Source organism: Xyrauchen texanus, chromosome 17 (genome assembly GCF_025860055.1).
Source record: "Xyrauchen texanus isolate HMW12.3.18 chromosome 17, RBS_HiC_50CHRs, whole genome shotgun sequence".
Taxonomy (NCBI): Eukaryota; Metazoa; Chordata; class Actinopteri; order Cypriniformes; family Catostomidae; genus Xyrauchen; species Xyrauchen texanus.
In genome coordinates this window covers 39984090-40047938 of record NC_068292.1, presented here as the reverse complement: position 1 = coordinate 40047938, position 63849 = coordinate 39984090, and the positions used below count along the sequence as shown (strand labels likewise).

The window sequence follows — 63849 nt, the reverse complement described above, 5'->3', positions numbered from 1 at the left end:
TGTAAGAAAAGATGGACAAAAATGGCAGTTGGCATATCCACATTAAACCTTTCGTTTTAGATTCTTATCTACATTTGAGACAGTCAGTTGCGCAATGAAACATAAAATTACCCAAAACCAAACGCATAAACATTGCATTTCCCAACAACTTCAACAGGTTGGATGGCATATTTTACAAAGAATGGTCCCTACAGCAGTTGGATTGAGATGTTCCCTAACTACTTGCTCTTTAGAGTTTTAATAGGCCTACAGGCTATTGATTTGTTTATATTAATTCACATTTTCATATAATGCATTACAAAACACTCTCAAACCAAATAATTGAGAACGTAGGTCTTTTGTTTTCTTTATTTCATTTCCATGCCATCTGAAGCAAATCCGACCATTTAATGACTAGTAGAATAACTAATAAGATCAAACATAAGGACACGTTATGGTGGGAGAATTGGGAGTGCTTCGTTGTTATAAAAACAATAGTACAAGGTATTCAAATTAAATTGCACTACACATCACTATTACTGTTTATAAAAACAACGTGCTTGATCAGATATGTGCACATGTGTGTCAGAATGACGTTGCGTGAGAAGTGAACCAGCAAATAGGCAGGTTCTCGCCAGACAAGCTCAGTCACATCTCTGTGTGCACACGGGAGTCGAGTCCTGCGTTTATTGATGCGTTTTGGCCGAAACTTTCTCAAGACAGAATAAAAAGAAGCCCATAGAGATTCAAACAGCGAGAGTCTCGCGCGCACAGCGTGATGTGAATTTTTTGTTTTTCTCTCCCGATCAGTTTCTGTCTGCATCTCCTTCGCCCTGACCATCGAGAGAGCAATCGCATCCTATTGATTTATCGGTCTCCTTCCCACCTGGAAAACGATTAACCCCCGATTGCGTCGTTAACTGCGTTTTAATGACCTACTTACTAGTCTCGAGCGCTTAAATACGGGATTGCGTTCGTGAAGAAAACATGTTTAAAAACTATGAATGGGCATTCCAGATGTCACATCACTCCTATCATTTACCATGAGAGGAATAAACATGTGTTGGAAAATTATCGCGACTTTCAGCTTCGATTGCTTTAAAGGTTCGCCATCCTCTTCGCAAAGGTAGGTCATGCTTTGCGAAAACTGTGTCAATGTTGCGCTTTTTCTGTATAAAGTCGTCCTTGCCTGTTTGCATATGCACAGCTGGACTGAACGGGTTCATGTACGAATTATGTTGGCAGAGTGAACAATTGGAGCCTGAATGTGTTGCTATGGCAATATTGTTTCGAACGGTCTATAGGCACATAGAAACGCAAAAAAACTACAAAAAATGCGATTGATTGGATTGAGGTACCTGAACACAACACTAAAATGGTGTAGTTGCCAATTGTGAATTGGGTCACGGCACCAGGTTATGCAACACCTAACTCAAGATGTGCTTGGCATTCTTCAGATGTACATTTTATTGTTCAGATGACAGTTGTACAGTTCTTTTTATATCAACATTATCTATGATGTTTCTCCCAAAATTCCTTGGTGGAAATAAAATACACTCAAATGAGATTTACAGGGGACACTGGGGGCTAAAATAGGGGTTGTTTTCATTTCCCCCAATGTGATTAAATCAAAGTTTTTTAATAACTGTCCATGAAAGGATTGTATTAGGAGTAAAGAAATTATAATATAATAAATAAATAAAAAAGCACCTTTTTCACTGGGGCTAAAGCCCCCCCAAAAAAGACCCGCTCTTAGATGGAGAAATATATTTGTTTTAAAGAATGTTCAAAAAGGGCTCACATTCACTGATCCAATCACAACTGAGACACTCTTTTGTTTACAGAATACATGAGATGTCATGACATGGCAAATGTGATTGAAATGTTGCACACGTTTCTGAAGTGTTTGTCATTGTTGCCAAATATTTCCCTGTAACTATTGCTACTACTTTATCTACACTACATCACCATAAGCCCCTCAGCTTACCTTTTTTTATTTTAATCAGAACAGCCTTTTGTTCTTATTTATTTTATAACTTATGTTGCTCCAATATTCAAATGTATTCAAATGGAAATGTATTTTTCATTCTTTAATCACTTTGCGACTACTAGATAAAACCCCCCATTTTTTAAAGGGTGCCTTTAGCATTATCGTATCCTAAAAGCATGTTAAAGAAATATTCAATACAAGTTAAGCTCAATAGATAACATTTGTGGCATAATGTTGATTACCATAAAAATACATTTTGACTTGTCCCTCCTTTTCTTAAAAAAAAAGGCATAAAAAGGGTGCTTTTATAAAATAAGAAGCTTTATATTTCTGCTTAAAAACACTCAAAAAATGGGCCCCATTCACTGCCATTGTAAGTGCCTGAGTGTAACCTGGATTTTTGCTTTTTTATAAAGGAGGGACAAGTCAAAATTATTTTATTTGGTAATCAACATTTATCTACAAATGCTGTCGATCGAGCTTAACTTGTAATGAACCTGGAATATTTATTTAAAAAACAAAATTGTGAATAGCTCAATTTGATTTGGAAAGAATTTGATTAGAAATGCTTGGGTTCATAATGAAATGTGACATTTAATTGCAGACTTTGGTAATTTGGCAAACCTGAGCATAGATTGAGACATTGTGAGATTACTTAGGTCATGGAAGAAAAAAATCTCTCAAAGGACCCAAGTAAATCAAGAGACCGAAGCAAAAACATCATGTTTTTCAACAATTTTATCACGTTATTGTCATTTACTTTTATGCATTTCAGAGTAACTTTGATATTCAAGCCATGCATCTTTATAATTACATGCATTCCCTGGGAATTGAACCCATATCTTTGGTGTTGCTAGCACCTCCAGTTGAGCTACAGGAACACAAAAAAACAACCGCAATATTTAAAATAATTAATTTGTGTTTTCCCGTTGTCCTGCAGGTCTTCCACAAAGCTCGGCTCCAGTCAGGCAGCCAGCATGGAGAGCAGCTCCCTGACCGGTAGCCTTTCTCTAGGCTCAGATCTTCCTCACTGCCAGTGCTGCATCTCTTACGAGGCCAGACTGAAGCGTCTCTCCTGTGGCCACCTCTACTGCGACCCCTGCACCGATCAGATCGTCAACCTGGCTTTTGAGGATATAGAAGGCCTGGCCGAATATCCCTGCCCCATGTGTAAAACCCTTCGTCATTTTGGAGGCTTCGTCCCAGCGCACAGCTACCAAGGCATGACCCACTGTTCGCCCTTCGGAAGTCAAAAGCAGCACCTTGTTGAAGAGAAGGGAGGCCTGTGGGAATAATTTTATTTTTAAATACAGTGGTTTTCAACTGGTTTTGCTTCAGGCGGCCCACCACAGAACAAGTTTATCATAATAAAAGAACACATTAAAAAAATCAAATATTGACATTTATTTGGCAGAGGCTATTTGGACTAAGTGGAAATAAGTGCAATAGATGCTATTTACACCAAGTGTAAATTACACCTATCCCTAAACCCAACCCCAACCTTCCCTTACAAAAATTAACCATGCATTTACTACAGTAACTATAGTATCACCATGCTATTTTAAAAATCATAGTAACCACAAAATTAAACCATATTACTGTTGTGACACCATGATTAATTTAATTACAGCTATGGCTTCTGCCAATTAATTATTTGCATTTAGCATTGGTTTTTTTTTTTCCTCTGCTGTCCGCAACCCTATCAGAACAGACTTGCTATCCATTTTTGGGTCACAACCCACCAGTTGAGATCACTGATTTAATAAAATATCATGCCTCAGAGGTACCGGGGGTTTCATATCATGGGTCAATATTCTGTATCTGGTATCTGTCAAATGGGAATGCATTGTTAAGTCAGACCTGCATCATAAGCGTGTAATTTAATAGATTTCATATGCTATCTAGTGCCATAATTGATGGAAAGTAAGTTGATACAAAGAGTACAGAAGAGCTTTTTTACTCCATTACTGGTGGAAGTGTCTGTGATTACAGAGAATACATTCAGTTTGTATTCTATTCCATGTGCAAGTGTTTTTATTGCAGATTATATACAGTAGTGAAGCTTTTTGAAGTTACCTGTACATGTAAAATTCTGATTGTTTATCTGTAAACAAGTATTTTTGTAATGAGTGCTATTGATGTAAACATTTATTTATTGAGTCACTTTGCAATCGATTGATTTGAGATCTATTATGGTTTCTTGTAATGATTCTTATAAAGTGCTCATGATGTAAATAACTATTTTGATAAGATATGAATTGTGTCTAAACGATTGGGCTCATGTGTCATATAATGTTTTTTTTTTTTTGTATATATATATATATGCCAGAATAACCATTAAGAATGCCACCATCAAAGAAATGAATTTAGGAACTATAAGATGTATTTATTTACCTAAAATGTGCCAATAAAATAAAAAGAATGAAAATAGGCAATGATTTATCCTTGTTGCAGATGCAAGAATGATAAGTATAAAGCCATTGAAATGACTCATTAAGATACTGAATATTGTAAAGGATTCACAAAATCAGTTAAAGGCACAAGCATTGGGTCTGTCATTTAATGGAAGTATTTATTGTGGCTTCTAAAATTTAGAATGATATCTAAACAAGTACCATTCAGTGTTAAAATTAGCTTAGGGGAAGTAAAAGTGAAAAAGAGCACACAAACCTCTGGAGTCACTCTTGATTTTGAGGTGTCACTGTTGTCATAGATCTGTGATGTAACTAATTTCTCATGAGGACAGACCAGAACTGGCTCATGCCTGAATGCTTTCAATCTTACTTAAAGGAATAATTCACCCCCCAAAAATAATTCTGTCATCATTCTGTTCCTCGAACACTCATGTGAAAATGGAGTCTGACATTTTAGTGCTGTAGCGGAGGGGAAGATTTTCAGTGAATAATGACTTAATTTTCAGTCTGTTCCTTACACAAAGCTTTGGTATACAGCAAGTCATATGAATTACTTTTACGGAGTTCTCTTTGTCCTTTCCAGAGATTGACAGGTCACCACGAACTGTTATTGCATGGAAAATGTTGCATGAAGTTTTTTTATGCTTATTTTGAGCTCCATATTAAAAATAACAACATACGGGTTTGGAACGACATAAGGGTGAGTAAATAATGACAGAATTTTCATTTTTGTTGAAAAGGGTCCAGGTACTGATACAGTCTGAACGAAGAGGGTGTGGAAATGCACAGACATTAAAAATATAAAAGTTCTTGTGAAGTCCCTATACACTGACCGAGTTCCCTCTCATTAAAAACCTGCCGTTACATTCATAATAAAATAACACTTAAACATCTATCGAAATGGTAAAGGCAGCCTATAAATAATCTTTCTGATGTATCTTTACATTTAATTTCCTATTTTGTTTTTTAGTACTTATAATACATATAAAAAATGCACTATTGTGACATTGCTTGTGAATTCTGAGGCAAGAAAACATCATTACTCAACACTGAGGCTTTGTTTTTGATTATTTTGTCTCCATCTAACGGCAGTTCAGGGAACTGCAAAATTGTCAGCGTCAGCGTCATAGCAGCCATTTCCCGCCTTTTTGGTTAAGGAAACTCAAATCGCTATTTTACTAGCAGACTGTATCATAAACTACAACTAATAATGGCGCCAAAGTTTGTATAATAATAACCACTTTCTATTATCTTGTTTACTGTAATTATTTTCTCTCCATTATTTGCTGTTATTTTGTTTTTCAGTGGAACACCAAACATTTTTAAGGGGTTCAAGCCCAAAGGGCTAGAAACCCTATAGTTTTGGTCAGGATTTTTAGTATTTCTACCCAAAAACTGATTGTGCAGACCAAACCGTAAGGCCAAGAGACTTACATCTCCAGAAAGATTATCTGGAGTCCCATTCATAATGATCAAAAAGAGTTTGAACAGTCGCCTACAGCTTGCTCACTGGGGTTATTAATACAATTATCATTTAATTATTTTTAAACACTATCAAAAATCGTATTTTATCTAAATTACACAATGATGATTAATCGACTTTATAGACATTACAGGTTTATCGTCTGTTAATGCTAATATTCTGTAAAGCTGCTTTGAAACGATGTGTGTTGTGTAAGGCGCCATACAAATAAAATTGACTTGACTTGACTTGACTTTCGATTTATATTACAAAGGTAGTTCAAAAATGTTGTAGTTGGCGTGGCCAGTTTTACTGAAACGGTTATAACTCTTGAACGGAAAGAGATTTTATCAACAAATTTGGAATAAATATGTATGGGATCATTCTAAGGACACACAAAAAGAATTGCATATCTCTGCCTCTTGTTGACTATAATAATAACAAATCTAAAAATGGCTCGATGGAACCGTTTGTTCGATTGACTTGAAATTTCGCATGCAGTGTCTTTGTCCAAGTTGCCATCAAGTTCTATGAGGACATTCACATATCATGAAAAACATGTCCACCATCGACCAATCAACATTTTGAAGCTATTTGAACTAGTCCTAGGCTGTTCACCCGATCAGAACCAAATAAGTGCAGAGGTTCTCTGGAGTCCCAATCTTAATTTAAAAATTTGAACTTTCGGTGCACCTTTGCAACAGTATGCCAAAACGTATAAAGTGGGGCAGGACACTTTTCCTTAAATGGTTGAACCTCTTGAATGGAATGAGATATCATCACCAAATGTAAAACATGTTTGTAGGATGTCAATCTGAGGACACATGAAAAAAATTGGGTACCTCTGCCTCTTGGTGGTGCTATAAACAGAAATGTAATAAACAAAAACCATATATATCTGTGCTACCTAACCTGATGTTTCTAAAAGGCACTTTATCATTGCTTTGGTTGCAAACAGACTGTCTAATTAATACATATCTGTTATATATGTACTTAAAGGACCTTAAAGACTTGAACCCCATTTATTGCTGCTTGCAGCTATATTTTTTATTATTATTTTAAACACATAACTACATGTATGTCATATAAGGCAAATTCATAATGACCACAGGCTTTCAAGCACCAAAAAAGACCCCCCAACCCCCCTCCATCCTTGCAGTTCTCAAATCAATGGCCAATCATGTTGTTACTGAATGTCACTGATTTCCAATATGTGCCGAAGCAATCATATAGGACACTTAGGAGACTTTGGGTTAACACATATAACCATTTAGACTACAATAACAACAACAACTTACATTTATATAGCACTTTTCTCAAACTCAAAGAGCTTTACATAGTATAGGAATCTCCTCAACCACACCACCAGTGTGAAGCATCCACCTGGATGATGCAACAGCAGCCATAGTGCGCCAGAACACCCACCCCACCACACCACACCACTGGTGGAGAGGAGATGGTAGAGTGATGTAGCCAATTCAGGGATGAGATTATTAGGAGGCCATGATAGATAGGGGCCAATGGGGAATTTGAATTTGGACACTGGGGTTAAACCCCTACTCTTTACGAGAAAGTACCCTAGGGATTTTTAATGACCACAGAGAATAGCCTCAGTTTAACATCCCATCCGAAAGACAGTGCTTTTTTACAGTATAGTGTCCTCGTCACTATACTGGGGCATTAGGACCCACACAGACCATAGGGTGAGCACCTCCTGCTGGCCTCCCTAATACCTCTTCCAGCAGCAACCTTGGTTTTCCCCAGGAGGTCTCCCATCCAGGTACTGGCCAGGCTCAACCCTGCTTAGCTTTAGTGGGCAACCAGGCAATAGCCGCAGGGTGATATGGCAGCCCTATGGCAAGACTACTTTTATGGTGCTTTTATAGTACTTATAGTACTATAGTGTTTTGTACTTTTTGGAGCTTGACAGATGTGGTCTATTAATTGCTGTTGTATGGAAAATAATTATATGAAAAATCCTTTTTGTTCTGTGTTTAACAGAAAAAATAACAGCATATGAGTTTAGAAGGACATGATTGTGAGTATTTTTTAGTTGACCTATTTCTTTAAAACATACTTGCTGAAACTGCAGTTCTCTCTGGATTATTCAACTTCATCCTGCTTGTTAAAGTTAAAAAAGGAGGAAGAATGTAACTTTTTTTTTTGACAATTTTGCACAGTTTTTCCAAGTTATTTTTCCTTCAACACTATATAGGTACTAATAAAAAAAAAGCTAATTTCAAACAGCGCATTTTTTAAAAACACACATACCTGGTGTGCAACATGTACAGTTTTCAGTTCAGTTTATAGTTTGTACCATATTTAAAAGCATGTTTGATCACCTCTAAAACAAACAAGAGATTGCAGTTTCTCCTTCAAATAGATCAATGCGAGTTTCCCTCGTGTTTGGGGAATTTGGCACTAGAGGAGGGCATGTAACGCGGCACTGACTGTGACTCTTGGTGGCCGAACAGGAATGTGTTCCTGCCGTTATTCCTCTGCGCAGCCCTGGGTGGATCTGATGTGGTCCTTTGGGCTCTGGGCAGAATGGAGGACTGAGCTGGTCCTCTTCCAGCCGGTGACTGTTGTTGAGATGTTCTAGAGGAAGAGGAAAAGAGGAAGGTCCCATTGTTGGCATTCTGGTTGAGGTTGGACTCCAGGTGGCGTAGCTCCTGTCGTTTGCTCTGGTTTTCAGGGGGTCGGTCTGAAGCCTGAGCCAGTTTGTCTCGGAGCTGCTGCACCTCCCAGGCCAGCTGCTCTAATGGATGCTGGCTGCAGGAAGACATGGGGTGTGAAAAGGCCTATAGGAAGAGAGAGAGAGAGAGAGAGAGAGAGAGAGAGAGAGAGAGAGAGACAGAAAGAGAAATGTTCAGGATCACAAGCCACCATTTGTGGATAACTTGGGCCACGTTAAAATTTTAAATTTAAATTTAAGTAAAGTGTGTAATGAGTAGAGGTTGAATATATATATATATATTCAATGAAGCTGTCAGCGGAGGACATGTGAGGCGTCTATTTCTCAGACTAGAGACTCTGATGTACTTATCCTCTTGTTTAGTTCTATCTGGCCTTCCACATCTCTCTCTGTCCTTGTTAGAGCCAGTTGTCCTTTGTCTTTGAAGACTGTAGTGTACACCTTTGTATGAAATCTTTTTTTGACAATTTCAAGCATTGTATAGCCTTCATTCCTCAAAACAATGATTGACTGACAAGTTTCTAGAGAAAGCTGTTATTGTTTTGCAATTTACCTAATATTTACTTTAAGACATGCCAGTCTATTGTATACTGTGGCAACTCAAACGCAAACACAAGGTTAAGCTTCATTTAATGAACCAAATAGCTTTCAACTGTGTTTGATATAATGGCAAGTGATTTTATAGTACCAAATTAGCAATTTAGCATGATTACTCAAGGATAAGATGTTGGAGTGATGGCTGCTGGAAATAGGGTCTGTCTAGATTTGATAAAATTTTTTTTGATCAGTTGTATATACATATATATCCATACTAGAACAACCCACAGATTTTCTTTTTTTTACTTAGGCTGGGGCACACATTCAATAAGGCCTTAAAAAGGAACTTTCCGGGTTCAATACAAGTTAAGCTCAATCGACAGCATTTGTGGCATAATTTTAATAACCACCCACCCACCCAAAGGTACAAGTCTGTGTACTTATTTATGTCTTTCATGAGGGCACAGACTACAATCCCATGAAGCATTGCAAATGACATAATCGAATATAAAACTTTGGAAATATTTAAAACCATTGATTTTAGGTTGTTGATTGCAAGTATATTGCGAAACCTTCCGATAAACACAAATATATAAGTAGTTTGAGAGTGCAGGGAGATCGACTAGTTTGGGTCATGGGAGTGGGCGCTTGCTTGCTTCTTTCTTTCTTTACATCTATCTACCTATCTGTACATCTATCTACCTATCTGTACATCTATCTACCTATCTGTACATCTATCTACCTATCTGTACATCTATCTACCTATCTGTACATCTATCTATCTATCTATCTATCTATCTATCTACCTACCTATCTGTATCTATCTATCTATCTATCTATCTGTAGATCTATCTATCCATCTGTACATCCATCTATCTATCTATCTATCTATCTATCTATCTATCTATCTATCTATCTACTCTATCTATCTATAGATCTATCTATCCATCTGTACATCTATCTATCTATTCATCTGTACACCTGTACATCTATCTATCTGTCTGTCTGACTGTATGACTGTCTGTCTGTCTGTCATTACTTGTAAATATTGAACACTACAGTTTACCTGAGCATGTAGTGCACCCCGTAAATAGCAGCCCTTCCAAACTCTCACACAGGGTCCTAAAAGCAGGGGCAGCAATGGTTCATATGGATCATGGAGTGTTGTGGTGCTGTCTGAGGTTTCAGAGAGTGAACAGGCTCTGATGAGACGCTCAAGTCCAGACAATCCCTCAGAGGACGGGGCCCTGCGGTGGCTCTTCCAATAAGAGCCCGAGTTCCCACTCCTCCATGGGAGCAGGTTTGAGGGACACGAGAAAGAGCTCCGAGACAGCAGGAACACAGAACCTGGCAGTCCATCATTGTGCTGAGAAAGAGAGAGAGAGAGAGAGAGAGAGAGAGAGAGAGAGAGTTACACCATTATGATTGTCTTTAACTAGGTAATAAAGCAGCACAGTTAGCTTGACAGTACAACTGAATAAATGACTTAAATTTGCCTTCTACCTTTTTAAGTTGGCTGTGTTTTTAGAGGAAGTGTCCTTTTGATTAACCGCCAACTTGGGCAGCCCAGAGCATAATAATCAATGATCATTATCTTAACAAAAGCAATGGCCATTATCTCATAATTAATTTCCATGTCCTGTGCTTTCAATTCCATTATCAATATTGAACCTTCATTAAAGGGAAGTAATTTAACTGACACTTTTAATCTAAAGTGATTTACAATAGACTTATGGCTCTTAGATAGCACTTTGCTGAATTTGAACATACAACCAGCCCAGATCTTCAACCACTGTGCTACACCACGCCTATTCCTATAGAGCAGAAACATATTGTGCAGACAGTATCATTGTTGTGAGGAATTTAGCGATTCTGATTCCACTTAATGGCTGAGGTTCTTTAGAGGGAAGGTGATGTTAGGCAGAATGGTAATATGGATTTAGAAGAACACTGATTCCAATTTTTTTTTTTATAAAAAAGGAACCAGCACAGATGGATAAATCATACCCAGCTACGGTCAACATTTGTATTGAGGTTTCCGTTGAGTACAGGTGGAGCGCAGACGGGCTGGGACACGGGCTGTGTGAAGCGAGCTCGTCTCTGGCTGCTGTACTGCAGGGCCCAGTCCCACACCGGAGGAAAAGGTGGGTCTACTGGCTCCTCTGGGGGCCCCATTGGTAACTCCCTCAGGCCATTTACTGGTGTGTAGCTCTGGGGAAGATGCTGCAGGGAAATATTTCATATCTGTTTTTTGTCTGTCAGCAAAACTGTGATCAATAGAAAAAAAAATGTCAATGCTTCAATTTAATTCAATTCAATTTAATTTAAAAAACAAAAATGTGGGTTACAGTGAGGCGCTTACAATGGAAGTGAATGGGGCCAATTAGTTAACATTTAAATACTCGCTGTTTCAAAAGTATAACCACAAGACAGAGAAATATAAGTATTTTTAAAGTCATTATCAGCTATTAAAGTCATGATTTGAGTGAAAGTGAATAAAACACACAGTTGTAGCGCCTCATGAATCAATTCACCTGGAAACTGCAGGGAAATGTACCTGGAGACACGTATATTAAGTTTTGCAAAATTGTATATAGAGTCACGTTTTCACTATGCGACCAGGTTGAATTAATGTTAACATGATTTTAGTGTGATCAAATCGCTAACCTTTTCTGTACAAAGTTCGTTGCCATGACGATGTAACGCCATAAACCCTAAAACGACAGTAAAAACTATGATTTAACTAACTTTACAGCTCAAATAATAGAAAGGTTTTAACATAACTATGCTTAAAATAACATCTAACTGTTGGGTGAAAACAGGGTGAAAGAACACAACTATAGTACTAATAGCTTTTTCCCAAATTAGAATAAGGCAGTAACAGTAACAGTAACAGTAACACACACACACACACACACACACACACACACACACACACACACACACACACACACACACACACACACACACACACACACACACTAAAAAATACGGCAATTTTTCATACTTCCATTTGCACATGATAATGGTAGCATTGTGGAGTAACTAACTGAGGTGACACTACTAAATAATTTTGCAACATATTTATACTTAAATTTGACGTAATCAGATTTACATACAATTTTTATTAAAAAACATACAGTATTTTCTAGTGAAAGCAGATAATCAATCAAAAATGTAGGCCGGGAGTTGATTTTATAAATTGGTAACTGAATGGATCAGGAAAAGTGGGAGCAATATGCCAGAAAGAAGCCAGGCAGTTTGAGGGAAAAGAAAGAAATAATTGTGACGACATCAGAAAAGAAAAGCCATTTCAAAGGCGGAACAACTTATTACATTTAGGAAAAGAACATGAAGACTTTTTTGTTTTTGGAATAATATGCACCAATGAATTGTACCAAAAAAAAAAAAAAAAGTGTGTAAATAGGGTAAATTTTGGTTTCATGTTGACTTCAGTGTAATCAGCCTAATTGTAATCCTCACTGTTTTTGTTCCAATTAATACATCTCTGATTGCAAAACTTAATTATATCATATATTACTATACACCGATCATCCACAACATTAAAACCACCTGCCTAATATTGTGTAGGTCCCCCTTGTGCCACCAAAACAGCAGCAACCCGCATATCAGTATAGCAGTCTGAGATTTTGTTCTTCTCACTACAATTGTACAGAGTGGTTATCTGAGTTACCGTCGACTTTATCAGTTCGAACCAGTCTGGCCATTCTCTGTTGACCTCTCGCATCAACAAGACATTTCCATCCACAGAACTGATGGAACTCACTGGATGTTTTTGGCACCATTCTGAGTAAATTCTAGAGACTGTTATGCATGAAAATCCCAGGCGATCAGCAGTTACAGAAATAACTCAAACCAGCCCATCTGGCACCAACAAACACCCATGCTAATCAGCCAATTGTGTGGCAGCAGTGCAGTGCATAAAATCATTCAGATACGGGTCAGGAGCTTCAGTTAAGGTTTACATCAACCATCTGAATGGGGAAAAATGTGATCTCAATGATTTTGGCTGTGGCATGATTGTTGGTTCCAGATGGGCTGGTTTGAGTGATTCAGTAACTGCTGATGTCCTCAGATTTTCACACAACAATCTCTAGAATTTACTCAGAATGGTGCCAAAAACAAAAAACATCCAGTGAGCGGCAGTTCTGTGGATGGAAATGTCTTGTTGATGCGGGAGTTCAACAGAGAATGGCCAGACTGGTTCGAACTGACAAAGTCTATGGTAACTCAGATAACCATTCTGTACAATTGTGCTGAGAAGAATAACATCTCGGAATGCCATGCTGAGATACAGGTTTGTGCTGTTTTGGTGGCACAAGGGGGACCTACATAATATTAGGCAGGTGGTTTTAATGTTGTGGCGAATCGGTGTATATAACTAGCAAAGATACTGCCTCCCCTAAATAGTTAGTAACTTCCAGTGTAGCAAATTCTTTGAAGGGTAGCTTGACTGTAGTTTACTGTAACTACAATTATGAGTAGCTTGGAAAGCTGTCTTCCCCAAAACTGGTTTGTAATTTGATGTACTGTACAGTACTGTGCAAACATTACTTTACATTTAAGGTTTCACAAAACATGTCTTAAGATGGTGTCAATAGGAAATGTTAATTTTAGATTCCCAAACATTCCTTTAGCAAATAGAGTAGAACAGAATAGAACAAGGAGTACTGCATCAGATGGTGTGGTCCCCAGAGAGCCCGGATCTCAACATCACTGAGTCAGTCTGAGATTAGATAAAGAGACAGAAGCAATCGAGACATCCTAAATAGATTGAAGAACTGTGGTGAATTCTCCAAGATGCTTGAAATATCATATCTGCCAACCACAAAGACAACTGTGCACAACCTGGGAGAGTTGGTGCTCTTTTAAAGGCATAGGGTGGTCATACCAAATATTCATAATATATATATTTTAAGTTTCCTGAACTTTGTATAATGTTAATTGATAAGTAAAAATCACTCATGGCATTTTTTGGAAAACATTCTCACTATACACCATTTTTAACTGCCTTGAATCTTTGAAAAGACCATCTCTAAAACCTGTGAACGGCGACATCTCTCCCTCTGGCAGTTGGCTAGGCAGCTACTGAAGAGTGGAAGATGTATACTGTCATGCAATGTCAGCAGGTATTCTTCTGTCAACTGGAAGCGTGCGGGATACTGCACCCACAGCTGCCATACACAGTCCAGGAACAGCAGGAACACAGGGGCCTACCGGAGAGCAAGCGACATGATGCATTTCATCAAAACCACTTAGTTGAATTCACAAATTGCATAAGTTTCACGAGCATTTCTTTTAGCAAGTTCAGCTTAAATCAACTTAAATATCGATTGAACCGATCGCTGTGATTACTTATAAGGTTGCCTATGTAGGCAGCTCACTAGGTTTTGGAACAGTAATGAGGTTTTTATACCTCCTCTTTATCACTGTCCCGGTGGTAGTTGATCCGGCTAAGGAATTTGTGTCCGGCCATTATCCACTCTTTCTGAAGAAGACCCTGGAATCCAGCGACAGTCCTGCAGTGAGGGTCACACATCACCTGTACCAGACTGCACACCACACAGTTCATGTCCCGATCCTCTGGCTCTGAAAAGACACAGTGTAAAAAACAAACAAACAAACAAACAAAAAAAAAAGCGGATAACAGAAAATTGCACAAAATAATAAAAAAATAATATTTTTTTTGGCTTTAGAGTAAATAATGCACTGAAAATAATTAAATAATTTTTATATAATCATTATTTAGATAAAATATATGCTCTGATTGTATGACCCACTTTTGAAACATTTTTAAAAATGTTTATCACTTTTGAATGAAATTAATATCAAATGAATCTTACATCAAAGTTGGTTGCCAACCGAAAACAGCCAATAGTTAGGCTCAACCAATGGCTTTATTTTGGGCGGGACAATCTGTTTGCCAAACTACAGAACTCTTTAGAGGACAAGGCAGGATTTTTCTTCTGAAATAGTTTTGCGTTCCCTTGTATTAGTTTTGCGTTCCCTAGAAATACATTTACAATTGTTTTACTATAGTAATATTGTAGCAAACAACCATGTAGTAACCATTTTTTGGTGGAAACTATAGCTTTAATATTGTAGTAGCCTTGAACGTTCCACGCTGCTGCTTTTTTTTTATTGGCAAAAAAATGGTTTTACTCTGGTTTTATATCGTAGGCTATAGTAACCATAGTTTTTTTTTTGAAGAAACCATGATTTTACTGTAGTAACACTGTTGTAACCATGATTGTAGTAACCATGTTTTTTTATTGGAAACCAATATTGTACTTAATAACTTAATATTGTAGACTGTAGTAAGCATAGATTTTGGTAGTAATGTTGTAGAAACCATGACTGTAGTAGGCCAACCATTTTTTTCTTTTTTTGTTTGGTTTGTTTTTGAAGAAACCATGATTTTACTGTAGTAACACTGTTGTAACCATGATTGTAGTAACCATGTTTTTTTATTGGAAACCAATATTGTACTTAATAACTTAATATTGTAGACTGTAGTAAGCATAGATTTTGGTAGTAATGTTGTAGAAACCATGACTGTAGTAGGCCAACCATTTTTTTCTTTTTTTGTTTGGTTTGTTTTTTGAAGAAACCATGATTTTACTGTAGTAACACTGTTGTAACCATGATTGTAGTAACCATGTTTTTTTATTGGAAACCAATATTGTACTTAATAACTTAATATTGTAGACTGTAGTAAGCATAGATTTTGGTAGTAATGTTGTAGAAACCATGACTGTAGTAGGCCAACCATTTTTTTCTTTTTTTGTTTGGTTTGTTTTTTGGGTGGAAACCATTATTTTTTCTAAAGTACTTAGTAGTAACTATGAAAAGTAACCATGTTATTTGTGCAGAAAACCACAGTATAGCGTATTCATATAGTAACCATGAATAACCTTGTGGTTATTATAGTTTTTACTACAAATACCATGGTTAAACTATAGTTACTGTAGTAAAACCATAAAATAACATAACCAAAATTATGCTTTTTTTGTTGTTGTTACAATTGTTTTCGTTTTCCTGTGTTATTACTATGGTTTACCTAAGAATATCATGGTTAAATGTAGTAAAACCATAAACAATAAACCAAAAATTCCCGCCCTGTCCTCTAATGGATCCATTGCCAAACAATGGAAGACAGGGGGAATGTTTGAAACTTGTTTGAAAATGATACACAGTACATTGTTACAACATCTCAGTATATGGATTTGAACAATGTTTTAGGTGGTTTCATCACCCTCTCTTGGTGTATATTATTGCTCAGCGCACATGTGGTGAACAGGTTTCACTGTGATAGATGGGAGTGTCCGCTTTATCTGGCAAACTCATTCCTGAATTTATTCACTGGTTGTCAAGACACCGAGAATATTGATGTTTATTGGCGGCCAACTGGGAGTCACGCTAAGAAAAACAAACGTTTTAGAGGACTATAAATTGAAACGAGAATTTAAAGAATTGGAGGGCACTGCCAGAGGTCACTGTTCATAGGTTTATGGGTTAAGAAAAATAACACATTTAAAAGGTGTGGTAAGGCTATTCATTTTTTCTTCTAAAAGGCAAAGGGTGTGATTTCTGTATCACTAGCCTAACCAAATGGAAAAGGTTTTGCGAACACTCCCCCTGTCTGCTATTGGTTGTATAACTTTTTTTTTTCATCTATATCATATTCTATGGCAACAAATGCAGCTATACTGGATATTGACTACACTAAACAAACAGATCAGATGGTTGTTAATGATCAATGTGACTAACCTTGGAGAACAACAGTCATGTGACCTCCTCTAAGCAAACAAGCAACCTCGGTGGCTTTTCTCAAACAACACCTGCGGAGACACAAAACATCAAACACAGCAGGGCAAAACGCACACTGTACACACAAAAACAGAGCACGATTAACTGATGAAAGCAACATCAAATGTATTGACTACGTAACATTCCTAATCTAAAAGGTGCACTACGTGTACTTTTCCACTTTTAAAAACGTCTGTTTAAAATGTACACATTGGTCATGAAAAAGCTGTTTATTCTACATGAAACCAACACATTTTTTCACTTTCGAATCCAAAACCAATTATGGAAAGGAATACTAGCTTACTACTTACAACTAATACAGCACAGTATACAACGTATACTGCCTGCAATTTTATTATAATTTGTTTTCCCTAAAAACATTTGGTAATAAGTACAACAATGTTGTATTCTTAAACATTAGCTAACATAAACTTACCAATAATATTGCACATATTAATCTTAGTTTCAGTTAATTTCTACATGTAATAATACATTTAAATAATTTATTTGGTTGTAAATGGTAACATTACTTGTAGTCTGTGTATTACGAACTGAAATGAACTTCCAATGAACAATAGTATTTTGATGAATTAGCATTAACCAAGATTAATAAATGCTGTTAAATATATTGTTCATTGTTTATTCAAGATACCTACTGTAATGTAGTAACAAATGTTAATAAATTGTAAAGAGCTACCAATGTTTTCAAAAGACTGCTACATTGCTGTTAAGGTTAAAACTAAGTATTGTTATGTTTTAATGTGAATAATGCTAGCTACATTGCTTTAAACACCAAATTTGTGTTTTAAATGAAAAGGTCACTAAGAATGTAACTTTAAGAACCTTAAACGAATAGTTCACCCAAAAATGAAAATTCTCTCATTGTTTACTCACCTCATGCTATCCCAGATGTGTATGACTTTCTTCTGTTGAACATTTATTTTAGAAATAAGATATTTATTAGATAAATAAGATCTATATTTCATCTTTTTAGGTCCTGGCAATGCATGTGAATGGGCACCAAAAGTTTGACGCTCAAAAAGCACATAAAGGCAGCATAAAAGTAACCCATATGGCTCCAGTGGTTTAATCCAATTCTTTAGAAGGGATCTGATAAGTGTGGGTGAGAAAAAGGTCAATATGCGAGTCCTTTTTAACTAACTATCTCCGCTTTCACTTTCGCATTCTTCTTCTTTTGTTTTTGGCGATTAGTATTCTTCATGCATACTGCCACCTACTGACAGGGAGGAGAATTTACAGTAAACAAGGACTAAAATATTGATCTGTTTCTAAACAACACCTATCAAATCACTTCTGAAGATATAGATTTAACCACTGGATTCAAATGGATTAGATTTATGATGCCTTTATGTGCAATTTGGAGCTTTAAAATTGTATTCACTACTTACAGAGCTGAGATATTCTTCTAAAAATCTTAATTTGTGTTTTGCAGAAGAAAGAAAGTTATACACATATGGGATAGAATGAGGGCGAGTAAATGATGAGAGAATTTAAATTTTTGGGTGAATTATCCCTTTAGGACTGTGGTGAGCTGGGCATGGCAGAGCGATGTCTGTGGAGAGCGAGGTTGGGCGAGGAAGAGCTTTAAGGATTGACACCTGTGGGAAATCACCTCTAACAGCTGTGTTGTGTTGCAGTGAGAGATGACGAGGGATAAAAGGGCAGTCCAAATGTTACAGTACAATTTAATGGTCTCTGGCAAGAGTTTTATTTATTGGCCAAAGCAAATAATTACCCTCCTCATTTTAGCACTTTGTAATTTTGGTATCTGCTAGCGATTCTTGTTTCATGAATTGTTGATAGAAGCTTCAGCACATTCAGAAAAATCTTAATTTGGCTAATAGGTAATCTTGATTTTCCCCTGGTATTTTATATTATCCACAATAATATAACCATGCATGTAAATTATTGTGGTATACCATATTACCAAATAGTAGCACAATGCATCAAGGTATCAACTTGAAAAATTAAAATAGTTATTTTGCATTATTATTCAATTTTGTGTATAATTTCTGAGTCGAATCAAATAATGAGACAAATAGAGACACTGAGCTATAATTCCAGTTCATTCATCACAATGGAACCAGAACATTGAATTGTGGGATACAGTATTCCATGCAGTGTGCTCTGCTGTATATAATGCACCTTTTGGCATATGTAGGTCATCTGGGTGTCCCATACTGTACATACAGAAAATTCACATACTGTACACAGTATACCTACAATATACTACATATATAGTATGAGCAGTATGTTAGTACGCTATTCTAAACATATGCATGAAAAAGTATCTATACCTGGTATAGTCAAGCCAGCGAGTGCTTTCAAGTGTAGAAAGCCACTTGTCGTCTGGCACTGATACAGATGACGAAATGTCTGTGTGACAAAGAGAGAAACAATTAAATTGCACTGACAGATGGGAATTTTCCAGGATTATATGGTCTCAAACAACAACGGACAATGCAAAAATGCAGCTGGTTAAAGAAAAATGAGCAGAAACTAAAATCTGGTGCAGCCGCCCGCCTCTCTGTGGTGGGATTTGTCGGGCTGCTCTTTGAACTCGCACCATTGTGAGGAATGTTGTGGGCCAGCGTGGGTATAACCACAGTAGGAATGTGAGACTAGACAAAACATCAATTCTGTATCGCAGTAACACTAACATGTATCTTTTCACACAATGGAAGCTCTTGACCTTTGTACATGTACTTTGTACACTAATTATTGATTATGGAAGTCTGAAAAAAATATATATATATATAATCTGGAAGACAAGTTTCCAAAAAAAACCAACTCTTTTAAATAAGAATAATTTACACAATCTTTTTCTGCCACCTTGGCCAAAAAAAAAAAGTCTCATTCATTAAGTTTTTTAAATGCATTTAATCAACATTATCAAAATACATGTGACATCAAATTAAGAGTTAGGTAATCCAAAATTAATCAGATTAGATAACCTAAAAACTATAATCAGGAGATTTTGTTGCTGATTGCTCTTTCTTATGTAAATTGTAAACGATACTGGATTGCAATTTTAAAGTAATTACCCAGCACTGCTGACTACACAAGAAAAACACATTTAAATGAGACTTTTTAAATCATCAGGTTATTCTCTAATTTTCCCAACACATGTGCACACTAAACAAGCTGGTAGGCTGGGGTAAGGGCAAAAATCTACCCGTGTTGATTAGTTCATGCTTAAATCATTTATGACCATATCTCGATAAAAGAAAACAGTTAAAAGTGTTTACATGAACATCCATGTAGTCGGCTTAAGAAATCTATTTTTTTTTTTGTTTTGTTTTTTTGGCATTGAATCAAATGTGTTTTGAGAGCTTTGGAGGAGATTTTCAGAACATAGCGACTTACATGTTAGTCTTCAAGGTTCCTCACACAAAGCTATGAATATAAAATGCTCTTGAATGGAAAAGAGCTGCATGAAGATTTTTCAAACATTCTCCTTTTGTGTTCCATGGGAAAAATAACAGCAAAAAGGTTTGGAACAACATGAGATTAAATAAAACTGAATATTCATTTTTGGCAATAATTCCTCTAAGCAATAATTTCTTGATTAATGCCAACTGGTATAATAATGATTCAGTCACTGAAAAATAAATATATATATAATAGAGTACTGACCACCCAAACAAAGAGTTTGAAGTCTTGTACGAGCCAGTTGGACGTCTGGTGGAGACGGAATTTCCTCCCCCAAATCTACAATGACACAAAGCTGCTGACCGCCAAACAGTACCAACTCCAGATTCCTGCAGACAACAAGAGCTCCATTAGCCTACTGACCCAGTAATAAGAGTTTGATGAATGTTTTACTGCTGCCAAGGGATGTCAACTTGATCTACTCTGGAAAACATGAAAAGACCAACCTGATGTCATCCTTCTCATGGTAGATGTTATTTTGGAAGCTGGCCATGCGTAGTAAGTCGCTGCCACGTGGATGTCGCCAACACCATCGCTGAGGGGGAGGAGTCCAATCAAATATGATTCAATGTAAATATTTGACCTACAGTATAACAGGCTGTTGAAGTCCACATTACATGATGCACAACACCTGTTTTACTTGCGAAATGTGATTTATGATGAGAAAAATATAAAAATAAATAAAAAAAATAGTCTTTATATGAGGTGAGGGGATGACAAATAAGAGGGCTTCTGTGATGTCAGTAATATATGCAAAGAACAACATCAGGGTAAATCATGACAGAACTAATTTGTGGGTGAACTTTTCTTTAAAAACAGTAAATAATGTTAATTCTGATTTCACGTTGCGTTTGAAAGAGGCTGGAGTTTTGTCAATGAATGTAAGCAGTGATGAGAATACACTCACTGGGATTCGTCCCTCATTGAAGTGGGCAAATGTTCTCTTGAGCTCTGTGTCCAGGACCCTCTGGGGAACCACATTGAATCTGGGCAGACTACATGAACATACAAGAAAACGAAGTCTGAGCAGTTTCCACATGGAACGTAACAAGACTGATTGGATGTGCTTTGAGGTCAACACAGCTGAAATTTTAATTTCACATTTGTTGACTGTACTTGCAGGCACAGACATACACGTAAACATTTCTGTGTAAACAGACGTACAGAAAGTCTGCTTTAGCAAGGGCTGTTGTTGGAATAGAATACTAGTATATTGCATATGGAAAACTTGGAATACACTATGTAAACAATATGCAATATGTAATGCTAAATGATTCAAACAATTACAATTACATTGTAATTGTGTATGTCGTCACTACATCGCATGTTTAATTCAGCAAGTGGTGTCCAGTTAAAATCTGAAATAAATATGCAAATTTTGCTAATTTCATCAAATAAAAAAAAATACTTTTTTACTACTGGTTTATTGATCACACTGGAAAAGGTCTTCAGTAGGTACAGTAGTATAACATTGCAAAATGCCATACCATGCTATACAGTATACTGTACATACTGCATACTTCAAAAAATAGGTGTAGTATGGTAGTATGCCATTCTAAAACACCATTCTGTGCACAAAATATATACAGTGCATCCAGAAAGTATTCACAGCGCTTCACTTTTTCCACATTTTGTTATGTTATTCCAAAATGGATTCAATTCATTACTTCCCTCAAAATTCTACAAACAATACCCCATAATATCAACGTGAAAGAAGTTTGTTTGAAATCTTTAAAAATAAAAAACGAAAAAAAAAAAAAATCACATGTACATAAGTATTCACAGCCTTTGCCATGACACTCAAAATTGAGCTCAGGTGCATCCTGTTTCCTCTGATCATCCTTGAGATGTTTCTACAACTTGATTGGAGTCCACCGGTGGTAAATTCAGTTGATTGGACATGATTTGTAAAGACACACACCTGTCTATATAAGGTCTCACAGTTAACAGTGCATTTCAGAGTACAAACAAAGCCATGAAGTGCAAGGAATTGTCTGTAGACCTCCGAGACAGGATTGTATTGAGGCACAGATCTGGGGAAGGGTACAGAAACATTTCTGCAGCATTGAAGGTCCCAATGAGCACAGTGGCCTCCATCATCCGTAAATGGAAGTTTGGAACCACCAGGACTCTTCCTAGAGCTGGCCGCCCGGCCAAACTGAGCGATCGGGGGTGAAGGGCCTTAGTCAGGGAGGTGACCAAGAACCCGATGGTCACTCTGACAGAGCTCCAGTGTTTCTCTTTGGAGAGAGGAGAACCTTCCAGAAGAACAACCATCTCTGCAGCACTCAACCAATCAGACCTGTATGGTAGAGCAGCCAGATGGAAGCCACTCCTCAGTAAAAGGCACATGACAGCCCACCTGGTGTTTGCCAAAAGGTACCTGAAGGACTCAGACCATGAAAAAAAAAATTCTCTGGTCTGATGAAACAAAGATTGAACTCTTTAGCCTGAATGGCAAGCGTCATGTCTGGAGGAAACCAGGCACCGCTCATCACCTGGCCAATACCATCCCTACAGTTAAACATGGTGGTGGCAGCATCATGCTGTGGGGATGTTTTTCAGCGGCAGGAACTGGGAGACTAGTCAGGATCAAGGGAAAGATGAATGCAGCACTGTACAGAGACATCCCTGATGAAATCCTGCTCCAGAGCGCTCTGGACCTCAGACTGGGGTGAAGGTTCATCTTCCAACAGGACAACGACACTAAGCACACAGCCAAGATAACAAAGGAGTGTCTACGGGACAACTCTGTGAATGTCCTTGAGTGGCCCAGCCAGAGCCCAGACATGAACCCGATTGAACATCTCTGGAGATATCTGAAAATGGCTGTCCACCAACACTCCCCATCCAACCTGATGGAGCTTGAGAGGTCCTGCAAAGAAGAATGGGAGAAACTGTCCAAAAATAGGTGTGCCAAGCATGTAGCATCATACTCAAAAAGACTTGAGGCTGTAATTGGTGCCAAAGGTGCTTCAACAAAGTATTGAGCAAAGGCTGTGAATACTTATGTACATGTGATTTTTTAGTTTTTTTATTTGTAATAAATTTGCAAAGATTTCAATCAAAATTATTTCACGTTGTCATTATGGGGTATTGTTTGTAGAATTTTGAGGAAAATAATGAATTTAATCAATTTTGGAATAAGGCTGTAACATAACCAAATGTGGAAAAAGTGAACTTTCCGGATGCACTGTACATACTGCATACCTAAAAAATGGTAATAGTATAGTAATATGTTCTTCCAAATAACTCCATGGTTCTCTGTCAGAGTGTGATACAAATGTAGCAAATTGAATCCATTGTCCTGTGTCAAAAATTACATTGTTTACTTAATGGCTATATTATATATTATATATATATTTTAAGGTCAGTCCCAGTTTTTGGTGGCCTGTCCCCGACTGGAACTGTCCCCGGAAATGTCAGAGTTTTCAAGACAGCATTCATAGTGAAATATTACATTGCAACAAAGCCCGAGCAGCAAAGCCTACCGTGTGCTGTTTATTTTGTCCAGTGTAATTTGTCTTCCTTTACTGATTACTTGGTTGTGCCAGTTTTGCCATTAAGAACTTGACCAGGCGATTTAAAAGAATTATCATCATTGTTATGATGATAATTCAAAGTAAGCTACAATGCTACAAAGTAAGGCACATACTAGCGGTTTATGTTATCAAGTTATGTTATGTATTTTATAACAGGTTATGAATCTGGCACAGGAATGTATTGCACAGTGTAACAAGTGTAAAAGTAGTCAAATTAATCCCCGCATATTAACAAATAAAATAAATAATTGTATCTTTAATCCGTATGTGTTATGTATATCAGCGCTATCGGCCAACCATCCTCTCTCCCTCCCTCTCGCACTAGAAATATTTACACACTGACTAAAGGAAGCACCTTCTCACATATTTACTCATTTGTTGTATTAACATATACCCATAATAAATTTTAAATAAGAATATGACATTAATAACATGGAAAAATAAAAATGTATAATAAAATATCTGCAAAGATTTGTAGAGTAAGTCAGTACATTACAGCATAGATTTGCACCTTGCAGGGAATCCCAGTGAAAAGGAGCAAAATAAAAAGGTAGTAATTAAGAAAACAGGTACCGTACATATGAGATACACATCAATTTTGGTAAAATGGTATTATAATAATAATTATTATCATTATTATACAATATTGAATATCTTTGTGTAATATGATAAAATATGTTTTCAATGCTTAATGTTTACATTCTTCGCCGTATTCCATGAAATTAAGATGCGCAAAGTACTGTAGAGTCAGCTGCAATAGTTCCTCATTGTTTATACATGTTTGTTTAGTTCACTTTTATGCCACAGAGTCATCTGTACAGCATAGAAAAGAATGAAGATGAAAAACTCATTGAAGATGAAACAGAAGACTTCTAAAAATGACCAACTTTACCTCCGTGTTTGAATTTGATTGAGTCTAGTATTCAATAGAGCATGCTTTGTTCACTTTATATATTTGCCAGATCAACTTAGATTTTCTAATTTGTTCAGATAACATAATAACCTGTTTTTATTGAGTAAACTAATGGCACAATGGCAATGCACTGATATAATGTAAAAAAAAATAAAAAAGTTAATTCCACTACTTGTTAGTTTACTAGACCTTTTTATTCAAATTATTTATTTATTTAATTTTATTATCACATTTTATTTTAAATGAACAAAGTTTTAAGGTTACTAAGTTTAACCAAAATCATTTCTTACAGTGCTTAATTCAGCACATTACCGCATTCACCATGGTCAAAATACATAAAATCCAATTTGTCACCTTTTTAATAAGTAACATGAAATTTCAATGACCTATTGAACACTGAACTTGAAATGTCCTTGTTTTTCCATTTCAGAAATATGGCCGCCTTACTATATTTGTTCCCTGGAGCAGGGGCAGAGCAAGAGGGTGGCTAGATCTCGCAATAACCTTTTTAATATATTTTCTTAGGCAAATTGAATGTTTCTTGGCGATTACTAGCAAAACACACAGAAGAATTTTCAGGTGTGTGCACCAAGCGTGTGTTTTTGGTCATTCCTTTAATGGGATCCCTTGAGCCGCAAAACTCCTTTGAGATCCACCGTTGTTCTCGTGAGGGTTTCCACAGTGCAAGCATTTCTAAGTTGCAATCTTCACCATGTTTTCAAAGTGCAAGCGGAGGAGTCTATCTTTGGATCCTGGCACATCTGCTTTAGTAAGTCCTGCACGCCAACTCTCGTTACACGTGTGTTCGTAAAATCAGATGGAAACTCTTTTGATTCCTTTTATGCTTCCAAAACTGAGTTTTCCTAACTGCACATTGGTTCATCAAAATCATAAAAATTTGAATACTCAAATCAGCCTATATCACACTAGCGCTATATTTGATTTTAATGGGAATGACAACAAGGCTGTGAGGGATAGACATGCAGCCTCTTCAATGTGCAGTACTGCAGTTTAAAGAGTTTTGGGGTTTTTCCATGGACAAAACATGTAAATATCTGTCCAAGAACATTCAGTATACAAGGAACTCCAGACAACATGAGTTGTGGCAAATAGAAAAAGAGATGGTAAATCTATCCCTCACAGCCTCATGCCATTCCCATTAAAAATCAAAGATGGCGCTAGCATGAATACGGTCTTTTTCATGTACAGGCCCTTTTCACAGACTGTGATGCCGACTAATTTAGCACCTTAAACACAGCAGAATTTATTATTATTATAATTTTATTATTAACTATTATTTTAGAAACATTAACATAATTGTTTGTGTTAAATTACTCTGACATAAATTTATTTTGTAAGCTGCTGTGATGGGGTTTTAAATACAGCAGAGGGCTGATAGTAAATTTGGTGTCTTCGGACACTTTTTCCTCTTTTGGAAGGTGATGAAAATGTAATAGTGGAATTTTCTCTTTTGCTGTTGGAGCAAACATGAATGCTAATAAATATGCACCAAATAATATTTGCTATGGCCTCCTATTTACCACTATAGAAGTTTATCCCACTATAGCGTTCCAAACACAGTCCATACAATTTCAAGAAATGCATTAAATGTACAAAATATTTTGGAGGGACTTCATTTGGGGGATTTTCTTGGCATTACAGGTTTGAATTTGTGGCATTTTTGCCAACAGCCCTGGTTATGTTCTGTTCCTGCCCCTCACCGGTGTTTAAAAAGCAGATAAATACCCTCAAGAGGTCTGAAAGGAGATCTGTACCTGGTGGACATCTCAAAGCGGTCATTGACAGAGCAGACCCTCCAGCCAGTGGCTCCAGTTCTCTCCAGCTCCTGCTCCCAGTCCGATGAACACTCAAACCAGTTCATGTCAAGGTCACGCCGCCTGTTGCTTAGGAACTGCTTCATTTCTATGGACATTGAATGCTTAGATTGGTTACAAAATCCGGTTTGTCGCAAAACCTCCCGTGAGCAGCAAACTCAATTGGTTTGCTGCAGAGGTAGTGCACTGGTGAAGTGAACATGAATTGACCACAAATAAACCTTGACAAGGTTGATAAAGGGCCAGAAGGTGACCCGTTTCAGATTACTTTCCATTATTCATTTGGTTGACGGTCACTTTCACTCTCAGAGATGTGGCTTAGCTCACGTTTCCTTCTATGATTCATTTCAATATCAAATAATTGAATGAGTACTGCTAGAGCTGGGCAATATAGATAAAACAATTATATTTCAATATTATCCTTTTGACAATATTTTATATATATATATATATATATATATATATATATATGTATATATATATATACATATTTGCTTTTGCTCTGAAATGTGTTAAAAATGGTGACTTCTTTCATTCGGCAGTACAGTAAAACACAAACACAATTGGTAACACTTTACAATAAGGTTCTATTTGTTAACATTAGTAAATGCGTTAAGTATCATGAACTATCAAAGAAAAAAACTATTCCCTAAATTCTTCCCCCATTCATCCATCATGAAGGTCTTCAGCTGCACAATTGTAAATGGTCTGCACTTCCACAATTGTAAGGGGCCTTAGTCACCACTTTATGTGATTCTAAATTGGAGACCGGTCAGAACTGCAGGCAGACCAACCTAGCACACGCACTCTCTGCTAGCGCAGCCACGCACTTGTAATCTGGACAGTATGTGGTTTGCCGTTTTCCTGCTGGAAACCCACTTCTGTATGAGTGTGATATCCGATTCCTCAGATGTGCAATACATTCTTAAAAACATAGGCTTGGGAATACTTCAGTAAACCTTTTCAGTCAACACCATTCAACCACCATCCACAGAAGCCATACATCAGAAGTGCCACTGACTTCGGTCTCTTTTGAGATGGTATGTAGATTGGTGGAATAGTGTTTTGTGGTCTGACATGTCCACATTTAAAAAAGTTTTTGGAAAACATATCTGTTGTGTTCTCCGGGTCAAAGAGGAAAAGGACCATCCAAGATGTTATTAGTGTCAGGTCCAATTCTCTGTCATGGTATGGGGTGTGTCAGTACCCATGTCATGGGTAACTTGCACATTTGAGAGGGCACCATTTAATTGGAAATATGGCAACACATACTGCCAGCCAGACACCATCTTTACACTGTTGATACACACCCCCTTTTGGAGTGTATGGTTGTATTTTCTGGACCTTTTGGAGTATGGACACAGTTGTAGTATCTTTTGAAAGAAGACACTTTGGGCTTTATTTCCCAAGTTTCAGAATTAATATATGTTGTTATTTTTTAAAGCTAGAGAAGCTGACGTTTATAGTAAAGGAAACATTTTGTGCTGAACATGTTTTTATAATCTAAAAAACTATAATAAAAGTGCCAAGACAACCCAGAAATACAATGTTCTCAAAGCCACAAGCCTAAAGAAGTTACGTTTCAAATTTGAAGATGATCTCACAAAAAATTAGGTTCCTGCAAGCATTTTTCTCTGAGAATCGCTGCCGGTATACAGAGTAAAATGAAGGCTCCGCCTTTCAAGACGGCATAACATTTGACCGCACTTCCAGGCTATTATGAATAAAACTATGCCGCATTTTTAAAAATAGACTTTGGAGACAGGCTCATTTTGTTTATGAGACTCCAATATACACTCACCTAAAGGATTATTAGGAACACCATACTAATACTGTGTTTGACCCCCTTTCGCATTCAGAACTGCCTTAATTCTACGTGGCATTGATTCAACAAGGTGCTGAAAGCATTCTTTAGAAATGTTGGCCCATATTGATAGGATAGCATCTTGCAGTTGATGGAGATTTGTGGGATGCACATCCAGGGCACGAAGCTCCCGTTCCACCACATCCCAAAGATGCTCTATTGGGTTGAGATCTGGTGACTGTGGGGGCCATTTTAGTACAGTGAACTCATTGTCATGTTCAAGAAACCAATTTGAAATGATTCGAGCTTTGTGACATGGTGCATCATCCTGCTGGAAGTAGCCATCAGAGGATGGATACATGGTGGCCATAAAGGGATGGACATGGTCAGAAACAATGCTCAGGTAGGCCGTGGCATTTAAGCGATGCCCAATTGGCACTAAGGGGCCTAAAGTGTGCCAAGAAAACATCCCCCACACCATTACACCACCACCACCAGCCTGCACAGTGGTAACAAGGCATGATGGATCCATGTTCTCATTCTGTTTACGCCAAATTCTGACTCTACCATCTGAATGTCTCAACAGAAATCGAGACTCATCAGACCAGGCAACATTTTTCCAGTCTTCAACTGTCCAATTTTGGTGAGCTCTTGCAAATTGTAGCCTCTTTTTCCTATTTGTAGTGGAGATGAGTGGTACCCGGTGGGGTCTTCTGCTGTTGTAGCCCATCCGCCTCAAGGTTGTGCGTGTTGTGGCTTCACAAATGCTTTGCTGCATACCTCGGTTGTAACGAGTGGTTATTTCAGGCAAAGTTGCTCTTCTATCAGCTTGAATCAGTCGGCCCATTCTCCTCTGACCTCTCAACAACAACAAGGCATTGGATGTTTTTCCCTTTTCACAACATTCTTTGTAAACCCTAGAAATGGTTGTGTGTGAAAATCCCAGTAACTGAGCAGATTGTGAAATACTCAGACCGGCCCGTCTGGCACCAACAACCATGCCACGCTCAAAATTGCTTAAATCACCTTTCTTTCCCATTCTGACATTCAGTTTGGAGTTCAGGAGATTGTCTTGACCAGGACCACACCCCTAAATGCATTGAAGCAACTGCCATGTGATTGGTTGATTAGATAATTGCATTAATGAGAAATTGAACAGGTGTTCCTAATAATCCTTTAGGTGAGTGTATAAGATCATATACAGTTTTACTGTGCAACATGAATGCTGCTCAGATTGGGAAGGGTAATTCTTTCAGGCGAGATTGCATGTAAACAAAGGAGACTATATCCATATTTCTCAGATTTATCACTTTTATGGACAAAAAGTGCTATTGGATGTTTTTCAATGAACGCTTGCAATGGACAGCTGACACAAGTATGACGAACTGGATTCATCTGGCGATCGTGATTTCATAACAAATGCATGAAGTCCCAGTTTGATATTGCATGTTTTCATTTGTACTCCTTGCACAAATAACTATATTGCTGTTTCTGGAGCATTACTATCGTGAAACAGAGATCGGATATTAACGTTGAACCCTTAGAACTTTGAAAAGATGTATAATTTTTTACATTAATTACATTTATAGACAGTAAATTATATTGTAAATGTAAGCAGAGTGACGTCACTCCCGAGTGCGGTGAAATTGCGTATCAACAGGTTAAAGGAATGTCCCTGCACTCTCCAGAAGGACAACTTCAAACCACATACTGCCTGGATTACAACTGCATAGCTGTGTAAGCAGAGATTGTGGCTGCTGGCCTGCAGTCCTGATCTGTCTCTAATGAGAGTGTGTGGCGGATTATGATGCCCACAATATGGCAACGAAGACCTCCTAAATTGCGCAGCTGAAGACCTGAATAATGGATGAAAATGGATGCGAAAATTCCACTTTCTAAATATAAACTTTTGTATACATTTTTGAATGACAAAAACAAATTAATAATAAATCTGATTAATTGAAATGGACAGTTTGAAATGATTCATGGAAATGAACTGAACTGAACTCTAATGGCCATAAGGTGGAATCGAAAAACTTATTCAATGATGCTGTTCTTTATGAAACTTAATGGTAGGATTTTCTATCTTCGCTTTTATCTTTTGTGTCAGATTGGCTTTTGTATTGATTATCAGTGACTCACCAATACTACCCAAAGCAGCGTTCTGGAAGGAGAGAACGGTCCCAGGTTTCAGTGGTTGATAGGTCTTTGCAATGGTGTATGTTATCTGCAAGCACATTTAAGGAGTGTGGCATTTAGTACTCTGATGATAAACAAACACATACAGTTTTCACCTACTTTATTTATAATTTGTTATGTTTTCTGATATTGAAGGGACAATTCACACAAAAATGTAAATTTTATAATAATTTACTTGCCTCATGTTGTTACAAACCCCTATGACTTACATTCTTCTGTAGACACAAAAACAGAGGTTTCTTCCATTGAATAGAAAACTGATTAAATGAAAGTGAATGGTGACCGGCTGTCAGTCCCTAACATTCTGCCTACCATGGTAAATGGTAAAAGGTCTGCACTTATATAGCGCTTTTTTTAACCTTAGAGAGTACTAAACCGCTTTACACCGTGTCCCATTCACTCATTCAAACACACACTCATACACCAATGGCGGCAAGGCGCTAGCCTACCATTGGGAGCAACTTGGGGTTCAGTGTCTTGCCCATGGACAGTTTGGCATACGGAGTTGTGTGGGCCGGGAATCGAACCGCCAACCCTGTGATTAGCAGCCGACCCGCTCTACCACCTGAGCCACAGCTGCCCAAGAAATACATGTCATACATGTTAGGAACAACATGAGGGTGAGTAAATTATGGCACGTTTTATTTTGGGTGAACTATCGCTTTAAGACAAACCTCCACAGCTTGGGTGTCAGGTGTGAGTCTGTCAAACAAGAAGCACAGAACACGCAGATCTCGGCAGTACAGCACCAGTTCCTCTGGGGTGAACTTCAGAGTACAGTTGGGGGTCACCAGTTTGGAGCGAGATGGTCCCACTGCAACAGACACATATATATACATTGAATTCAACATCAAATGCATCAACCCATTGTAATTATGTTATGTGACATATTTCTGAGTGAAAACGGACATGTAAAAATGTGATTTTATCCATCAGGAATTATAACTTGATTTGAGCAATAATAATAATTTGATTACATGCGTGAAATATGACCTGGACATGATCTTGATATCTAATAGGCTGGGTATTGATACAGATTTCCCAATTCAATTCGATTTCGATTCACAAGCTTTTTGATTTGATACCGATTGGATTCAATAACGATTCATATGGGTTTATTTCAGTTATAATGTCCCTTTTGCTTACATATAAAAGAAATGATCTCCCAGCTAATGCTGCTAATTATACAGGGGACCTTTTAACTAGGTTCATATAGAAAATACAAATTTTACTAATTATATTTTATTACTTTTTCCTCATTTTGGTCACATATTGGCTTTTTAAATATGAACAAATAAATCAATTCAATCAATAACTAATATATAATATATTACTTTATAACATATTTATTGTTAAATTGCATAATTTTACCATGTACAAGTATTTACATTGAGTTGTTGAACAAGTGCTAAAACCGGTACTGTCTCTAACAAAAAACTGCATTTTTGTAAACAACGCCATTTAAATAAGCGCATGTTAACTAGAAAGGACCCGATTGGCTTTACCTCATCTGTGTGATGCATGATTAGATTTAAAAGATGTTTTTTTTTGTAGTTGTTTTTGATCAACAACTGACTGTGAAGAACAGAAAGGGTATTAAAAGAGACCGTATTCAATGACAAATGGTTGTGTGGATCTCGTCCTTGAACAAACATTACACAGAACAACTTTTACTCTCAACACACAGTGAAAGTATTTCACTACTGAACATTTCACGAATAAACGACACAATTACTGTTGAGTGAAATGTGAACAATTACCAGCCAGTTGCCAAATATATTCACTTTAGTCGCATAGCGCGAAATTTGTTTGCAAATGCGAGTGATTTCCTCTCATTGTAGTAGAGGGTTGTTCATTGACTGAAAGATCAATCTTGTTATTTAAGTATCGATATTAACCATGTAGGTATCTACTGTATGGCTGCATTTATATTGCAAGTTCTTATGCACATTTACAACATTTTGACACATACTGAATATGGAGAAAGGAATACAAGTGTTTGTCCAAACCACATTTAAAACTGGACCAAATTATATGCCAAAAAACCTAAAACACCTATTGCATTTTAAAACATACACTGATCAGCCAAAGCATTAAAACCTGCCTAATATTATGTAGGTCCCCCTTGTGCCGCCAAAACAGCGCCAACCCGCATCTCAGTATGGCATTCTGAGATGCTATTTGTCTCACCACAATTATACAGAGTGGTTATCTGAGTTACCGTAGACTTTGCCAGTTCGAACCAATCTGGCCATTCTCTCTTGGCCTCTCTCATCAAAAAGGCGTTTAAATCCGCAGAACTGCCGCTCACTGGATATTTTAGTTTTTTGGCACCATTCTGAGTAATTCTAGAGTATGTTGAATGTGAAAATCCCAGGAGATCAGCAGTTATAGAAATACTCAAACCAGACTGTCTGACACCAACAATCATGCCACAGCCCAAATCACTGAGATCACATTTTTTACCGCATTCTGATTGTTGATGTGAACATTAACTGACCCGTACCTGTGTGATTTTATGTACTGCAGCCATCTAATCATGTGGCTGATTAGATAATCGCATGGGTGATTGTTGGTGCCAGACAGGCTGGTTTGAGTATTTCTGTAACTGCTGATCTGGGATTTTCACATACAACATACTCTAGAATTTACTCAGAATGGTGGCAAAAACTAAAAAACATCCAGTAAGGGGCAGTTCTGCGGATGGAAATGCCTTGTTGATGAGAGAGGTCAACAGAGAATGGCCAGACTGGTTCAAACTAACAACTCCGATAACTGCTTTATACAATTGTGGTGAGAAGTATAGCATCTCAGAATGCTATGCTGGTTTGGCGGCACAAGGGGGATCTACACAATATTAGACAGGTGGTTTTTAAATTACCGTAATTTCCGGACTATAAGCCGCAACTTTTTCCCCACGCTTTGAACCTCGCGGCTTATACAATGACGCGGCTAATATATGGATTTTTCCCGCTTTCAAATTTTATAAAAAAAAAAAAAAAACATTCTGTGACGTGCTCAGTTTTTTGGCAGCGTGAAGCTTTCATTAGACCAATGAAAATGCCGAACGGGTTAAGGTCAAAACAACTTTTTTTTGTTTACTGTTTAGATTAAATCGGCAGCTCAAACTTCCCATCATTCTGATTACGGTAGTCATTTTGTCACCCTCAAGACACGGAGAAATGCATATGATGCTGCTTTCAAGTTGAAGGCGATTGATCTGGCTGTTGGAAAAGCAAATAGAGCTGCTGCACGGGAGCTTGGTCTTAATGAGTCGATGATAAGACGTTGGAAACAGCAGCGTGAGGAATTAACTCAGTGCAAAAAGACAACTAATCTGAGGCTATTCAACTCCCACACCGAAAGAGATGACTTCAGTGGTTTCAGTGCACAGGACGAGGAAGATAGTGACCAATGACTTTCTTGGTAGGCTACTGTTTACTGCAAATGTTTTATTACAAGCCGTGTGTGGCAGCGGGCGTGGTCAAGCGCCTGTCCGGAGAGAAAAGCTGTAAGGCGCTTACACCTGCGCTAAATTATGTCTAACACCGATGTGTAATTTCAAGTGCCCTGCTTCACGTGTCCTTCTTGGGAAAACTGTCACACGGTGACAAATTAGACACCGGTGTTAGACATAATTTAGCTCAGGTGTAAGCGCCCTTACCGCTTTTCTCTCCCGGAGGGGCGCTTGACCACGCCCCCGCTGCCAGACCGTGTTTCGTTAAAGCCTGTTTATTTTGTTACAAGCCGTGTTTCGTTAAAGCCTGAGTAAAGTTTCAATGTACCGGTAGGCACCTGCGGCTTATAGACAGGTGCGGCTTATTTATGTTTAAAATAATATTTTATTTAAAAATCAGTGGGTGCGGCTTATATTTGGGTGCGCTCAATAGTCCGGAAATTACGGTAAATATTACAATTGATTAGTATATATAGTTATATTTTGTTTAAAAATAGATGCACTGATCTCATATGCGTTTATGCTGTTTAAACACAACCAAAAGATACGATTAGTGCTAGATGTCTGTGGAAAAAAAGAATAATAATAAGCTGACAGTGTACAGTAAATGTTTAACTGTCAGTCAGTCAACAAGTAAAAGCTGATTCACCTGCCACGACTTTGTCGATGGAGGCGAGAGCAACATCATGGTCTCCAAGCAGCACAGGATCTGTATTTTCCTGGATAAAATAAAAAAGAGAGAGAAAAGAGAAAGCTATGAAGATAATTGTGCCAGTGTAGGATGCTACACCAGATGGCTAGAGAGAGTTTGTAAACTTTATGGGGCCCAAAGCACATGAAGCTTCACAGTAAGCCTCTATTTCTCACAGTAAAGCTTCAAATGGAGAACTGCTGGCATCATTATACCAAAAACATCTCAGCAATGAATGGAACTATGACACTCACATCAGGTTTCCTGCTGTCCAGAGGCACGAAGGCCACTCTGAAATGAGTGCAGAACAGAGTCCCAGACAACCAGCCTCCTCCTTCTTTAGCCGACAGCTTCTTCCTCATCAGTATTGCTCGCTGCAGCACACGCTCTCCTGATGAAGACATTTGTTTACATTACGTATAGTCTGAGATTTTAGTGAAGAAGAGGGATTCTAGAGAACATTTCTGACAGGACAAACATTTGTGTGTGCCCCTGCATCAATAGTTCCAGTCGATATACAAGCAAATAGTAAATTTCTGCAAATAGTTGTTTTATTTTGAACACCAGAATAAAGATGGCCTACATTATGTATTTAGTAACTGAAACTCAAATCAGAGTGAAATATGATAAGGGTGTTTTTTACCAATTTTGAATAAAAATTAATCATAAATTTTACATTATTATCTGAAATTTAAGAGAGAAAAGTATGTAAGTATATTAATGACAAAAGTCTTGAAATTAAATGTAAATATGTATATAAAATATATGAGTGGTGCTTGCCCATACAAAATGTGGTTAGTTAACAGGGCGTTGCTAGGTGGTTGCTTACTGACCCAAGTTTCTATAATATTCTGGTTCCTAGATATGACCCAGGGTCCCTCCTTAAAAGCAAGTTTATGTTTTTTTCCTCGCAATTTTATTGTCTGCCAGGCAAATATTGTAATTCAGATCACTTAGAGAAGTAGTAGCTGGTCTCCTAAGCAATTAAATTGGCCCGGTTGCGAGGGAGAATAGAGTCACACGGGGTAACAACCTCCTGATCGCTATAATGTAGTTCACTCTCGGTGGGGCGCGTGGTGAGTTGTGCGTGGATCCCGCGGTGGATGTCGTGGGCCTCCACATGTGCTATGTCTCCGTAGTAACGCGCTCAACCAGCCACATGATAAGATGCGTGGGTTGACGGTCTCAGACATGGAGGCAGTTGAGATTCGTCATCCACCACCCGGATTGAGGCGAGTCACTACGCCATGAGGACTTGGAGCAAAATTGGGAATTGGCCATTCCAAATTGGGAGAAAAATGGGTGACCATTTCGCAAAACTGTTTGTCTTTAATAGTGGTACTTATCTTGACAAGCACCACTAAAATGTGTGTGTGTGACCAAACCAATTTCTGTGGAATATATTACACAAACATCTGGCTTTAAATTCAAAGGGAATCTTCAAAGGCTTTATGGGTTAGCATGGTCACATATGTAAAGGATGTGGTGCTGCAACAATACTTTGATGGAAAGATTTGTTGAAGTAAATCTCATTCGGAAGATGTTGAGGGACGCAATAAAGAAAAAAAGACACAGGATTGCAGTTTAATGGCAGTAATGCTTTAAACACACTCACATACACACGAAATGAGCCTGGTCGCTTTTGTGGCCACTTTTCAGAGCAGAGCTTCTTAATTTTATGACTGTCAAGGGTGCATTGAATCTCAAAGCTCATTCCTAAGGCATCATGTGACACAGACGTCAGAGAAAACAGTTATGGCAATTATTCAGTACTGGAAAGATAGAGCAGTTATGACTTTCCTAAACACTGAAAATGCACCAAATCTCACAAAGCTTCCAATCATTTCAGTTTGTCAAAGTTACACATTTACTTCATTATTTCATATTCCTAAGCTTGAGGTTGATAAAGGGAGTCTCATTTGTAGAACTGGAGGGGTCTCATTGTATCTTCATGTTTCATAACTACAGGGACATGTTAAAGATTATATTAGTCATACTGGTCAAGCTAAATGACAAAACAATTCAGATGCCCATCCAGTTAAATGGGCAGCATCAGGGTGGAAAATAACAGGGTGGACATTCAGTGGATAAATTAGCCACTTCATGGTCTGTAACTGATAATTAGCAAACCTATTTGTAAACTTATATATATGATATTATTTGTTAACATAAATACTGTAAATTGAAATTTTTTAATTTAGAGTTTTCATAGAACAACTTGTAACTACAAGATCTACGAAGTTGTGAACGAAGACGTGAAGTTGGAATCTCGTAATTACACTCTCCATAATAATGATGTCTGGTGCAGTAATAGCCAATAAAATCTTGCTTTTTTACTTTTCACATTATAATTAAGACCTACAACTGTAGTTTCTCCTGGGATATGTTCGGAATGGCATACTAACATACTACATTTACTATATGTACACTGACGGCCAAATGTTTGGAATAATGTACAGATTTAGCTGTTTCTGATGGAAATTGGTACTTTAATTCACCAATGTGGCATTCAACTGATCACAAAGTATAGTCAGGACATTACTGATGTAAAAAACAACACCTTCACTATTTGAAAAAAGTAATTTTTTATCAAATCTAGACAGACCCTATTTCCAGCAGCCATCACTCCAACACCTTATCCTTGATTAATCATGCTAAATTGCAAATTTGGTATTAGAAAACCACTTGCCTTTATATCAAACACAGATGAAAGCTATTTGGTTCATTAAATGAAGCTTAACATTGTCTTTGAGTTGCTACACTATGCAATAGAATGGTATGTTTTGAGGTCAATATTAGGCCAAAAATGGCAAAAAAGAAACAGCTTTCTCTAGAAACTCATCAGTCAATATTTTTTTTTGAGGAATAAAGGCTATACAATGCTTGAAATTGCCAAAAAAAGATTTCATACAAAAGTGTACACTACAGTCTTCAAAGATAAAGGACAACTGTCTCTAACAAGGACAAAAAGAGATGTGGAAGGCCAGATGTACAACTAAACAAGAGGATAAGTACATCAGAGTCTCTAGTTTGAGAAATAGACGCCTCACATGTCCTCCGCTGACATCTTCATTGAATTCTACCCGCTCAACACCAGTTTCATGTACAACAGTAAAGAGAAGACTCAGGGGTGCAGGACTTATGGGAAGAATTGTAAAGAAAAATCCACTTTTGAAACAGAAAAACAAAAATAAAAGGTTAGAGTGGGCAAAGCAGCACAGACATTGGACAACAGATAATTGGAAAAGAGTGTTATGGATCTTAACCCCATTGAGCTTTTGTGGGACCAGCTAGACTGTAAGGTTTTTGAGAAGTGCCCGACAAGACAGCCACATCTATAAGTGCTACAGGAAGCGTGGGGTGAAATGTCACCTGAGTATCTGGAAAAACTGACAGCTAGAATGCCAAGGATCTGCAAAGCTGTCATTGCTGCATGTGGAGGATTTTTTGATAAGAACTCTTTGAAGTAGTTTAAGAAGTTCTGAAAATTTTTCACATTATTAATGTCCTAACTATACATTGTGATTACATTCAATATCCATTAATTTACATTAAATGCTAACATTTCGATTCATTGAAAAGTTATGAATAGTTCTGTTGTCAGTATCGAAGATCATTGTGACAAACTGGAAACCAGTAAAAACCATAAGAGCATCATACACAGTAGAGATACTTCCAAAAAATAAAAGAGCAATATCTATTACAATCTCCAAAACTGCTCCAGTAAGAAATCATTCATATCTATGATTTGTTTACCGCCTTTGCCATTTTGTTGTAAATCAAATCACTAATTATTAAGTAACTGCATGAATATGCGGTGCCGTCACTGAAGGTTAAAATTGTATTGCTGTTATTAGTGGTTTTGCGACAAACATATATCTCTGATTTAAACTGGGGTTCTCACAGAACAGTGCTGGGATGAGTGACTCATGTGAGATGATAGCGTGCATGTTTGATTGACACTGCGAGTGCACATGTACACTGCATCTATCTCTCCATATTTCTGAATCAACCCCCAGGGGCTGATTCAGTTTCGGTTGTCCTGTGTTGTAGGATTACCTGAGAGTCTTACACACGACAGTACCCAACAATGAGACTGCACTTGTGTCCACAGGTCTCTGCAATGTAAGCCCTTTGACCTCAAAATGTTAATCTGTCTATTCCACTGCATGCATAGTATGTCATTTGTGTGCATCATATACATGTCAAGCTGTGGTGCTTTATAACTATAAGCTTAGATTTCTGCGATTGAAGTTGATGAGTTGACTACATGTGCTGCCCCTCACATGAAATAAAAAAAGCTTATAATGTTCAACCAAGAACATTGTTTACTGTCTATTCAGTGTCAACGGATGGAATGGTACAACATGGCTAAAGGCTCAGCGGGGTAAAAGGCTAATTTTATTTTATTTTCTCCCAAAACACCAAACAGCATCAAAACCTACCACAGGACTTCCTAAACACCTGTTTGTCACTATACACTGAACATTTTTCCTGATCCATGAGATCATTGTGTGTTATGTCTAAATTATGATTTTAAAGGGATAGTTCACCCAAAAATATTAATTCTCTCATCACTGACTCTCCCTCATGCCATCCCAGATGTGCATGACTTTCTTTCATCTGCAGAACACAAACAAAGCTTTTTAGCAGAATTTCTCAGCTCCATATTTCTCAAGTCCATACAATGTAAATGAATGGGTGGCAACATTTTGAAGCTCCAAAATCCACATAAGGGCAACATAAAAGTACTCCAGGCAACTTTGGTGGTCAAATCCATATCTTCTGAATTCATTTTATTTCGGACTTCAGATATTTGGAGAGTTTTGAACCCATCTGGTAGGGACTATACATTATTTTCATCAGTCTATAAAATGTATTCTTCTTCTAAAAAAAAAAAATCCAAAAGCACGTGAACTTGGAGTTGGAAGGAAATATTAAAAATGCAAAGTGAAATGCTGAATGTCATCTGATGGCCTCAGAGAATTGACCAGATTAAAATACAGGTATAATACTATTTTGTCGTGGAAGGTGGAGTTTTGGCTATTCAGGGCAAAAGTCATATTTTGAGTCGGGGGACAAAGTAGGGAAGCTTTGGCTAGATATATTAAGAAGAGAGTCTTTTTCTACCATTCCCTCAGTGAAATCTGCTGGTGGTAAAATATTTACCTCGGCCATTGATATTAATAATGCTTTTTAAGGATTCTATCTTGATCTTTATAGTTCCACATCTTCATCTACTGATGAAGATATTAGAAACTTTGTGGAACCATTAGAACTCCCTAAACTGACAACTGAGCAAAGACATCCTCTAGATTCTTGATGAACCTTGGAGGAGCTTGGCAATGTAATTAAAACCTTGCCAACAGGCAAGGTTCCGGTGCCAGATGGCTTTGCCGCTGAATTTTTTAGATCTTATGCTAAAGAACTGGCTCCACTTTTGTTAGAAGCTTAAACGGAATCATTAGAGAATGGAAAGCTTCCGCCAACCATGACATAAGCCCGGATCAGTCTGATTAAAAAAAAGAACAAAGAGCCAAGCGAGTGTTAGAGTTGCAATTTCCCTGATCCAGCTAGAAGTAAAAATATTGTCAAATATTCTGGCTAACCGATTAAGTTATGACATCTCTTATACATATAGATCAGGTGGGGTTTATTCAGGGCCAGAGCTCTTCTGATAACATTAGGTCAGAAGACCTGAGGTCAGTGGTGAATGATCAGACTCCGGTCCCTACCACCTCACTTGACGCCGAAAAGGCGTTCGATATGGTAGAATGGGATAATCTTTTTAAGATTTTGGAAATATCCAGGTTTGGGAATTCTTTTACTGGATGGATTAAGTTACTTTATAGACACCCGGTAGCGGCTGTATAAACAAATGGATACATTTCCGTTTATTTTACTCTGAATAGTGGCACTCGGCAGGGTTGTCCTCTTTCCCCATTATTATTCTGTCTTGTCCTGGAACAATTAGCAGCCGTGATAAGAAGGGAAGATGATTTTAAAGGGGTGGTGGCGGGATATGGCGCATAAGATTTAGCTTTTTGCAGGTATTTTATTATTCATCTCCGAGCCCACTTGATCTATGCCTTGCCTACACAGAATTATTCAATCCTTTTCTAAGTTCTCAGAATATAGATTCAATTGAAGCTTTGGCTCTGACAACATACTGCCCAGAGATGGCTTTTCAGACGGGGGTCTTCCAGTGGCCCAAACAGGGCTTTAAGTATTTGGGGATTTTATTCTCAGCAAATTTGTGTGATTTAGTTAATTTTGACCCCTTAATAAAAACGTTTGAGCGATATGGGCAGGTGGGCTTCATTTATCTATGATTGGGAAGTTTAATGTTATTAAAATGAAATATATTAAAAAATTCAACTACCTGCTACAATCTCTCCCTGTAGATGTCCCCCTCTCTTATTTCAAGCAATTTGAAAGCATTGCGAAGTTTTGCATTTGGAATACTAAGCGTCCCAGATTACATGTCAATAAATTACATAGGCCGATTGACAAAGATGGGCTAGGCCTACCCAGATTGTTTTATTATTACGCATTCGGTCTCAGACACTTGGCTCATTGGCCGCTTCTACCTGAGCCCCTCCCTGCTTTTGTATTGAACAGGAAGTTCTAAACAGTAAATTACGAATGGGATTTTATACATTTTAGACTCCTGTGGCCTCTGTGTCTGTGCCCGTCATAGTACATAGTCACAGATGAATCGTAATCAGCCTGTTCCACCACCTTAATTATCGGTATTGTTAAAATCCACTATTGGTTGACCTCTAAAACATTAGTTACAGAACCAGCAGGGAAAAAATCCTGTTATAATAAACTCTTTTGAAACTCTACTTGATTTGCTCAGTCTTGACATCTTGAAAAATACATGGGAAAACATTTAAAACAAAAAAACTTTCCTACATATTTAGGGGCTGCTGGCTGCTTAAAGAATAGCTAAAAATACACACACACACTGACAGCAGACTTTGATTTGTCAGAATTCACCTGGTAAACAGCAGAGTCCGAGTACATCTCCCCCCCGTGCATTAATGCTACTGTGGCTCAGCATTCTCTCCTGTAGCAAACACATAACACAAAGGTATTTTATTTGATACTGTGACAGAGGACATTGAATCAGAATTGTGGGTCGTTTTTAACAACATGCAAGAACTCACTTCTTAGCTCTATTTTTAAATTGTATTAATTCATCTTTACCTATCTAGTCTGAGGTTTAATTTCCATCAGTTCAACTTGACTACAAAAGGTAGCTTCATTTACACACAGGAGGCTTAAAACAATGTATTGTCTTTCATTTACAAAACAGTGATGGGTAGAGGAAAGGTATAACAGGGTTACTTCCATTGGTTTCTAGCACACCTCAATAGAAAAAGCTCTTTAGCATCTCTGTGGCTTGTTTCTATAGAGAGCGTTTAAACTAGAAGCATCTGGCAGCATCATGCATATAATAACTGCACTCGTTCAAACATTTAAAATTCAAACTGACTGACACACTCCAACACTGCTGTAATAACAAGCATTTGGTTTGCCAGAGGGGAACAACAACTGTTGTTTGTTTGTTGTCGTTTTTGTTTTTTTGCTGTGACAATTGACTAATAGCCGTTGTTAGCCAGGAAATTGTGCTGCACTTCACAGACAATTAAAGTAAATATTTGTGAATTAGTGAGCTTTTTAGGGCATTCCTGTTTCAGTTTCAGGCTTTTGTAACTTGCAACTCAGACTGCATCACTTGCACGCAGACTGCGTGAGTCTGCGTGTCTACATGCGCACACCGACAAGGAGCCAGCCACTATGCTAAGTTTTGCCCCCTTCTCTCCTTCTTATAGTTCTTCATTATTCTACTTGTAATGTGTTTTCAGTACATTCCTATTGTCTCACGTAGGCAAAAATCCTCACGCACACGCTGTAGACTATACACCCCAGAGCACCTTAGGTCACATAGCACTGCCTCTCCACAGCCCCTCTCCATCTCTATTGGACAGCGGAACTGGCAGTCAGCTGTCAACAAAGTGGACTCCATTCCGGCCATTGCCAGTCAGGCAAAACACAAAGTTTTGACTCTGACTGAGACTGGATCTGCAGAGACAACACTGCAACTCCCTCAGCTCTCTCAACTGACTTCATTAGGCAGGGTGGGGGAACCGTTTTTTTCATCTCAAACTCATGGAATTTTACTCAGCTCTCTTCTCTCTGCAATAACACAACTTTTTAATATCATGCCATTACTGCCAATAATCTTGTTAAAATCCACTTTTTGGTAAACGTTTGCACCCCACTGGTCAACTAGACAACTTTGTTGAAGAGCTAGCTGTATTGCTGTCCTTATTCTCTGAGGATTCTGACTGCTGATGACTTTGCTATGTTTTTTACTGACAAGGTAGTGTGCATTAGCAGCCAGTTCTCTACACCTAACACCCACAGCTACTCTCTTCCAAAATCCTCCCATCCTCTGTTTTCCTCTTTCTCTCCTCTCTCTCTGAGACTGAGGTTTCCAAAGTGCTCCTTTCTAATTGTACTACCATCTGTCAACTTGACCATATCCCCTAACATCTAGCTACCTCTCCATTGATCTTACCCACACGCAAACACATTATCAATGCATCTCTTAGACTGGAAACTGTCCCAATACATTCAAGCAGGCTCGAGTAACCTCACTGCTTAAACACATCAACACATAACCCCACAGTAGTCGACAACTACAGACCGGTCTCTCTCCTACCATTCCTGTCTAAAACTCTTGAGAGGGTTGTATTCAACCAGTTGTCTGCTATTCTCTCACAGATCAACCTACTTGACAGACATCAGTCTGGCTTTAAACAGGGAAACTCAACAGAGACTGCCCTCTGGTCAGTAGCTGAAACCCTGTGACTGGCGAGAGTTAACTCCAAATCATCCGTCTTCATCCTCGTTGACTTTTCTGCTGCCTCTGACACAGTGAACCACAAGATCCTACTGTCCACCCTCTCTGACCTGGGCATCACAGGATCTACGCTTGGACAGTTTGAGTCATATCTCACTGGCAGATCGTTCAAGGTCTCCTGTAGAGGACAGGTGTCCAAGACACACCAGCTGACAAATGGGGTTCCACAAGGATCAGTGCATGGACCCTTCTTCTCAATGTACACAACATTACTCAGATCAGTCATGCCTACCACTAGGACATTTCAGCCTGGATGAAGGAACGACATCTTCAGCTCAACTATGCCAGGACAGAACTCCTCGTGATCCCAGCCAACCCATCTGTTGACCACAACCTCACTTTCATCTTGGTTTAAGTACACTAACACCAACCAGAACAGCCTGGAACCTGGGAGTGGTGGTAGATGACCAGCTTATTTTAAACCACACACATCTCATCAACCACCCGGTCTTACAAATTCGCACTTCACAACATCAGGTAAACCAGACTTTTCCTGTCTGCTACACACCTCCCGGTCCAAGCTCTGGTCATTTCAAGACTGGACTTCTGCAATACTCTGTTGGCTGGCCTTCCAGCTAACACAATTAAGCCACTGCAGATGATCCAGAATGGAGCAGCATGTCAGGTCTTCAATCAGTAAAATTAATATCTATAAATGAGTGATGCCTGGTGGTTCCATTAAAAAGAGGATCAAAGTCTATTTAACGATTGCTCACTTTCTCTGCTCCTCTGTGGAGTAATGAACATCCAACCTCCACATGATCTGCTGTTAACTTCTCAACATTCAAGAACCAGCTGAAAACAAATCTGTTCAATGAGCACTTAACCAACCCATACTAATTGCACTTACCACTGCACTTGATGTACAGAAAAAAATCCTTGTCTGTCTCTTTCTTCTGTGCTAGCATCTTTACTACTCCAGCTACTGTGAGAACTTAGCAGTCTTATACTGCTGATGTTGTTAAATTCTGTATGAAAAACTGCATGCTATGTGTCTCATTTGTAAGTCACTTTGGATAAATGCGTCTGCTAAATGACTAAATGTAAACGTAAATAACCAACTTGATCTCACAGGAAGTTGGCATGTTGTAGGATCGGCCACATTATGGCGACTTACAGACAACTGAACTCCCATTAGACATTTTTGCATCAAGTCCAGCGTGTTTACCTTTACTTGTGGCGTGACCACAAGTGCGTGGTTCAGCAGCATGGAAGACCCAGTTTCGGATCCAGAGTTAAACCAGGAAGTAATCTCGTTTGCATAATCCGTGATTAGCGTTATTCAGAGGTTGCGTTTTCCCCCTAGCATAAAACCTTTACTCCACTGATAGTTAGATTTAGGTTTGAGTTCAGTTTATAATATACAATTGCAGAGACAACACTGCAACTCCCTCAGCTCTCTCAACTGACTTCACTATCACTCACACTGCTCGTCTGACTGGGTGGGGTGGGGTGGGGGAACCGGTTTGCTCATTTCAAACTCAGCTGATTGAAATTCCATTTCTTCTCTCTGCAATAATACAACCTTTGAAAATAATGTCATTACTACCACTAACCCTGCTAAAATCCACTTTTTGGTCATATATCGCCCCACAGGTCAACTAGGCAAATCTGTTGAAGAGCTAGATGTATTGCTGTCCTCATTACCTAAGGACTGCACTCCGCTGGTGGTCCTTGGGGACTTCAACATCCACCTGGAAAAACCTCAAGCGGCTGACTTTCTAGCTCTTCTGACCTCATTTAACCTTACAAGACTGCACACCCCTGGAACTCACAGAGCAGGTAAACAGCTAGATCTCAACCTTACAAGTAATTGTATCTCCAATAATCCCTTGTTACCCCTCTACATATCTGACCATTTCTTCATCCAGTTTTCTGTTACTCTACCTTCTTCTTTACCTCTTACTCCACCTATGAACTCCTTCCACCACAACCTTCGCTCACTCTCAACCACTTCTCTTCAATAGTCTCTGCATCCCTTCCCTACACTTACCATTTCTCTTCACTTGATTGAAATGACGCTACTAATGGTCTTTGCTCAACATTAACTTCTTGCCTTGATAGTGTCTATCCTCTTCCCTCCAGGACAGCACGTACCACACCCTCCAGCCCCTAGCTGTCAGAGACACTTCGTGATCACCAAAACAAGCTGAGGGCTCGGAGAGAAAGTGGCAGTCAAAAGACCCTGCTGACCTGTGCAAGTATCAATCACTTCTCTCCTCTTTTTCCACTACAGTTTGTGCTACTAAAATAGATTTTTACCAGAACAAGATCAGTAACACTTCAGATTCCCATAAACTATTTTCAACAGTCTCTTCTCTATCCTACTCCACCACATCCTACTCTGACTGTGCTACATTTTTACTGTAATTGTCCTACCCCCTGTCCACTTTACCCTAACCCCTCATCCTGTGCAAGCTGCCTCCCCATCGATCTTACCTGCACTCACACACATTATCAATGCATCTCTCAAAACTGGAAACTTTCCCAATACATTCAAGCAGGCTTGAGTAGCCCCACTGCTTAAAAAAACAAACACATAACCCCACAGTAGTCGACGACTACAGACCGGTCTCTCTCCTACCCTTCCTGTCCAAAACTCTTGAGAGGGTCGTATTCAACCAGTTGTCTGCTTTTCTCTCACAGAACAACCTACTCGACAGACATCAGTATGGCTTCAAAAAAGGACACACAACAGAGACTGCCCTCTGGTCAGTAGCTGAAACCCTGTGACTGGCGAGAGCTAACTCCAAATCATCCATCTTCATCCTTCTTGACTTGTCTGCTGCCTTTGACACAGTGAACCACAAGATTCTTCTGTCCATCCTCTCTGACCTGGGCATCACAGGAACTGCGCTTGGAAAGTTTGCATCTTATCTCACTACCAGATTGTTCAAGATTGTATCCTAGAGAGGATAGGTGTCCAAGACACACAAGCTGACCAATGGGATTCCTCAATGATCAGTGCTTGAACCCCTGCTCTTTTTTGATGTACACAACATCACTTGGATCGGTCATGCCTGCCTCTCAGACATTTCGGCCTGGATGAAGGAATGACACCTTCAGCTCAAGTTTGCCATGACAGAACTCCTCATCATCCCAGCCAACCCATCTGTTGACCACAACCTCACTTTCATCTTGGTTCAGCTACACTAACACCAACCAGAACTACCTGGAACCTGGAAGCGGTGGTAGATGACCAGCTTAATTTCACAGCACGCATCTCATCAACCACCCGGTCTTACTGATTCGCATTTAACAGCATAAGGAAAGTCAGAACTTTCCTGTCTGAATATGCTACACCGCTCCTAGAATATGATACACAGCTCCCATTTCAAGACTGGACTTCTGCAATGTTCTGTTGGCTGACCTTCCAGCTAACATAATTAAGCCACTGCAGATGATCCAGAATACAGCAGCGCATCAGGTCTTCAATCACCAAAAAAGGGCTCATGTCACCCCCACCTTTGATTTCACTCCACTGGCTACCTGTACCAGCCCAAATCAAATTCAAGGCTTTGACTCTGGCTTTCAGGACAGCCAATGGAACCGCACCCTCTTATTTAAATTCACTTCAAGTCTATGCTCCAACTCCCTCTCTGCGGTCTATGAACCAGTGACGTCTGGTGGTCCCATCACAAAGAGAATCAAAGCCTATTTCATGATCGCTCACTTTCTCTTCTCCACGGGAAGTCGGCATGTTGTAGGATCAGACATATTATGGGAACTTACAGACAAGTGATCTCCCTTCAGACATTTTTGCATCAGTTCCAGCATGTTCAACTTCACTTGTGGCATAACCGGAAGCATGCTGGGTAAGCAGATAACCATGTGTTGACGCTCTTTTTCCTTCTCTTAGGCCACATCCACACTAATAAATATTTGTTTGAAAACACATGTTTTTCTCTACATTTTGGCCTTCCATCCCCACTGAGATGGCATTTTTGTCAGCAAAAACAGCTTTTTGAAAATGCTCTCTAAAAGTGGATATTTAAAACCATCTCGTGTTTGCCACATTGTATTTTAACAATGTTTTCTCTAATAAATATACATTTATTAAAAATGCATTACAACATCACATTTCTCAGCAAATAATCAGAGTAATGGCAAGTATGTAAACATCTTAATCTAATTATTCCTTATACTCTGATTATTGCAATAATCACTGGTATCCTGTGAACTTGTTTAAATGGAGTATTTGTTTTTTAAATTTTATGGGCCGTTTTTCCCCTGCAAAGTCCTGAAGAAACACAAAACAAGCATTTCCAAACATGGGCTACATTTTAAAACTTAACTAGAAGGAGAAAACAAAAGCATGTCGCAAGAGCTGGTATGTTGGCTAGGTTTATTTTTGGTTTCATTTTTGTTATTGTTGTTGTCTAGCTTGTTAATTTAGTTTTTATGGACTATAGTCACTTTTTATCTTCCTATAATCAACTAATTTGTTTTGCTTGTAAACATGCATTTGCCCTTCTGAGCATTTTTTTCAATTACTTTTATTTTCCAATCTCAATAATCAAAATACCATCCTGCTGCATTCCTAAAGGAATACTGATCATATGCCTTCAAAGCATGGTAAATTTGCCTGCTTGAAAGAACGTTCCCTATAATCTCAGAGGAAGTGAATAAACATGCAATTAGAACAGCACAGAAAAAAAAGAGGTACCAGAAAAAACCAGCTCAGTAGTCCATTTCTGCTGAGGGTTTAGTTTTACACTAGATGAATCACATGGAAATCACCACAATCATAAAATCTCTTCACCACTTTCTTCTCCTCAAAACGATTCCCTCCCTGCTTTCAGCTTCTGCGGGAGAAGGCGGCCAAGACTCATTGCAGTTTCCATTGCTCATTGCTTATGTCGCCAGCTCAGGGGACATACAGTACAAACCTTCCTAAATCAGCCAGGCCAGACAGAGCAACAGAAATGGGCAGTGGGAACTCAGTATGCCACCGTATAAACCTCACACTAAGTTTATTAGTCATCGCCAAGAGGCACAATATGCCTTTGTGTTGTGAATCAATCTAGAGCTAAATGAGGCAACTAGGGGCCCAGTGGGGTGCTTACAACTGGTGCTTTAAAGAGTCGAGCTATTGTTCAGTGGCTCATTATTTTCATGTGCACTCTACACGATTCTCTCTGTTGCTCAGCAAACTTCAACAACTGGGGACAATGCATCTATTTCACTAAAAAGATTCTTCGTATATCATTTGAGATGTCTACAAATAACATCTTTGTTCTCAAACGGACATACCTGAAATGGAAAATCTTTCCTGTCTAGCCTTGACACTGCATTTGCTACTTGGTCTATTTTTACAGCTTATATCATCACTATTACTATAGCTCAAAAGATTCTTCGTATATCATTTGAGATGTCTACAAATAACATCTCTGTTCTCAAACGGACATACCTGAAATGGAAAATCCTTCCTGTCTAGCCTTGACACTGCATTTGCTACTTGGTCTATTTTTACAGCTTATATCATCACTATTACTATAGCTCAAACTTAGGGTTAGGGATGTGAACAAACACCTACAAATTTCACTAAATAACTTCACGCATCTCGTACAGTTTGTGCTACAGACAGGAATGATTCTGCTGGTTGTTGAGGAAAGGTGTGTTCTTACTTTCTAAGCTATTGGACTTCACTTGGCTGGGCTTTTTTGACTTAGGACCGTACGTAGCCACCTAGCAACCACCCAGAACACCCTAGCAAACACAGTCAGAGTGCCTTTGTGTCTAGAATCATGTCCAGCAACTCATGCATAAGCAAGCACCACTCACATTTTCTTCAACAAATGTAGGCTAAAAATCTAGTTCTAGTAATCTAGTAATCTCTCCAACAGAGAACACAGATTTATGTGCACAAACCGCTGCTTTTGTTTTAGCTCTTTTCATCATCCAGGCCATATTCAATACTGGCATTCTCCTTGTGGAGCTTAATAACATGGAGAAACTCAGGTTTCGTATAAAAAGCATAAACAGAGACAGAAAGCTCGAAGGTCAATTAGAGGGTGTGTGACAATCTTGTTCATTTTTGAAGGTCAATTAGAGGGTGTGTGACAATCTTGTTCATTTTAAATAATTTCTCCTACACAAACCTTCAGCAAACATCTTATTTAAATGAGCACTAATCTCACACTGAAACCAGATCACTGCGTTCACTTCAATAACAAACTATAGTACTTAAATGCGCTGCACTCCATGTTCAACACAAATTAAACAAAGGCAACAATGAATGGGATGGTATCTCTGATGCTCTGCCATTTTAGGAAGTCTATCTACAGCAGTGTATTTGCATTTACAGTCTGAAGTTTGACCCATGGCGATGGGGGAACTCATATGTTATTTAACAGTTCAGAATTCAGTTTTATCAACAACATTCCTGGTGTCGTGCAAGACCTTGGATCATAAAGCAATTCTATTGGCTGAAAGATGTTTTAATGAGTTCGGTATTTGGTACCCAATTAGAACTCTTACAAAATCTCTGGCAACACTTTTAGGTTGTATGTATTAACATTAGTTAATTAATTAGGTATAATGAACTAACAATAAACAATATTTTTATTAGCATTTATTAATCGTGGGTAATGTGAATTTATGAAAATACAATTGTTAGTTTTTATCTCACAATGCATTAACTAATGTAAACATATGCAAATGTATTAGTAGTAGTAAATTAACTATGATGAATATAATCAAAACTACTTGTAAAAGATACAACAATCCCTTTTAAATTATGTCGGTCACATATTATATTACCAGAGCTGTAAATGGCCAAATTAAACACTTTCCATTCAGTTCTCTTCAGTTACTGGCTAGGCTACTAGATTAACATACTGCTAGCAAATTAGCTTGCTAGCCACTGCCAGCATTCATTAAACAGTTGCACAACTTTTGCAAGCAGTATTTCAACAAAAAAACCCTACTTATTTTCAATTCAATTTTCAATTTAAAAGTACTTTATTGGCATGACTGTGTTTACATACAATATTGCCAAAGCACAAAACAGATAAGGTGCCAGGGCAGCTGTGGCTCAGTTGGTAGAGCAGGTCGGCCACTAATCGCAGGTGGTTCGAATCCTGGCCCACACGACTCCACATGCTGAAGTGTCCTTGGACAAGACACTGAACCCCAAGTTGCTCCCAATGGCAGGCTAGCACCTTACATAGCAGCTCTGCTGCCATTGGTGTATGAATGTGTGTGTGAATGAGTCACAGTGTAAAGCGCTTTGAATACCGTTAAGGCTTAAAAAGGCGCTATATAAATGCAGACCATTTACCATTTACTTATTCACCAACCAACCAACCAAAATCAAGTTTAGTGTTACACCAGGCAAATTTAAACGAGGTCATTGTCATTCTTTTCAGCGAATACAGATTTGCATCTTATTCACAAAACGAACCTGGATGAATTAAAGGAACAGTTTACCATCCCAGATGTGTGTGACTTTCTTTCTTCTGCAGAACACATTTGAAGATTTTTAGTGGAATAGTTCAGCTCTGTTGGTCCATACAATGCAATTAAATGGTGACCAGAACTCAGAAGGTCCAAAAATGACATAAAGGAGGCATAAAAGTATGACTCCAGTGGTTAAATCCATGTCTTCAGAAACGATATGATAGGTGTGGAAGAGAAACAGATAAATATTTCAGTCCTTTTTTTACTATCAAATTTGACCAGCCCCAACCAGAGTGTGGCTGAATGTGAAAGTCACTTCAACACCAGAATGTGGAAATGAAAATATAGATTTACAGTAAAGGACTTAAAATATTGATCTGTTTCTTACCCACCCCTATCATGTCGCTTCAGAAGATATGGATTTAACCATTGGAGTCTAATGGATTACTTTTATACTGCCTTTTGGGCCTTCAAAGTTCTGGTCACCATTCACTTGCATTGTGAGGACCAACAGAGCTGAAATATTATTTAAAAAAAACTTTGTGTTCTGCAGAAGAAAGTCATACACATCTAGAATGGTATGAGGTGAATAACTGATGAGAGACTTTTAACTATCCCTTGTGCTTTTTCCACCCACAGAATTTTGTACAACATTTAAGTACATTTTCTATTGCTCATTAAATTCACTGATAAGCAAAATGGCTGATTGTGACGTTCCAATTGCGTATAGCGCAGTTTTTATTGTTTTTAATTTTTCTTTGTGTTTGCGGCATTACCTGATTTGCATAATTCCTTTAGTGAATTGGGCACTAAAACATTGCAGGCAGTGCCAGCAAATATACTTCGTTATCGTCGCAAATTGTTGTTGGTGAAATACCCCCTCTGAACTACAACTTGCTCTGAAAGACAACGGTGTGCTTTATTTTTCAACCTGGCTTATAGTGATAGCTCAACCAAAAAAAAACAAAAAAACAAAAAGACATACAAAAAGTTTCCTTGCATGGAAAAACAGGATGGATCGAAAGTGAAATGTGATGAAGGCTGTTATTCAGCTAACATCTCCTTATGTTTTCCACAGAAGAAAGAAGGTAATACAGCAAATAATGACAGAATTTTCATTTTTGGTTGAACAATGCCTTTACCACATTTTGCCGTTTTCATTTCAAATGAATTAAAGTCTTGCTACAAATGCTACATTCAAAAGCCCTTTTCCATGTTCATTTATAGCACTGGAGCAAACCACTGTTTGCCCTATTCCCAAATAAGCAGCCAGTACACCCATGTGCTTGGGTGGCCTCATCTACTAAATCTACTATGTGACACTTTATACACAATCTAATGATGCCTGTTTCTAGGACAAAATTTTCTGGTTAGGGAGCAGATACTTCAGCAATACGTCTTCACCGACCTAGAAAAAACCAACACCTAATGTGCTCTGGGTAGGCTGTTTCCATGGCAACAGCCAGCTGTTGTGCACATCAGGGCCTCTCTATGCTCTCCAGCGTCCACGGCTGCAAGCATCTGCTAGTGTTTTTCCCTGCCGCAGCTTTAAATAGCCATTGACCAAAAGTGAAGCGGTAGAGGCAGAACACAACCAAAAAGATTTAGTTTTGTTAAAAATAATGAAAATGATGTCATTATTTATTCACCCCCATGTTGTTCTGACCTCATATCGTTTTATTTTGATCTGCAAAACACAAAATGAAATGTTCAAGCTGCTCTTTTCTAGGCAACAAAACTAAAAGGTGATTTATTCTATCAAGCTACAAAAAAAGGGACAAAATAAGATAAAAGTAGTACATCGTTATTCACTGATAATCTTCTCCTCTACAGCAGCCCTCAAATCTAATTTGTAAAAATAAAAATAGAACAATACATTTCAGTCTGTTCCTAACACAAAGCTATATGTCTTGTAGCGCAGAAATCGTACAGACTACTTTTGTGTTGCTTTCTGCTGCTTAAACACCCATCCTTATTTATCCTAATCTTTTAATAACAACATAAACAATAATGGGATTGTTCTTATATTCTTACCAGAAAAGCAGGGATCAATCTGTGTGCTAGACTCCCAACATGCTTAATGCATGAATAAACAGTAGAAATAATAACCTCACCACAACCTACATAATAAAAAGCATGCAAAATAAATAAATAACGAAAATAGTTGTTTTGTTTTAATGGAAAAACTGACTCCTAAAAAGCTCAACCACAGATTGTGGCTACATTCATACATGTGTCTTGTAAAATGATGAACTGAAACCATGTGAATGCAAAAACATTGAGACTTTTCCAAACGTGACCATTTTAACTAGCATGAAAGCTACAAACATGTATTTAATGCAATTATATGAATTATGTGTTAATAATATACATATAATATCGACACCCCTCCAACCCTTTAGAGTTTGCTTCCTCAATCTTGCTTACATCTTTTAACGTATTGCATTTATATTGTACTTGTACACTAGATGAATGAGAACAAATCAGTAAATATTACTAAACAAATGAATACATAATGATTATTTATTATCATTTGACGTAGACGCTTACCTTCATGTCTGGCACCATTTGTCTCACTTTAAAGGTGGTTTTAGATCCCGTCAACATGATTTCAACTAAAACCCTCAACAAACTAACAGGATAAACTATGCATCTGAAAGGGGTTTTGTAGTAAAGGTTTCGTTCTCTTCATGTTGCAGACATCGGATGGTCTACGTAAAGCATCACTAAAGCGCTTCCACACATTTCTCCTTTCACACTTTATCAATTTATTTAACTAAATGCTTAATAATCTCTAACGCAAATGTATTTTTCACGAGGTCCCTCTTTTCCTCAACATTTGCTTATATTCCCTTCGCCACAGAGAAAACGACACGGGTGTTACTGAGTAACAAATAGCAGGTCCGGAGTCTCTTAAAGGGCCAGTAACTATCCCAGCAGAACGTGAATTCACTTCTGTGCGCTGTTTCCATCATTTAAAGGGACAGTTCACCCAAAAATGAAAATTCTCTCATCATTTACTCACCCTCATGCTATATCAGATGTGTATGCCTTTCTCTCTTCTGCTGAACACAAACTGAACATACATTTGTAGAAGTATATTTCAGCTCTGTAGGTCCAAGTATCACATAACACATTATAAAAGTAATCTTTAAAACTTCAGTTGTTTAATCAATGTATTCTGCAGCGATCCAATTGGCTTTGGGTTAGAACAGACCAAAATGTAAAATTTTTCACCATAAATCTTGACTGCAGTCTCCTTTGGGGATTGTGATTTCAAGCTTGATTACATTTCCTAGCACCATCTAGCGCTCTGTGCATACATCAAGCACTAGGAAGTGTAATAGAGCTTAAAATCATGATTGTGCCTAGAAACTGCAATGGAAAAAATGCACAGTGAAAGTTATATTTTGGTCTGTTCTCACCCAAAACTGATTAGATCACTTCAGAAGACATTGGTTAAATCACTGGAGTCCTATGGATTACTTTTATGATGCCTTTATGTGATATTTGGACCTTCAGATTTCTGGTCACCATTCACTTGCATTATGAGGACTAACAGAGCTGAAATATTCTTCTAAAAATCTTCATTTGTGTTCAGAAGATGAAAGAAAGTCAAACATGTCTTGGAAGGCATGGGAGTGAGTAAATGAGGAGAAATTTTCATTTTTGGGTGAACCATTCCTTTAAAGGAGTGACCGGGATCAAGAAAATTTAGGCTCAATCAACTGCATTTGTGGCAGAATTTATATTATCTAAAAAAAAATAATCATTTTATAAAAAAAAAAAAGAAACAGAAATCACAGTTACGGTAAGGCACTTAAAATGGACGTTAATGGGACCGGTTCATAAACATTCAAATACTAGCCATTTCAGAAGTATAGCCACAAGACATAAACATTATTTGTGTTAATATGACTTCAGTGTGATATAACCATTTAGCCTGCGATGGACTGGCGACCTGTCCAGGGTGTCCCCCGCCTTTCAGCCCAATGTTAGCTGGGTTTATATATATATATATATATATATATATATATATATATATATATATATATATATATATATATATAAACACAGTATATAAACCAGAGACGAGTCCAAACTACTTTTTGTGATGATCAACATGATATGACAAAATGCTGTTGATTAAGCTTAACAGCAATGCAAATGATGTTGGGTGGAAGGTCCAAGCTAAATCGGAGTAAACAATAGAGGAGGGGGAGTGTATTCCATCATTTACTGATTTAACATATAATAAGTACTAGTAGAAGGTGTTTAAAACCTAAACCAACTAGACTGTTGGTGTATCTCCTCTCAGAGATTGTTTTTGTTTGAATAATTAAGTAAATAACTTGCTAAGCCATGAGTCAAGATTATGTAATTAAAGCTTGTGTTAAGTCCATGTTTTATGGATTTTAAATCCATAAATGTTTACAAACTATTCCTATTGGTGCACAACAACCTGAAAGACATTTTACAGGTGAGCAAACACACTTGACATTCTCCCATTTTTCGTCACCTTACCTTGTCGACTGCAGTATAAAGGAATCATTTCACAGGAACTTCCAAACAGCTGACATACTGAAAGAGAGATCTTTAGATTGTGGTGCGTGTGCAGCATCAGTGTTGGATATGATCTGATCATGCAGTGTGCACTGTGTGGAAAAGGCTTAAATCTGAAATGGATACCTGCAAAGCAAAAAACAAATGAAAACTGATCCTAAAGATATCAGTGTTCCTTTTAATAATTTATCAGACTCTCACTTTGAATTTATCAGAGCAAAATAATTCACAAGCAATAACCTAAAGAAATAGGCTACTTCATACTGTATATAATTAAATATACACATGATGAGCACTAATCTGGCAGTCACTAAATATAAGTTGTTTCAAACATTATATGAGGAAGTGAAACAAAATCTGCAACAACAACTATATTGTTGCATTAAGTAAACAGTTTTTTTTCTTGGGATTGCAGAAAAATAATAATAATGGTAATTCATTCCACACAATCATAAGGAAAACCATGCTAACTGACTGTACTCACACATGTCAAAGTTCACATACTGCAGTAATACGCAGCCTTAATTGACCTTGCAGTAACTTAAGACAATTCCGGAGGACAGAGAATGGTAACCTAACAATAAATAAATAAAAATACAGGATTAAGTTAAATTAATTAATTGAATTTAGTTAAAAATTACACAATTCAGTTTGATGATGAAATTGAAATGTGTAAATCTTAAATAAAAAAATTTCCAGATTTTTCATGACCTTGGGTCAGTTGCGACTGAAAAGCTTGTCACTGCAAAATGGTTTCTAATGGTCATTAAGACTGCATAGTTAGTGTGAAAGAAGTGAAGGCCCATTCAAACAACTGTTTAAACACAGTGAGCATTTTATTAAAACGGTGCAAAAAAGAAAGAAAAATAAAATAAAACTAACATAAAAATGAGATGATCTTTCCACCTAGATTGCATTGTCACACAGCCTGGGGTCACCTCTCAAAACAAGAAGAAAGTTAAAAATGGCTGAAAACAAACACAAATTGCCCAATTATCCAGAAGTAATGCACAAGTATGATAAATTGCATCTGCCAGTTCTGTACATGCAAATGTTTCAGTCTCATGCAAATTAAGATTAAGCTGATGACTGTAGCTCTGTCACACCCATGAAAACATACCATATAAAAACAGTAAGCTACATCATAACGAATTAAAGCCCACGGTATTAAATAAGAGAATTTAGTGTGTGAAAACTCAAGGTGGACACCACCATCATTAAAAAAAAAAAGTTCTCAAAATGTGATTAAGTAGCATATTTGCTTCAAAATAGAAATTGAAATTAAGAAACCTCGGGAGGTGTGTCTGACACCTAGTCGTGTAAGAAAGAACATTCTAGTTTCAGAACTAAACATCCCAAACATTTGAAAAATCTTTCTACAAATATATATTTTCAAATCATACCTTGTCAGATTGCTGATGGAGAAATTTGTTCGCCATTAACTCAAGTTCAACAGATTTCTCTTGGTCAGTCTATGCTTCAGAATACTGACTCCAACACCAATTCGGCTGACTGCAACTCAGGTTACTGTCCTACAGCATACATTCATATCTTTTAAAAAAACACTGTAAAACTGCTTTTGATTTACAAAAATAACTTGAACGTATTTCTAAATTTTTTTTATATCTCAATACAAAAATGTGTGCACTCTTAGTAAAGTTCAATGCTTGGGGTGGCTGAATGAGCTTTCCATTCATTAAATAAATGGATCCGTTAAACGTAAGCTACATACACATTGAAAGAACATAAAACTCCTATGGAAATTAGTTGTCAGTTCACTGACAATTTCCTTTTGTTTGTGCCTTGAAGTTGCAATATGTTTGCAAAAGCACAATTTACCCCACACACACACACACACACACGCGCACGCACACACGCGCACGCAAACGCAAACACGCGCACACACTGAATTCCTTTTTGCGTTTTAGCAGAGTGGAAATCTGATGTCTGGGTAGATGGTGCATGACTTACATAATACAAAAAATTAAATTACATGAGTTATTTGCTTGCATTTTATATTCAAGTGCTTGACCAGAGAAAAAGTTTACTTTCCAAATCCAAAAGCAGCAGCATACTCTTTGTCCCTTATTTACACCATGAAATTGCAAGTGTCAAAGGTCACTAAAAAAGTATTGTATTGATTCAGAAAAGGAGATCCTGTAGCTGTAGAAACCTAAACAAGTGCACCATCTATTGGTTATAAGAGTGGATAACCATTCAAATTGATCTTACTGCAAAGAAATACTTCACTCTGTCAAAAGTATTATGAAATGCAATGGTTTAAAGGGACAGTTCACACAAAAATAAACATTCTGTCGTCATTTATTCAAGCTTATGTTGTTCAACAAAAATAAATTAATAAATGAAAATGAATGGTAACTGAGGCTGTAATTCAGCCAAACATTTCCAGAAGAGTTCCATGAAAGAATGAATGGTATGGAACATCATGAGGGTGAGTAAATTATGGCAGAATTTTCATTGATGGGTGAACTATTCCTTTAAAATGTAAATTCTCAATAGAATAGTCAAACATACACCGATCAGCCACAACATTAAAACCACCTAACTAATATTGTGTAGGTCCCCCTTGTGCCGCCAAAACAGTGCCAATCTGTGTCTCAGAATAGCATTCTGAGATTATATTCTTCTCACCACAATTGTACAGAGTGGTTATCTGAGTTACCGTAGACTTTGTCACTTCAAACCAGTCAGGCCATCTCTGTTGACCTCTGTCATTAACAAGGCGTTTCCATCCATAGATCTGCCACTCACTGGATGTTTTTTGTTTTGGCACCATTCTGAGTAAACTTTAGAGACTGTTGTGCGTGAAAATCCAAGGACATCAGCAGTTACAGAAATACTCAAAGCAACTTGTCTGGCACCAACAATCATGCCACAGTCCAATTAACTGAGATCAAATTTTTTTCCCCATTCTGACGGTTGATGTGAACATTAACTGAAGCTCCTGACCCGTATCTGCATGATTTTATGCACTGCACTGCTGCCACACGATTGGCTGATTAGATAATCGCATGGACGATTGTTGGTGTCAGATGGGCTGGATTGAGTATTTCTGTGACTGCTGATCTGCTGGGATATTCATGCGGAAATGCCTTGTTGATGCAAGAGGACAACAGAGAATGGCCAGACTGTTTCGAACTGGAAAAGTCGACGGTATCTCAGATAACCACTCTGTACAATTGTGGTGAGTAGAATATAATCTCAGAATGCTATTCTGAGATGCAGGTTGGCGCTGTTTTGACAGCACGAGGGGGACCTACAAAGTATTAGGCAGGTGGTTTTAATGTTATGGCTGATCGGTATAGGTACAAACCACACAAAGAGGTATGTTGTAGGTTAGTAAATTGTGTTAGCATACTAGCCTATCATATAGAACTGTATAATTCATCATGCAAATGTTGAAACATTTAACAAGTGATGTGGCCTTGAGCTGACAGAGTTATACACATATTTGCATACGACTGACTACATTTGTATTGAATGTTTTAAAGGTGGGAGAATCTACCACCAGTGCAGTACACTAACAGCTACCAACATCAGCTTTTCAAATGAACATGATAACAGCAGCAACATTGAGCCCATTTCACATGAGCAATGAGAGTTGTCACTTCAGTTAAAAGGAATAGTTCACTCAAAAATAAAGTTCTGTCATCAATTACTCACCCTCATGTTGTTTCAATAGGTAAAGAATGATTAACATAATGTCCAGGCAATGCAAATGAATAGTTTTTGCACAAAAATGCACCATAAATGTAGTTCATTCAACTTGTGCACAAACGTTCAAGTCCTAAGAAGAAATGACAGACCTGAAAATCTTGCTAAATATAGAGTATATGAATATACTATATGAATGAGACTTGAGAGCTATGGCGGAAGGGAAGATTTTCATTGAATAGCAACTGATCATCCCTACATAGCTATCCTACGGCTTCAGAAGACTTGTGTCAATAATGCATGAGTCGTATGAACCACATTAATGGTGCTTTTAAAAAGTCATACATATTTACATGGAATTACATGAGTGAGTAAATGATGATCGAATTTTCATTTTTAGGTGAATGAACCCTTTAACAACTAGCTGGCTTTAACAAAGGCTGTACTGTCTGTTAACGGCATAACAGGATTTTTGAAAGGTCACGTTTGTCATAAAATAATTTGTCAGTTTAGATCCCGAGAGATCTCAAATGTCCACGTATTTTGACAACACTATAATCAGCACTGTGAACTCAAAAACAAACAAAAGTAGAAATTCAGTTCATCAATCCCCTGAAGGATTGAACTAAGACTGTAAAGGCAACTAGGAAACAAGTGAGCTTGCACGCAACACAGTGGCACCTAAAGCCAAACCCTGACCTCCGCAGTCCACAAGAGGAAACTGCAAGCTCTAGAATGGAGCAAATCGCTGTATGATAGCCAGACAAGAAGGACAGCAACATGTCTGTCTTATCATTGTCACGTCTTAAACCCACAATCTTACACGTTCAACCTCTGGTCACAAGAAAAGTGCTTGAATTTGTGCAGCAAAGTCTACCGACTGCTCCGTCATAAGTATATGGGGCAAAAATGCGATGTCTTTATGCAATGGAATATGTCCTGGGAATTTGAGGGTAGCCTGATATCAAGGAACATCCTGTTTTATTTGAAGCAGTAACATTTAAAGGGAGCTTACTTCTAAGATGTCAGAAATTGTTTTCAATATTGGGCTCTTTTGACCTGTCAGTAACTTGCTTGACTAGAGCTAATTTATTAGTATAATACTTCAGTATAAATACTGAACAATGTACCATTCCTAAAAAATGGGGACTTGGTGCTCATCCCATGTATTAACATTAGGATGGGACTATGCAAATCATCATATCTTCTATGGACAATAATAATGACTGTCCTTGATGAAGGGCATCAACTTGGATCTAATTTAAAAGGTTTTGCACTTAAACACTTTCTTCACTTCTTCTGTTTCTGTTCGCAATAGTTTGTGTTTTCTTACAAAAAGGTTTGCGTCTCTTTGCAATGTTACGCGTTACCTTACAATTATTTTGGGTTCCGTTCCAATAGCTTAATACATCCCTCATGAAAATTAATTTACCATGGTTTTACTACAGTAACCATATTTCAACAATGATATTTGTAGTAAAACTATAGTAAAAATACAATCTTCAATCATTCTGAAGAAAACAAAAACAACTGTTTTACTACAGTTACACCACGATTCATTTGTGGTACACGTACCATGATTTTTAAAACCATTCTTCCCACCAAATACCGTAGTACTACAGATAATGTAGTAAAAGAATAGTTCCTTTTCGTTAGGTATGGATAAAGCTTTGCGAGTGAACCCAAAACTGCACGGGAATGCAAAACTATTGCAAAGGGGAATCAGTAATTGTATTTGTTTTCATAAAATAAATTCCTTCCTTGTCCTCTAAGGGGCTTCATATAATAGAACGTAAACAACAGTAATTTATAATATAGACATTATGTGTGATGGAGTGAGAGAGATCTAAAGCAAAACCTTTAGCTGTCAAGGTTCAAGCTGAACATCTTAGAAGCAAGAAAGCACCATTTCTGAAGACAGCTAATTTAAGCCAGCTGGTTATGTCTTCAAAAGGGGTGCAGGTTAAAGTATTAGAGCATGAAACAAATGAGCCCTCGTGGAACGCGCTCACTTTCAGTTGACATTGTATTGTTGACTTAAAAACTGCAATATAGCAAATTTTATAACGATTGCAGCTGAAATCCGATACCATCTCTAAATGTCTATTATTTTATACAAATGCAGCTCATAAGCATTTTCTGGTTGTGCTTAATGTGTATTTTTGGGGTATACGCATGTTTGTGTGATGCAAGGAAGCACATTGTGCTCCAATGTCTATTTGCCTGTGCTTTACATTCTCGCCACTAGAGGAGACAGCTAAGAGGATGACCACAACAAAGCAAATGTGGGAGGAGCTTAAAGCTCCTGCCTATGAGCCACAGCAAATGTAACACAACAGCAGTCCCAGTTCCACCACGGCCAATCGCCATTGTCCCCTTACTCACGGAGTCTCAGTAACCCGGTTCGGAAAGGCTGATCTCATCTCAAAGAGAAAACAGAACCGGCTGTCTAGTCAGAACCTGTGAATGGCTGGCTCTGTTTCCCTTTTCTTCAGCTCCTCTCTGTAGCAGTACGAGCAGTAGTTGCCCGTCTCTGGGTGACCATAGTAATTGCAGGAAGGTGTTCTGCATCTGCTTGACTGCAGATTGGCCAGGCCACCTGCACTGCCTAAGGAATAATGTCTCACTGGCATTGGCCCATTGTGACTGTCCAAATTAGAGGGGAAGTCCCGCAAGCCATTTGTGTACCCTCCCCTGGTTGGTTTGTTAGGGTATTCAGTTGGGTCATGCTCCTGAGAAAAAGATGTCAGGCAGGGAGTGATACGGGACGGGCTCCCCAAAGTGGTGGAAGGTGGATGGCACTGGGTATGGGGAGGACCCTGTGCTAGGGGGCAGTGTCGGGGTAGGGTAGCATAGGATGGCAGGCCAGGGTAAGAGGATGGTGATCCTCCTGCAAGTTGCCGTCGAGTATCCATGTATCCACGCATATGCAGATGTTGGGTGATTGGGGAAGGAGAATGATCAATGATGGTAGGCCTTGGTATGGGGACAACACCAGAGTACATGGCTGGGCTGAAAGAGGAGGACTGCAAAGCACTGAAGTTAGGAGGGGAGTTATCAGTAGCTTCCTCCTTGCCTTCAAAACCTCGGTAACTCAGATCCAGACCATCCTTTTTTAATTGGGATCCACCGGTCGTTCCAAGACCACCCGCAGCTTTGCGTTCAGCTTCCCTCCTCTGCTCCTGCTCTGCGCGAAATCGCTCCTCTGCATCCAACAGGTAGCGCTGGATCATCTCCTCCTGGAATGGCTGCCGGTTGCTGGTAGTGAGTACAGCAGCAAAGATGTACTTTCTCTCACCTTGCATGGTAGATCGGAGGATGCTAAGACTCACCTTCACATCTGAACTGTACTTGAAAGGGTCACCTTCGGAAGAGCAGTTTCCATTTTGACGCTCGCTGTTTGAGGAGGGTGACCCTTTCCCTGAGTCCTCAGAGCCGGTCTGAATGGAGGGAGAGCTATCTTTACTGCCCTTGGTACCTCTCAGACAGCCTTTCATCTTTTCCTGGCCCTCCAGTTTGCCTCCACTCCCACTTGCATTCTTCCCTGTCATCAGTCCTCCCACATTCTTCTTCAGCTTACTGCCCAGGCTTTTGCCAAAGCTGCCCAGCTTGTTGGCAACAGAGTCTGCGCGTTTCTTGTCCTTATCCTTGTCTTTGTCTTTCTTGCCCTTCTCCTTGCCAATTGTGCCGGTCAGCCCTGTCGAGCTGTTACTGGATGAGCTAGAAGAACTGGAAGTTCCACCACTTGTTTTGCCTGGTCCCCAACTGGTTCCAGCAGTACTGCTGTCTCCATTGCCATTGGAACTGCTGCTGACTGACTCCTTATCGGACTCTCCAGAGTCTGGAGGGGTGCGGGCATCCTCTCCTGCAGATGTAGGTGACTCTGGCTGGGCAAGTGGAGCTTGCTGTGGATGCAGACAAAAAAAGTCAAACATACTAGATGATTTAGTATCAACATGTGCAGTCCAAACAGCTAAATCCTCTGGTTTACCAGAAGACATCTGGAAGTTCAAAGAAATGCGACTTCACACATGGACAGTGAAAAGCTAGGACATACTAACTCAATCTTTATTATTACTCTTTTTACATTTTAGAACAATAATAAAGTCATCAAACTTATGAAATAACACAAATGAAAGAATGGGAATTATATAGTGACCAAAACTGTAATATTTTGGCTTCATCAAAGTAGCCACCTGTTTAGGGCTGATACGGTGGGAATGCAGTGTTAATCTCATCAACGAAATTACACAAAAATGACTGGATTATGAGGATAATTTTAACAATTTTAATTCAAACACTGTTGATGGAAACATGATGAGAAATAAGCACTGCAAGATATTACTAATGCACTGACAATGTTTTAGAAGAAGAAAAATCTTGCTGAATAAATCCTTGTTTATTCAAATGATTCAGTTTTAGTATTGTGAGGATTTTTTTTTGTCTAAACTGCTTTTTGAGAGATGAAAACGGC

General features: G+C 38.2%; 2 protein-coding genes across 6 annotated transcripts in view; both read right to left on the bottom strand.

Moving 5' to 3' along the window:
* Window positions 1-3141: 3141 nt before the first annotated feature.
* On the bottom strand, window positions 3142-54008 carry LOC127657473 (myotubularin-related protein 11-like). 5 transcript variants are annotated; one of them, XM_052146276.1, is made up of 18 exons: window positions 53688-54008; window positions 41804-41873; window positions 35056-35192; window positions 34760-34829; window positions 31328-31467; window positions 30597-30681; window positions 26591-26738; window positions 21268-21355; window positions 20807-20895; window positions 20565-20689; window positions 19226-19304; window positions 16869-16939; window positions 14515-14687; window positions 14141-14311; window positions 11085-11300; window positions 10144-10443; window positions 8188-8646; window positions 3142-3252 (listed from the first exon to the last, which is right to left on the bottom strand). In XM_052146276.1, exons 1-17 carry the CDS (start codon window positions 53742-53744, stop codon window positions 8230-8232), a joined length of 2436 nt encoding a protein of 811 aa, XP_052002236.1. In that variant the 5' UTR covers window positions 53745-54008; the 3' UTR covers window positions 3142-3252; window positions 8188-8229. The 5 variants fall into 5 exon arrangements, with proteins under 5 accessions (XP_052002236.1, XP_052002235.1, XP_052002238.1 ...); XM_052146275.1 differs by lacking the exon at window positions 3142-3252 and having other exon boundaries at window positions 7197-8646; XM_052146278.1 differs by lacking the exons at window positions 3142-3252; window positions 53688-54008 and adding an exon at window positions 48403-48490 and having other exon boundaries at window positions 7197-8646.
* A 4958-nt stretch (window positions 54009-58966) lies between these two features.
* Window positions 58967-63849, bottom strand: part of LOC127657472 (OTU domain-containing protein 7B-like) — a 52036-nt gene continuing 47153 nt past the window's right edge. Inside the window, 1 exon segment of the mRNA XM_052146274.1 lies at window positions 58967-63280. Coding sequence (XP_052002234.1) covers window positions 61829-63280 — 1452 coding nt within the window. The 3' untranslated portion in view covers window positions 58967-61828.

Bases quoted from the DNA above. Each gene is read 5' to 3' on its own strand.
- LOC127657473 (XM_052146276.1), bottom strand. From the start codon at position 53,744: ATGTTGACGGGATCTAAAACCACCTTTAAAGTGAGACAAATGGTGCCA. The intron at 14,312-14,514 runs GTATAAAAACCT...GCTCTCCGGTAG, and splicing joins GGGACAGTGATAAAGAGGAG to GCCCCTGTGTTCCTGCTGTT. The intron at 8,647-10,143 runs GTAAACTGTAGT...CTCTTCCTATAG, and splicing joins GGGGTGCACTACATGCTCAG to GCCTTTTCACACCCCATGTC.